Below are 70,547 nucleotides of genomic sequence, written 5' to 3' on the forward strand. Positions count from 1 at the left end.
GGGACGCACCCCGTGAAGAGTGGAGGGAAACTTCCGCTGTGTTTCTCCCTCCTAGGCTGCTCAAATCCAGGGAAGGGCTTCGAGTCGCAAACCGTGAGCAGGAGCGCAGCCTGGGCCGGACGGGGCGGCCTCCGCCGAGGTTTGAGTCTCGGGGTTTTCTCAGCACCTGCCGGTCCTCTCCTTTCAGCCTTTCCTGTTGGGCCCAGAGAATGCTGCTATCTCCACAGTCCCATTGAAGGTGTCACGAGTGTCCCCAACTCCCTGGTCCCCCAGGGATTCCACGTTCCTTGTGGGGGCATCTGAGTGCTCCCATTGTGGCTGTAACTGTTTTAAGTAAGTGTCTGTACTCAAAGAGACATGAAAAGACAAACGTGAACATCTCAACACTGCAGCTTGACGAAGCCTCACAAAGTCCACACTCCTGTGGCCGCGCCCTTGTCTCAGCCCACAGGGCGTTGTCAGCGTCCCAGGACACCTCGCGGTCACTCACAGCCTGCGCTTCCTACTGGTGCCCTTGCCCAACTTCAACTCCTGGGCTTGTCTGGAGCAGGTACTCTGTGATGTCTACTTGTTGCTGCAGACGGCGTTTGCAAGTCTCACGCATGTGGCTTTATCACTGTCATTGCGGCCTGGGGCACCGTCCCCCGGGTGTCCCAGTGTGACGGGTGTGTACGGTGTCCCTGTCCTGGTCTACGGTGAGTGCTGCTGATGTTATGAGTGTTTTAGGCACATGCACACTCACCTCTAGGGGGTACACACTCAGAAATTAAACTTCTGTAACACGCCTGCCGTGTGCTGACAACGTACACACGTCCAGCGATCTTGGGGATCCTGGTCCCCATTGTGACGTCCGTCCTGCCGGGTCGGCATGCAGGGCCTTGTCTCTGAGGTTCCACTTTGCATTCCTGTGACCCATGGTGGGGTTCGGTGGCTTTCACTCTGTGCACTGGCCGTTCTCTTTTGCAAAGTGTCTACTGAAGGCTTTGCTCACTTTTAAAACCATCTACCATCGCAGGTGTGACTCGCGTACGCTTTATGGTACATCAGAACATCACGGGCATTTCCTGCCGTGCTCTAACTACTGCGTTTTTCCTGACGTACTTGCTTCTTTTCTAGTTATTTGTAATATGGTCCATTTTTTCAGTGCTTGTTGGGGTTCACTGAAGGAGTGCTGCGTGCCCTTAAGTCACGGACACATTCCTGCCTTTTGTGTTCTAGAGGTTCCCGTGTCCTGCCTTCTGCAGTGGGACTGAGTTTGAGCGCAGTGGGAGGTGGGGGGCGCGTTCCAACGCTCCTCATCGGCGCCCCGCTGTGCCAGCGTCACTGGCGGGAGGACGGCCGCTTCTCCGCGACTCCGCAGGGAAGCCTGCGTCGCAAGTCAGACGTCCACACAGGTGGGTCTGTCTCTGGATTCTGTTTGCTTGTCTGCTGTCCAACTGGTCGATTCCTCTGCTCTTGCACGACGCCCGCCGCGCCCGAAGTTCCTCAGCGGAACCAAATCCCTCTCTGTTCTGCATGCTGTCTCAGCTGCTTCTTACTCCTCGCACGTCCATATAAATCTTATAATCAGCTTGGCAACTTCTAAGAAGAAATCTTGATGAGATTTTGATTGAGATGGTATTGAATTGATAGATTGACTGGGGATAATTGGATTTTTAGCAATATTGCAACTTCCAATCAGCCCACGTGGTAAACACCTCATTTATTCAGGTCTTCTTTAGTTAAGTATATAATGCTATGTCAGTTTAAATGCAGTTGTAGTCTATTTTGCATTTTATTTCTTTAAACATTAATGTTGGCATAAATAAATACACTGATTTGGTATTCACTATGTGCACAGTGACCTTGCTGAGTTTCTTTATTAATTTTGGTATTCCATCTGTAGGCTCTTTGGGATTCCCTAGGTATGTATTTACATCATTTTGAGTAACGTTTATATGTTTCTGCTCAACTCTCATACTTTTGTCTCAGACTGCTGCAGTGGATGGGACCCTCGGCACGACATCAAAGGCAGCCCGGGCTGTCCCTACCTGACCCGTCCTCGGGCTCGGGGTCCAGTGTCCGGGCCACCGCGGGACACGGGCCGCCGCTGGGGTTCCTGTGGCCAGCCGCCCTCTATCAGGTGGGGAAAATCCTCTTTTGATTCCTAGCGCGCAATGTGGTTTTGTTTTTTTAACAGTTGAGCATGGGGTTTTATAAAATGCTTTTTTACTCTATCTATTGAGGATGTCCGGGGCTGCTTCCTATTTTCCCTTCATTTAGAGAATTTAGTAACCATCTTTTGAATGTTAAACAAAACATACATTCCTAAAATAAAATGTTTGCCTGTGATGTTATTCTTTTAAACATGGCAAGATTTAATTTGTTAACATCTGGTTTCAAACTCTTACAGCACAATTCACAGGAGAGAGTGGTGTGCGGTTTAACATCTCATTGTTCATCTGGGCCGCCCGTACACGCATCCCCAGGTCTCTTTATTTCTCCCCTAGTCACATTTCTTGGACCACTGGCATCTGTAATTGGATACAAGCCTTTGCAAAGGCTTTGCACAGATGTTATTTTCTCTAGATGATGCCGTTTGTTTCTGGTAGGCAGGTAGGCGAGGACTGGAACACATTGCTGCTCGCAGCACATTAGCCTCTTTACGGGTGGCCGAGGTCTGTGGAAAGCCTGATACACTAATGTTCTCCCTGCACCCCCAGAACGTCGCCTTTCAGGGGTACATCGCCTTCCAAGGGTGCAGACGGAAGTCTGGCTTGTGGACCAGCAACTGTCTCACTGAGATTTGCAGTGTGCCCGGCCCCCCCCCCTCCCCCCCGCAGGGAGGGCCGCCAACGTCTCCCCACAGTGTCGGCCTCTGAGCTGTTTGCTGGACCTCCGTGCCTCCTGGCCCACACGGCCTGGAGGGGACGGATGCTCGAGGGGACGCGGCCCCCTTTCCTGCGCTTCCCCCGCTCCGGGATGTGGCTCGCTGGTGGTCTGCACACCACCCAGTTTTCCAATGCCTCAGACCGCCAACATCTCCACCCAGGGCCCCTCAGAGGAGTCTCTTTCTTCCTTTCTGCAGCCACACACTTGATTATGGACTTGAACTTCGCCTGTTAGCACGGCGGTAGTTTATCTGCTGGGCCTTTTGTCCGCCCCTCTCCTGTCTGGAGGGAGAGCGGTGCAGAACACCGTGCTCGCGCTGACTGGCACCGCTTCCCTCTAGAACACTCGCCACTCGAGTCTCGGCTACCTGGGTAGCTTTCAGGTGTCTCTGAACACTTTGTGTTTTTTTCTTAAATCAGCTGCTCAAGTTGCTTTTAGTGGGAGAGTTGTCCTTCCGCTAGCTGGCTCACCATGACACGGATTGGCATGAGCCGTTAAGATTCAAAGTGAGAAAACTACTTCCGTGCCACAAGCTATTTTCTTGCCTCTAACCCTTAGTGTCTACACTCACAAGGCTTCCTCCGTCTTTTGGGAATCAAATATCACTTTCAAGCCTAAAGCGCGACGGCCTAGGCATCCTGCTGGACTCCAGTCTGTACCAAACGTCACTCCCCACCGTCTGGCTTCGGAGCGGAGTTCAGCTTTTTCAGGGAAACCTCTCGATCCTGAGTCAGCTTCCTCTAGACAGAAGAAGACTCGTCACGGCAGACACAGGTGCGTGCACACACACACACACACACACGTACTCACACGTACTCACAGACCTCGAAGCTCAGACAGAGGCGGCCTCTAAACATCCCCCCAAACAAATAGGAACAGTGTGTGTCTGTCTGTCTGTCTGTGTGTGTCTGTGTTTAGACATGAAACGAGAATCTCAAAGCCAACAAACAGGCCCCCAGGCCACCCGGCCCAACCTGCAGGACTCTCTTCCCAGCCGCCTCTCCCTGCGGCTCGCCCCGGGGCTGGTTTGGGGAGTAGTGGTCCCGCCCTCCGTGGGCTCACCCCCGGGGCCCCTCCATGCAGAGGGCCCCCGGCACTGCGGGCACAAGCACAGTTGTCGTCACGGGAAGGCGGTCTTGGGAAACCCAGCCTCGCCCACGAAGAAGACGGCTGTTTCCCTCAGTGTGCTGAGAAGCTTCAGCCCCATTCGTTTCTGGACTCCCGGTTTCACGGCGCACTCCTCAGTTCCACTGCCGTCCCCATTCAAGTTCTACCGCCTGCCCTTCCCTTCCCTTCCCAGCGGTCTGCTCTCAAAGGTGCATTCAAGACTTCATTTCAGGAAAACACTTTTAATACTTAAAGCGCAAGTCGTGTCCTCGTAAAGTGAGAAGGACGTTTTCTCACTGCCGGACACCAAACTAGCAGCATAACGGAGCTCCCGTCCACACTGGGCACCCGTGATGGCGTAGGTTTGCCGCGAGAATGAAGGAAACAAAACCGGCTCGTCAAAGACACGGAGTGGCCACTCCTGGGTCTACCCCATGCGGCCACTGCTCCCTCGACAGACAGCCCGTCCCCTAACAGGTTCTCGTTGAGTGGGAACTGGTCAGACAAGCCCCTGGCTCACGTCCAAGACCTGTCCTCCCTCCCCGACACCCACTTACGAGCCTGGGCCTCTCACCTGGCAAAGGAATCATTTAGAAAATGCCCCCTGCGAAGGGCCGAAGGCTGAGCCCTTTCTCAGCGACCTTCACTGCTCGGGTTTCCACCACTCGATGTACCAAAGTCACCTTTCAGGTGGGACACAAGTGCTTGACAGACGTCCTGTGTGGGGAGGGGAAAGGCCTTGCACGGCAAGGCAACGCCTCGTGTGCCGTTTGGATGGGACTCAATGAGGACAGATAATCTCGGGGACATAATTAAGTGCTCGGCCTAAAGAGGGAAATGAGAGCGAGTCCTGGCGGGACCTGGGTGCTGACAAGTAGGAGACCAGGCTCTCCATTCGCGAACCAGCGCAGACACGGCCCAGGTCCCCGCGCCCTGGGACGCTCGGCTGCACAGGAGCATAAGAAACCCAGTGAAAGAGTCCTGGGTACGAGTCGGAATCATCTGCCCCACTTTCCCGCACAACTTCAGTGAGATTTACCGTTTTAAAGAGGTGATTTCCCATCGTGGGCTCTGGAAAGCTGACGGGGGCACAACTTGGCCAACTTTGTGTTCAGTGCCTGCTAATTAAAAACAGATTAGTGCTCGTACCTTTTCTGTTTGAGTTCCATATTCTTAAATGCGGCAGATTAAGAAGGTTCCAATGGCCCAACCTTGTCAATAGCCTGCCCCGAGGCCCGCTTGGTCCTCAGGCCAGCGTCTGTCCTGCGTCTGGGGACACAACGCCCTGGGAACATGGCTCCCTCCACCCCGGCAGGTGAGGGCTGTGATTCCCCATTTACTAAGCACAACATCCTCTAAAACATGCATGTGACCAGATAGACCAAACTAGACACGGGTTCGAGATAACCGCCATCCAAATCACTAGAGGTGACTGACACCCATTTCCTGGTACTAGTGTAGATAATTCGCTGACCCGAATGGTCACCATAGCAAAGTAAGAGAACAGGCTTCTTATATAACAGCAGTTATTACAAGGAACGGCCATCCCCATGTCCTTCAGGGCAGCAATACTGCGGGTGTTGAGAGCAGGGTTGCGATTAAAAAATAAAAGGGCCACTACCTAATAATGCACAAAGAACTCATAGAACTTGACACTGAACACACACACAAGCCAGTCAGAAAACGGGCCGAGGACCTGGACAGATACCTCTCCTGAGAGGAGAGACAGACAGCCCACGGGCACATGAAAAGGTGCACAGCTTCCCTGGTTGTTAGGAAAACGCAAATGAAACCACACTGAGACGCCACATCAGACCAGTTAGAATGGCTCCATCGCCAAGACAGGCGATCACAAGGGTGGGAGGGGCTGTGGGGAGCCAGGAGCCCTCACTCGCTGCGGGTGGGAACGTGAGCCGGGGCAGCTGCCGTGGAACACAGTCGGAGGCTCCCCACAAACTGAGCCTAGAGCTACCCCGAGACCCAGCAACCCCTCTGCTGGGCATCTACCCCCCAAATTTGAAACACTCCTTTGCAAAGACATGTGCACCCCTGTGTTCCCTGCAGCACCATTCACGATGGCCGGGACACGGAGACAGCGGAGTGTCCTTCGGTGGAGGACAACGTGGACGGGCCCTGAGAATATCGTGCTGAATGAGACAGATCGGAAAGCGCTAAGGACCGTGTGACTTCACTCATGGGTGGGATGTGGCACTGACACTCGGGGACATAGACAACAGTGTGGTGGCTCCCAGAGGGAAGGGGGTGGGGCTGGAGGGTGCAGGAGCCTCAGGTACGGTGACAGGGGATGGTTTGACTTTGGCTGGAGGGCACGCAGTGTGCTCCCGCACCACGGAAGTCTACACTTGCTGCCGGTCGATCTTACTAACCGATGTCACCCAATAAACCTAATTTTAAAAAAGCAGGGGAACAAAAGGTTCATTTCTTCATTAAACATAATTCAAGCTACCCTTCCGGGTCAGAGCCTAGGACTCTGGGGCATTCCCGGCAATTCCCCACATGGCGTCCAGTCACTCTGGTGTCATGAGTCTGTGGCCCAGCTCGGAGCACAGCGTGGCTGTCGGGCACCGAACTCAGCCCAGGGCTGGGGCGGCCGCCCTGAGGGCGGGTGGAGGCCTCCGTGCTCAGCAGAGCTGAGGTCGGTGATGGCCCTTCAACGGTTGCAGGACACAAAGCAACTGCTCCCCAGAGGATTCATGTGAAATGGACTCCGAGGGTAACGCTGAGTGCGCTTTGAAAAGCACACTCAGTACTTAAAAGTGCTGGTAAGTAAGTGGAACAATTTGTCAGTGAGTTCCGCGGGTACTGGAACGAAAGGGCCATCGTGAACGCTACGTTTTCCATCCCCAATCTAAAGAAGTACCATGTCTTAAGTAGAAGAGCAAATAGCAAATTTGCGAACAAGCTCAGTAAATATTTTGTCTTTCGTTTAGCTCACAGATGAAAGTGAGTTTTACTGGGTGCAGCGACCTGCCCGCTGAGGACGCTTGAGCAGAGGGGAAGTGTGGGCCCAGCGCTCCGCCGCCGCAATCTCCCGGTTCAGCTAGAGGATCTGGCGAGGTTCGTACAGGCGTGAACGCGTGAACGTCTGTCGATCTGCGGTACATGCCCATCGGTACCGTTTTGGGCGCTCCTTCCGCATCTGGAACCACGTCAGTGAAGACACCCACTTTTCTTCCCTGCAGGAAGCACTTAAGAGGAGAAGCAAATAAATGAGCGCTTAGTAGGACACCCCCACCCCCAGGACCGGAACTGCGGGTTTCCCCTGCTGGCATTGCATTCTACCACAAACCCGACGAGCCTACTTAGGCCAAATACGTACACTCGTTTTAACCATTTTTAATTTTAGTGTTTTTTTAGGTTTCCTGTCCTCTGGAGGCATTTTTGTATTTTATGGTTTTAAAATGAATTGCTATTCTGAACAAATGTAAGGTGAGGCACAAAATACACACTAGTGATTTGTTTTCTAACACATAATAAATACTAGTATGAAAATATCTCTTTGTAATGTGGCTTAGAGTACGGGACTCCATTAAGGAAAAGCTTTGTAATAATTAAGAAGGCATCACTGCTTATTACAAAATAAAAGGAAGGTATTACATTAGACACATTCACATTAGGGAGAGAATGAGAATGTTTAACCGTCATCACACTTTCTTTGAAGCTATTTTCTGAACAAACGTGTAGTATGTGACCTTAAAAATGTTCCTTCAGAACTAAGATGCCTCTTTCCTGCCTTTGCACGGTTACTAATATGACCGTGGCCTTCGTTGCAACAACGCAGAGAAGAAGGCGTGTCCCTCAGCACAAATTCTGTGTGTATTAAGTAAACACATCAAGCTGTGCATGTAGACTCGTAATTTGGAAATAACTGGTTATTTTAAGGCTGTCAGTTTCAGTGTTTACCTTTGGAGTTAAGGGAACTTTGATAAATTGAGCTTAATTAGGAGCATAGAAAATAAACATTGGTGCTCTCAAGGAGCATGTAATCATCTGTCTGAATTCCTCCAGCTCCGAGGCCGCGCCCTCGCGTGGGAGAGCACCGAACACCGCGTCGGCTGCTGCGCATCGGCGCGAAGCTATGCGTTCCCGTGTATTTCGTGGGGTTTCAGAACGAGCAGCCCCAAGAGGCGCCTCGCGGGCACGCAGAGAGTTTTGAGCTAAAGCCAACTTCAGCCTCAGGCCCAAGAGAAATGCAGCCTCCCCACCCCTGTACACCCCCACCACCTAAAGAACTTGAATTGGCGGCCTCGCTGCAGTGAGATCAGCAGGGATCGCCTCTTTTGACCCCCTACATGGCAGGGCAGACTTTTGTGTGCTGAATGTCTGTTCTCCTCCCCACCCTGCAGTGAGCGTCGAAGCCCCCAGGCACCTTGCCTCACCCTCAGCCCAGGATCCGTCCATCCCTGGGTGTGTGGCTCTGACCCCTGGGCGTGCGGGGCCCCATCTCTCCCGTGCGTGTGGCGCTGCCCTTCACAGGCGCACATCCCTTGTGGTTATCTCCTCCTGCTGGTCTGCGCTGTGTCAGGGTTCCTTTCTCCCCCACAACTTCGTGCGTTCAGATCGCGAGCGTTTACAACCGCACGTGGATTCGGGTGGAAAGCCCGTTTCTCCCACGTGACCCTCTCTCCTCCCTGCTCGTCCTCTCCCGCCTTAGTCGTCGAGCCCTCGGCACGTCACATTCGGCCACTCTCAGACTGTCTTCCAAACCAAGCCTCAGGTCTGTCGACCATGGAAGCAGAGTTGCCGTCCAGCCGAGGGGAACACCTTGTCCCAGTTACGCATCAGCCCCAGGCCCAGGAGAGCAGCGGGGACGGCGCCACGGCTGAGGTCAGGCCCTGGTGCAATGAGCACGCTCCCCGCCCACGCCCTGTACCCTGTTAGCCACCACTGTGAACGGTTTTCCCCACAGCCCACGCCCTGGGAGCCGTGGGCAGCCAGATCTCTGCGGAGGTGCCCACCCAGGAGTCCGGGCTCCGGGGGCTCCGCGCCGTTTCCTCAACTAACAGACCCATGTTCTCCCGGCCACGGACTCCTGCTCGCGTTTGTCTGGGCTTTGATGCCTGCAGGCAGTGGGTTCCTTACTTACCAAGTAGTCAGGTGTGCTGACTATTGCATGAAATGATACACTGCGTGTAACTACGAGATGTTCTGGTTGAACCACGTAGTGACCGATGACCACGGGCGTGCCTCATCTCACCGGGCTTCTCAGACACGGCGGTGTTGACGCAGTGAAGGCATCAGGCGGGCCCATCGGCACCATTTTTCTCACAGGCTCAGGTGGTGGTCGGCATTTTTAGCAAGAAAGTATCTTTACTTCAGGCATGTGCCTTGTTCTTTTAAAGACATGATGCTATGCTGCACTCGATGGACTGCACTGTAGTGGAAACACAACTTTTATTTGCACTGGAAAGTGAAAAACGTGTGTCCGGCTCTCTCGCGGCACTCGCCGTGTTGCAGGGCCTGCGACGGAGCCGCCGAGCCTCCGAGATCTGCTGCAGAGGGGTGGCCCTGCGCTGTAATTTACTGACCGTGGATTTGAAGTTCGTTTCGATTTGAAGTTCCGAGACACGGAAACTTGACTCTGGGTCAGGAGTCAGAAAACTGCATGCATTTGAAATTCCCTCTTTCTGGCTGTGTTACCTGGACCTGGGAACAGCACAGGTGTCTTCATCAGTGTGAGCACACAGGGGTCCCCTCTCCTCACACCTGCTTGCGCCCACCACCAGTGGTTTCTGCTCAGAGACCCCTCACCTTCCCCGGAGTCTCTCTGGAGCCCCCCAGGCGCACGCAGTGCGGGTCCAGGTCAGCTCTGGCGGAGACCCGCACTCCCTGCTCCCGGAGTCGAGTGAAAGCCAAGGTGCCCTCGGGCAGCCGCCCGGAGTGCAAACAGTGCCTTCGATTTCGGGAGAGGGCCGCACTTCATGGACATGTCGGGGCTCCTCTGCGGTGCTTCGTCGTCTCGGTGACCACAGCGGGCCCTCTATTCGCTTCCTTTGAAAGTCACCGGGACACAGAGGCTTTGTTATTCAGACACGTCCCCGCTGTGTGCGTTTCGGAGCCTGAATCCTCTCTGAGGTCGGGCTTTGGGGCCTCAACATAAGCCCCCCGAAAGCCGTGCCTGGGTTTGGCTTCCGGGGCTCAGCGAGGGGGGGACCAGGAGCCTCTTCTACCTTCCGTGCATCCAGTCTGGGTTCCGGAATCTGAGCCTCATGAGCAACTCAGTGAGGAGCATTACTACTGTTTCTTGGCAGATCTCAACGCTGTGTCTTCAGATGCTTGACTATTATTAACTAAAAGGTGAAGCATTTCGGAGCCACCGGGGCGGCAGGGCCCAGAGACCCCTACGACGAGACGAGACTCCTGACCTGGGAGGGCTGTTTCTCAAACCCCCGCTTTCCAGGCCCTGGCCCACTGATGCCACTAAAAAGATAAATGAGGCCCCCCATTCCACCCCAAATGTCCCCCTTTCATCCTCAGTCAGAGCTTCTCAGCCTCTCCAGCGATCAGCCCCAAACACGGGCTCACCCTCAGAAGACAGAAGGCCAGCTCCCGGGCAGAGCCTCGGGCCAGCGTCGGATGCAGAATCTACTAGAAACCTCACATGGTACTTTGTTTGAATTTGTGAAATAGTTTTCATTCGCTATCATGTCATGTTTGTCAAAATACATTAACTGGTATTTAACATCACCAGTTAAATCACTTAATTTTGTTTCTCCTAGAGCTCTGAGAAGGCTGGCGATTCGGGAAGATTCTGCCCAAATCTGGGAACCTGTTGCCTCCTCCCGGACATCGCCGGCCCCTCACCACGGGCCACATCCGGCCGTGTGCGAGCTCGTCCTGAGAAGCAAAGCCACGAGCTTTCGATGTTGGGGGGCAGGGCTGTGAAGACTATCTTCACACTGATTGCTTTTCCTTTCATCCATGGCCCCGATTTACAAAGTTCAGATCATTGCCTCCCCTGACTGATGTGATGGTGTGGGAGCAAATCATCTCCTCGTGACCTGAATACGTGTTTCACACATTCTGTTTCCTTCAAAGCTGCCGACTGTCGTTATTTTTTGCCAAACTGATGGCAAATGGCTTATCCCTGCCCCGTCCCAGACAGAGGCCTCCAACTCCTCCCGGCCGGTGGTTAGTGCCCTCACTGGGTTGTAAAAGTAGTTCATTGTTTTTCATGGTTTTAAAATATCTGAGATTAGGATTTGAGGATTGAAACAGGCGGTTATACTTTGACGAACAGACTATACCTTAGCTGAACTCGTGGGTTAGAAAAAGTAGTTCTAAAATTAGAAAATAAATTCTGTTCATTCTTAACTGTGATTTTAGGCTAATTATATGACTGATTTCTTGAGTTCAGCTAAGTTTTAGATGGTACAACCCCTTCTACCCTCCTCAATAGATATTAAGAGGTTTAAATAAGATATTCATGTTCTTTTCAAAGCCTAAAATATATTTATGTAATTTGGCATCCATATATCTGTGTTAATATGTGAAAATGCGGCTCAGGATATTAGTCACTGATTAAACAGTGATGCCTCCGATTTACTTGTAAGTCACTGCTTCTCCTCACAGAACAAAATAAGTCATAAAAGGGGTGATTTCAGGGTGTCATCCGTGTACATCGTCTATAAGCTCTGGGGTCTCAAGTGAGTTATTGAGACTAACTGGAGTCTATACAAAACACCATCTGAAGAAGGCGGGTTTATCAACTCTGGCCACATAAACCACAGCCTCTAGTGACCGCAACGTAGCGTAATAGTACATCAAGAATGAATTTTTGTGTGTTTTTAAAGATTTTATTTATTTATTTTTAGAGAAAGGGGAAGAGAGGAAGGAAAACATCATTGTGTCATTGACTCTTGTGCACCCCCTACTGGGGGTAGAGGGACATGGCCTGCAACCCAGGCATGTGCCCTGACTGGGAATCGATCCGGTGACCCTTTGGTTTGCAGGCCAGCACTCCGTCCACTGAGCCGCGCCAGCCTGGGCTGAGTATAAATTCTTAATGAACAGTAGCAGTTGTCCATGAACAGGAACAAAGCAGTAATAACGAAGGAGGGTGCACAGTTTTGACTGACAAACAGCTTTCTTTTCCAAAGACCAACTTTAAAGAATGCTATTCTTCATAAATATCATTAAATATTGTTATCAGAATCCAACGAGAGTCAGAGTCCAGGGAAAAAATTGAGTGTCAGATAGAACAAGGTAAGAAGCATAGGGTTTGGGGCAGAGTGGTTGGTTGAGCCATAGAATTGTGCAATTCCAGCCACATTTACAGCATTTTAGAGGAAAACACTTACTTTATAGAAGCAAGTGGAGGAAACACACAAAGACTCTACCTATAGCAAAGGCCGGGGCCAAGTTCAAGACCACGGTGGCATGGAGCCTCAGCCCTCTGCCCACCGCAGCCGAAGGAGGTTCGCTGTGCTCCTGTCTGCATGCAGGCCGGCAGAGACGTCACCCACTGCCACAGAATGTCGCTCTGCGAGAGAAACCCTAAGGGGACAGGGATGCTTCTTCAGGTTCTCCTCCTGACGGCGCTGGCAGGGGTCCCCAGCAGAGTAATCCAGCACGCGGTCCCCGGGCAGCCTCTCAAGTCGCAGCGCTCTCTGGTCGCTCAACCACTTGGGCGTTTCTGCCGCCACCTTGGGACCCTTATTGCTGGATTTCGGCTCAGATCTTGGTTAACGGGAAGGTAGGAAAGAACTCAGCTTTCTGGCGCGTCTTTAAAACCCTCTCCTCGCCCGTGGCTGCTGCAGGGCCCTCTCCACTGGGTCTGCCGTTTCCACACTCTCTGCGGGGGCTGGTTCCCGATTCGAGAGAAGGCGGCCGAATCGCATCCAGTCCCTGTCCCGGGAAGAGCCTCTCCCCCGTTTGGAAGTGAGAACGACGTTGTCTTCCCGTTTGCACTGTGGCAACTTAAGTTATTGCGAACCATCTTCCTGAGAAAAGTAGGTTGAATATCAGTTCAGTTACACCACTGTGGGACTTTCAAAAGGGTGACGCTGACACCTGAGATGGCACCCGAGAAAACGGCGGTGGGAAAGCCATGCCAGCACGGGGGGCTCACGGGGGTCCATGGGGATCCCCGTCGGCAGGGACTGCACCCCCTTCCTCGCGCCTCACCCTTCCCACCACCGGCGGTCTCGCTCCCGGTGAGAGCAGGCACCCCGCAGTTGCCACCAGGCATCGCCACGGCGTGTCGATCTACCGCTGCCTCTGTGGGCTTTGCTGCTGGTCCTCCCGCCAGTCCGGGGCAGGATGCGCTCCTGGGTCATCTGTCGTCCAGTGCACCAGAGGTGAACCGTGTGTCTGCCAGGAGCCGGCGTCACAGCTCCGGGAGCGGGAGGACGTGGGTGGCGGCAGCAGGATGAGCTTCCCATTTGGGGTCCACCCTGACTCCCAGAGGAAGTGGCCGGGAACTGCCCCGTCCTCTGCGGACCTTGCGGTTTTGGACGTGGAAAAACTTTTTTTTTTTTAGCACAATTCCGACTTAATTAATTCCTAGCGTCTGGGCTTCTGTGTGAGCATTTTCCCAGAATCCTCCTCTTCGTTCTCTCTTCTTCGTCCTTCTCCACAGGGCACGTCCCAGCTTTCTCTGCTTTTAGTTCTCTTGTGGCACATTGGTACCCCCTCTATCTCCACACACAGACATATATGTACACATACACACATGTACACATACATGCACACAGCAATGCTGCTTTCACTTCACCCGCTCATGTCCGCGTTCGTCCTGGGTGTTTAGATCTCTAGGTCGCCTCACTTAGCTCTTCTCCGCGTACTTGGTGGGCTGTCCAGTCACACTGGCCGGCTGTTCTCAACACGCCCCTCCCTGGTGCTCTCTTCCCAGCAAGACCACCAGCTGGTTTTACAGGGATCCTTGAAGACAAAAGAAAGTAAAAGCTGTTCCCGAGGTTTACCGGTCCACCCGGAACCAGGCGCCTTTGGCACACAGACCTGATTTCAGGTGAGTGACATACGGGTCTCGTGGGTGGATCCTAACGAATTTGTCCGCCCATCGGATATGAGCTTCACCAGGTTCAAAGCGGAACCACTAAGGAGGCCCCGTGATCAGAGATTTGTCCACGTTCCAAACCCGAGTGGGAAGCAAGCTCCTGGCCTTGCTCAGCAACACCGACTGGAGAACTCAGGGTGCCTCTTCTCTCTCTCCCACCGACCAGCTCACCCCCTCCCTGGCTACTAGTCAGAACTCATGGTGGGGTCGCCAATCGAGCTGGGTGTGGGCCGCAGAGCCGTTTCCCGAGAGACAGCTCACGGAATCGTGGGGAAGAGCGCACCGCGGCCTGAGGCTTTTAGACGGGATCCCCCAAACCAAGCAGGGGCCACCAAAGGAGGCTGGGCCAGTCTGCGGTGATGTGACACCTAGTGTGTCTAGAAGCTTCTTCTCATGTTAGCCAGTCACCACCATCATTCCTGGCTCCAGAAACATGCGTCGTCTTCTGTCACCCACCTGCCAACAAGCAGCAGGCTGCCCCCAGCCGAACCCGGGGCCCACACACGGGCCACACACGCTTGTCTAATTTCGGAGCCTCAGTGACGTCTGGAATGACCTGGAAGCTATGTGTGGCACACAGTCACTCTCTCTCCACCTCTTCTCTACAGGCAGGCGTGCCAGCGCGGGGCTGGGGTTTGGGGTGAGCCCTGCCCTGCCTTCTCCAGGGGTGCGCTCTCCCCCACCCCGCCCGCCGCCACCTCCCTCCCTCCCTCCCTCTTGTCTGCATTCCCACAAGTCTGTAGGGGTCTCTCTTGCTCCCAGCTCATTGCAGTGTCTGCACCCGTGTACGTTTACTCCGCCCAGAGACCCTTTCTCTTTTTTCTCTCCGAGGTTGACTATAATCTAAAATACACATTAATTTTAGACATGTTTTAATACTCATTGAGAGTAATTTTAATGATTTTATTCTTTATTTATTTGTTTGTTTATTTAAGGAAAGAGCTGTGTTCAGGTTGTGTTTTTAAATACTGACTTCGGGGGGAGACTGGGGTGGGAGGAGTGTGGACTTGGGAGGAGCAGAGGTCCAAATGCTGTCCCCCTCTCTGGGGCCTTGGCACCGTGGCCTGGGAGTGGAGGCGATGACGCCCTGGAGCAGCTGCACAGGCCTGACACCCAGACCCTTTAAAGGCCCCTGGCAGGTTTCCATTCTGGTCACGGACGCTGTAGCTACTGACCCCCCACACCCCACCCCACCCCACCCCAGGGCCGACCCTCTGAACACACAGTGCCTTTGCCCCTCGGCCCCACTCCCCTGGGCCTTTCTTTGTGTGTCTGTTTCAGCACTTGAGAAGGGGACCCTGACACCCAGTCCTCATCTTACATCCTTCAGAAACACCAGTGGCCGTGAGTGGGGAGAGTTTCTCAAGGCTCCAAGCAGACTGGTGCTGTTTCCATAGGCAGACAGTCACCTTCTCCCAGAGCCTCGACCAGTCAGCCCTCCACCCGTGTTCCCGGACACAGAGGAAGGCGCTACTCCGGTTGTGTTACAGAGGAGACACGCACGTAGGTATTAACTGAGTCGCGCACCTTAATCATCTTCCTGGGTCTGTTTTTTTTTAAGTAAGGATAGTACATCTGGCATTTGAATGAACTTAGAACCCAATTCCTCAAAGCACGTGAGGGCTGTGTGTGGGGAACGAGCATCTAAGCCTGCCTTCCCCTCCCACAATGCCGAGGGGCGGGGGTGAGGATGGCGCTCTCGTCCGGGCGTCCAGGCTGCCCCTTCAATGCCTGTCACGGNTGAGAAGGGGACCCTGACACCCAGCCCTCATCTTACATCCTTCAGAAACACCAGTGGCCGTAAGTGGGGAGAGTTTCTCAAGGCTCCAAGCAGACCGATGCTGTTTCCGCAGGCAGACAGTCACCTTCTCCCAGAGCCTCGACCAGTCAGCCCTCCACCCGCGTTCCCGGACACAGACAAAGGCGCTACTCTGGTTGTGTTACAGGGGAGACATACATGCAAGCATTAACTGAGTCGCGCACCTTAATCATCTTCCTGGGTCTGTTTTTTTTTAAGTAAGGATAGTACATCTGGCATTTGAATGAACTTAGAACCCAATTCCTCAAAGCACGTGAGGGCTGTGTGTGGGGAACGAGCATCTAAGCCTGCCTTCCCCTCCCACAATGCCGAGGGGCGGGGGTGAGGATGGCGCTCTCGTCCGGGCGTCCAGGCTGCCCCTTCAATGCCTGTCACGGGGAGAAGGGGACAGCCACCGCCAGATAACCCCATCCAGGGAGAGTGACGCTGTGTGGACAGCAGCAGACCCACACCCGACGCCGGTGTCACGCTCTCAGCCAGCCATGCCGTTCCCCCTCAGCACGAGAGGGTGTCTGTGCTGGCTGGCTCTGCCCTGAACGCGCCGTGAGGATCTCGAATTATCCCAGTGTCCGCGCATGATGGCCGTGCTCGTAAAAACTCCTGAAATCACTTCCAGTTCTGGGCGTTTCGTGTCTGGAGCCGTGTGGCGAGTCCCACTAGAGGAGCTTACCCGTTTGGGGTTCAGTCTCTAGCAGAGTGGGTTTTCTTGTTACATTAAAAGGCACACCAGCTGTCTGCTGAAGCCACAGTGGGGGAGTCGCGATGCAGTAAAGACGTCCTCACAGGGCGACGCCTTCCTGGGACTGGACGGTCCTTGCACTGGGAAGAGTCCGTATGGTTCCAGACTGGGGGTGCTGTAGACGGGGAGGGGGGGGCAGCCCGCACGGAGCCCCTGATGGAAACGCTCCGGGAGCTGTGCTTGTCGGACTCCGGAGTCAGGCCTTCTGTTTGCGCTTCTGCTCGAACCTGGGTGCTGGCCAAGCCGCTCCCAGTCTGCACCCAGGCCCCCGACGCCTGCCCCAGCCAGGCAGGCAGCGAGCCAGGCTTAATTAGCCCCAAACCTGACCTCTGACCTTCCTTGGGGGAAGCAGATTCAGACGAGTTTATTGCCCTCATACATAATGCTCAAGAGAGCCCTTTAAAAACATCACTGGGCAACCTGTCTGACTGCCTTGCATTATTTATCGCACACGGGCTCTTCCTCCTCTTCCACCCTGGGTCTCCTGGGGACGCCTCTGCAGCGGGAGAGGCGCGGGGCCCGAAGGAGCACAGTGACAATGAGGCTGAGGGCAGAGCACATCTTGGCCACCGGCCTGGAGGACAGATGACACCACCTCTGATGCCTAAGCCCTGGCAGGACCAGGGACAGCATGAGACGCATCAGTAGACGTAACTGTCTGACCGGCCGTGTTCTGCTGTAGAACAGATTGCGGGTGGGGAGCGTGAACCCGCAGAAGCCGGCTGAACTGCAACCCCGCCCTCGGGTCAGGGGCCCTGGAGCCGGGGAGGGTCAGCTGCGGGGTCTGGCCACTGCCTTCTCCACCCCGGGAGAGCCCGTGACACCTGGGCCGCGGGCAGGCTTGGTATCCATGTTCATAAAAGACTCTGAACACGCACCAGTCTGCTTTTCTAATATGTTAACAGCCCTTCAGGTTTCCACGATGTCTTTGATTGGGAAAAAGTAATATGAGCAGCTTATAAATTATTCAGGTTCCCTTTCCAATGGAGACTCGTGTAGAAGCTGGGTTTGCGTTTTCCTTGGGACACCCGCCAACTGCCCTGGTAGCTTTCAAATGTAGAAATCGCACATGCGTGATTTCAGGGGAAACTTCCTCCAACTGCCTCCTCCTCCCCGTGGGTGTGCGACAGGCAGAGTGGCATCTCCAAGCCGGACCCGCCCGCGGTCCTTCTCTCGGAGATGGTGTCGGCCATCAGTGTGGATTCCTGCGGCTCCGTTATCCGGGAGATCTGGGTCCCCCACGGGCCACTGGTGCGCGCCCAGCCCGCGGAGGCGGGGCCGGTTCTGCCCTCCTGGTGCTGACACAGAACCTGGCACAGGGCGGGTTCAGGGGTGACACAGGTGACGAGCTCCATGGCGACTGAGGGTGGAATCTGCTGGGCCTGGGCAGCATTGAAAACCAGCAAACCTTGACTCAAATATGTCCCACCTGGTCTGCTCGGCAGCCACCCCAGTGGCGATGTTAAAACTGGAGAATTTCGCTGAGAGCCCAGGTTTCTGGCTGCTTGTCGAAAGTGGGGAACTGTAGTGACACCGAGATGCGTGCCCACGTGGCCCACACCGTGGGACTTGCGGGTTTTCACAAGACAATGTCTTCTCAGGTAGTGTGGGCATTCCAGGTTTCCCAATACTTACAAAGCACAGGTTTCCAGTGACTCTGGCAATAGTTTTCCTGCTGCAAAGGTGATTGTGTTCTTGTGTTTTTATATTCCACCCAATTTTGTATTAGTTTCAGGTGTGCAGCGTGGTGACCAGACAATCAGGCACTTGACAGAGTGAACCCCGATATTTCCAGCACCCACGTGGTGCCACCCAGAGGAGCACCGAGTATGTTCCCTGAGCTGCGTTCTTGCCCCTGTGCCCGTCCTGTGACCACCAATCTGTGCTTCTCAGCCCCTCACCCCTTCCACCCAGCTCCCCGGCACCCCTCCCCTCTGACAGCTGTCAGTCTGTTCTCCGTGTCCGTGAGTCTTTCTGTTTTGTTTGTTAGTTTATTCTGTTCATTAGAGTCCACGTGTGAGTGAGATAATACAGTACTTGTCCTTCTCTGACTGGCTTATCTCACTCGGCATAATGCTCTCCAGGTCCACCCACGCTGTCACAAAGGTAAGATACCTTTTTTAGGGCTGAGTAGTACTCCACCGTGTGAGTGGCCCCCAGCCTTTCTATTCACTCACCCACTGATGGGCACTTGGGCTGCCTCCAGTCTCGGCCACCGTAGGCAACGCTGCAGTGAACACAGGGGTGCACGTCCCCTTTTGAATCAGTGTTTTGGGTTCCTTCGAATATATTCCCAGAAGTGGAATCACTGTATCAAAAAGCAGTTCCATTTTTAATTTCTTGAGGTATCTCCATACGGCTTTCCACAGGGGCTGCACCGGTCTGCATTCCCACCAACAGTGCACGAGGGTCCCCTTTCCCCACGTCCTCACCAGCACTTGCTGTCTGTTGATTGACTGATGACGGCCATTCTGACAGGTGGGAGGTGACATCTCACTGTGGTTTTCACCTGCGTCTCTCTGATGGCTAGTGATGCTGAGCATCTTTTCAGATGTCTATTGGCATCTGTGTGTCCTCTTTGGAGAAGGGTCTGCTCAGGTCTTCTGCTCATTTTTTAATGCGATTGTTTTTTTGGTGTTGAGTTTTGTAAGTTCTCTATAAGTTTTGGATATCGGTCCTTTTTAAGATATATCATTGATGAATATGTCCTCCAACACAGTGTGGTTGTCTTTTCATTTTGCTGAAGATTTCCTTTGCTGTGCAAAGCTTTTTTAGTTTGGTGTAGTCCCATTTGTTTTCTTTTCTTTTGTTTCCCTTGCCCAACAAGATATGTTAGGGAGAAAGTACTGCTGAGAGAAAGGTCAGTGGTTTCACTGCTAGATTTCCTTCTTTGATTTTTATAGTTTCGAGTCTCCCATTTGAGCGTCTAACCCCTTTAGGGTGTATTCTCAGATACAGTGTAGCAGGTCATCGACGTGTGACAAATCAGTGAAACAGACGACAGACTGCAAATGACATCCGAATGGACAACATGACATTGCTGCTAACCGCGGGGACTTTCGGTGCCAGGAAATGTGCTCGCTGGTGGCAGTGACCTTGAGAGCTCTCCAGAACCTGCCTTGCTGGCCGACACTGCATTTTCTGTCCTGACCAGGGCCGGACACCAGGGCTCCCTGCCTGGTCCCCAGCCCGGGGTCAAAGACGGGGCGTGTGGACCTCGGACGTGAGACGAGCAGAAGGGGAAGGTGAGGGGAGGTTGGAGGAGGCCCCTAGAAGGCCCCAGTGACAACGCCCGGGCGAGCTGCTGCCGCGCCCTCCCAGCCCACCTTCGATGGAGCACGTCCTTCACCCAGCTCACTCAGGGGGCCGCATGCCGTCAGGCTGGCTGTGACAGCGAGCACAGTGTCCCTTCCTAGTGATCCTGGGGCCATCGGGGAACCTTTGTACGTATGTGTCAAAGGGAATTTCATCTCCAAATTTCAAGTGAACCGTAAACATTGTATTTGTTTTTAGGTAGATACCATGTGCGAAACTGAACTTTATTTCTTGTGCTACCTAAACATAAGTGAGACTGTGATTCGGCCCCCCCAGAGGTCACAGAGGAGAACCTGAGGGTCACTCCTTTGTGAACCCACCACACACACACACGCACAGCGGGGTCACTGTCCCCCAGAGAGTCACTGTTCCCCGTGTGAGGACCAGAAGCCGATGTAAGTAAGCTTTTCCTGTTTTGCTAATTCTAAAAATAGCTATTCAAAATAACAGGAAATTTAAAACAAGACTTGATTGAAAGAGAAGGAAAATACACACACATGTTAACACAGGCAAGTTTCTTATTATTTTAAAATACAGTTACTGTTCCGAGCTTCACAGCTGAGCTGGTCTGTGCACTGGAGGCTAAGGAAGTCTCCGACGATGACAGCTCGCTGACGGGCTTCCCTCACTCGTCTGCAGCAGGAGTTCCTCCCTCCCTTTCTGAGCTTGGAGGGAAGCAGAGTGATGGCGGCGAGCCGACGCAACCCAGACTGGCATTTCATTAGGCAAATGCTCCTTCCAAACGAAACCCCCTCCTGCTGACATCATCAAACTCACGAGACTTCCGATTTAAGATGGCGGGAGAAAACCGAGGTCCCAAAGGCACCAGAACAACCCGTGAGGGCGGAGGGGCGTCCACTGGGCTCTTTCAGTGGGAGACAGTGTGACAAGTTCACAACGCAGTGTTTTCTGCAACTAAAACTGTGTAGGCTGGTTTATTTTTATCAATCACGTGAGAGTCTATGTTGTAGATTTTCTAGTTCAGTTACTATGTCTAGGAGAGGAAAATCATGATCCATGACGCAGTGCGTTAGAATATGTATTAAACGAAAACGGCAGCATAGACCCCAGTCCAGGGGTGTTGGTCCTGGTGACGGGAGGAGGGCGGACCGACAACGGTGAGCAGCAGAAACTGGAGGTTTGTGTACGGGACGAGAGGAGAGAGGGAGAACACAGGGAAAGAGGGGAGTCTGTATGCAAAGGACACTTGAGAAGCTTGAAGGGAGCCAAAGCGAGATGTGGGGCCTTCGGGGCATCACTACACCTTCAGAGGGACCCGCTAAGTCAGTGCACGGGGTGGGGGGGGGCGAGGGGGGGCTGATAGGGCTCATGTTGGATGTCGTTGCGGGCTCCTCTGCACTTAGGTGTCACCCTGGACAAACTGTGTGGTTTGTGGGGAGACCAACAAAGTTCCGTGGGCTCAGCTCTTTCAATGACATTGCTCATTCCATGTATCAAATATTCCCCGAGGCCTCCCTAGAAGGAGGTAGGATTCCGTCATCAGAGATGCATCGTGACAAAGACGGGGTCGCTTTGGCTGCGGTGTTTACTGTCTCTGGGGAAGACAAACGATCAGGAATAGACAAATAGATACAGAAGCCGTGGGTCGTGTTCTCGGCTACTGCCCTGGTCACTGCGCATCACAAGGAGGTTCAGGGGTTGGGGGGGGGGCGCACAGAGACTGCAGGACTGTGTCCCCTTGGGAAGCGAGCCTCCCTGGGCACTGGGTCCCCAGGTGAGCCCCTGGGGACCATGGTGGCAAGGACACGGGTAGCACCTGCCTTTGTGGGGCTCCCGGCCCCTCATCTGCAGAACGCGGGCATTATTAGCTGGTCACCGGGACCTGCATGGTTCGCTGTCCCATGCTGCTGCCGTGTTGACACACCGTGTCCCCACACCATGTCCCCGTCCCTACTCCTGGCTCTCGGCCTGGAGCAAGGCCGGCCTTGCNGGGGGGGGCTGATAAGGCTCATGTTGGATGTTGTTGCGGGCTCCTCTGCACTTAGGTGTCGCCCTGGACAAACTGTGGGATTCGTGGGGAGACCAACAAAGTTCCGTGGGCTCAGCTCTTTCAAAGACATTGCTCATTCCGTGTATCAAATATTCCCCGAGGCCTCCCTAGAAGGAGGTATGATTCCGTCATCAGAGATGCATCGTGACAAAGACGGGGTCACTTTGGCTGCGGTGTTTACTGTCTCTGGGGAAGACAAACGATCAGGAATAGACAAATAGATACAGAAGCCGTGGGTCGTGTTCTCGGCTACCGCCCTGGTCACTGCGCATCACAAGGAGGTTCAGGGGTTGGGGGGGGGCGCACAGAGACTGCAGGTCTGTGTCCCCTTGGGAAGCGAGCCTCCCTGGGCACTGGGTCCCCAGGTGAGCCCCTGGGGACCATGGTGGCAAGGACACGGGTAGCACCTGCCTTTGTGGGGCTCCCGGCCCCTCATCTGCAGAACGCGGGCATTATTAGCTGGTCACCGGGACCTGCATGGTTCGCTGTCCCATGCTGCTGCCGTGTTGACACACCGTGTCCCCACACCATGTCCCCACACCATGTCCCCTTCCCTACTCCTGGCTCTCGGCCTGGAGCAAGGCCGGCCTTGCTCCTGGCTGGACGGGACTGAGGACAAAGGAAAGAAGCATCCAGTCTGGCAGAGGAGTTGTGTGAGTTCACTTGGGTCAAACTGACAACAATCGGCAGGACGCACAAGCTCAGCTGAGGAGACGCTCTGGAGTGAGGCAGCGTGGCTGCTCGTTCCCAACGGGAGGCTCTGGGGGGGAGGGGAGGGGCCACACAACGCCGTGGGTGGCAGATGGAGGGGACGGGGAAAGCAGAGCAGGGAGAAACCTCCCAGATGCATGAGAGGTGAAACAGAGAGGCACCCTCTGCCCGCACATGGTGGGGGCAGGGCCGTTACTACTCACTCGCGGCTGCTCGTGGGGATGGTGCTGGGGAACAAGACACCAGGGGCTCGGGGGCCTCCTGCTCGGGTGGAGGCTGGGCCCTGAGGGGTCTGAGGGGGCACCACTCGGACGTCTCCAAGGTGTGTCGGCTTAGGTGTGAAAGGGCGGCAGGCAGGCTCAGCGACAGTAAAGCCTGACATTGTCAAGGAAGCCACTGGCCTCGGACGTGACTCTCCCCCCATGACGCACTGTAGTCAGCAGTTCTGTGTCCAGACCGCCCTGCGTGGTGATTGCAGTCTCTGAGTGTGTCAGGCTGCCCTGCAGCCCCCCAGCCCCGGCCCCGCTGCCTCGAGGTCATCGGGGTGAGAGTGTGGCTCCTTTTTAACCCACAGGACCAGCCAGTCTAGTAACAAAAGAGTGAGAGCAGGTGCCACGGGGGAGCCGAGAGACCGGAGGGCTGGCATGGGGCTTCCAGAACCAGGTCCAATAATCCCTCGGGGCCCTGCAGCAGGGATTCTCAGACGTCCTGGCTGGGGACTGGAGAAGGACGGCCAGCCCGAGAGCAGCAGGCTGCATGACCCAGGAAGCCCCCGGGCTCCGGGACGGCGGGCCCCCCTCCGCTGAACGCTCACAGGCTCACAGAGGAGTTCGTCTCCGGTTCTCGGGTTCTATTCCAAGGCCTCAAAGGCCTTTGAGCCTTTTCTGTTTGTTTGTGCTTTGGGGGTGCGACTGTCAGCTCTCACGTGACCATGCAGCCAGTGGTGAGCGTGGTTTCCCCGCGTGTTCTGTGCGTGGTCCGAGATTGTGGTGAACATGGGGGAACGCATACGGGTGAGGAGGCAGACGTGGCAGGGTGGTGGGGACGCACGAGAACACAAAGACACACCCGAAGGCCCTCAGAAGCAGTAGCTGTTAGCGCCCCTGGGAGCCCTGGAATAGGGCTCACTTGCGGAGGACCGGGGGTGGAGGGTGCGCCGTGTTGGGGCAGACCAAGGTGGCATTTCTAAAGCCGCACCATCGAGGGCTGACACTGGTGTTCCTTCAGTGACTTGGTTCAGTGTGACCGAGTCGCTGACCCTGCGGCCCTTCCCTCGCGCCCCGCAGAGCTGTGTGCATGGAGGCCATGGGGACGGGGACCCCCACCTGCGCGGCTCGACCCCAGAACCGGCTGCGGTGCCCCGTGCACAGACTGCGCTGGCCGGGCAGAGGGCAGAGTCCAGAAGGTGTTTTATGAGACATCCTTCAAAAACTTTACAGTCTCTGTGAGTATCTGATGTAAGAACTTGTAAAACCTCACAGTTTCTTATTATCCTGATTGGAAAGAGCCCTGCAGGTCCAGCCCTTCGTAATATTTTCTAATGTCTTTTTCTCTAACAGCCGAAGGCCGAGGGTGCTACACGCCGCTGTTCCAACAATATTCTTACCCTGTGTGGACTGAAGTTGGTTTTAAGTAAGGCACTTAATGTCTAACCCTATTAAAATTTGCAAACACTGCTTGCCTAAGGCAGGCAGAATCTTAATTTAAATTTTAAGTGGAAAGTTAATTGTTTTGTAAATTAATCAGTAACAGGGCTTAGCCCTACTTGCCTGGGTAATTACTTCTCCCTGCTGGGTTCACCTGACTCTACGCCAGGAAGTCCTCTCCGGGGCTCTCACACTCACCGTTCGCTTGGAAGGGCGTGTGCACACGTGTGTCACACACCCATGGCCTTTGCCCTCATGAATGCCACCGTCTCACGTGTCACACTGTTTTGGGAAAGGGGGGCGCCTTCTCTCCCTCAGTCCTGCTGCGGAGACCCCCGAAAGCCACGCGGTGCGGAGACCGGCGAGAGCTCCAGCTTTCGCAGTCACTGACTCGGTGGGCCCCTGGCAGGGGGGTCGGGGGTCGGAGCATGGCCTCCGGGGTCTGAAGACCTGAGGCCCTGCACTGGGGCTTCCAGCCAGTTACTCAACCTTCAGAAGTCCCCATTTCTCAGCCTCTAGAACCGTGGGAGGTTAATCTCTGTGGTTTAAACTGCCGGTCGACGGTGTTTCTAAAGCCGAGGAAGCCCTTAGACACTCACCACACCGAGAGGAGTTCGCTTTTCGGCAGAGCCGTCAACTAGGAATCACAGCGAGGGGCAAACCAGGGGGACGGCCCACCAACCAGCTTGTCTTCCAGGGCCCAGGACAGAAGGAGCAGCCACTCACCGGGAAGGACAGACAGGGCAGGAGTTCAAGGGCGTGGAGCAATGCACAGCGGTGTTTTGGGAGCAACAAACCAAGAGATCTACTGATATGCCCACTTGTTTTCTCAGGACAAGACGGTCAGCCAAGGACAGTTAGTCAACAGTGAAAAATAATCTAAAATAAATATAGGTTGAAAGCGGTCAGCGCAACAGGAAAAACATACAAACACACACACACAAATAGACACTGGCAACTGCTTGATTGGCAGAAGCAAATATTATCTCAAGTAGCGGCGGGAGTTCTGGGAACGAAGACCAAACAGCGGGCGGCTCAGGGCTGGTCACTGCGAGGCAGGGACCGGAGTGCTTCACGTGTGAGAAAGCGTGCGCCTGGTCACGCGGTTGGCTCGCCCGAGTTCAAAGTAGTGGATTTCACTGTGAAGCTGGAGTCCTGCTCCTGGTGGTACAGAAACGGGGTGGGGGTGGCTCTCTCGAGGAGAGACGGGTCCCCTGGGGGCAGGCTTCTCCTTCCTGGGTTCTTGGCCGCACTCGGTTCCTCCGCAGACATGGCCGTCCCGATGGCAGAGCATCTCGGAGGCTGGTCTGTGCCTCCAGCAGAGACAGGCAGGTCCACCTGCATTTCGCTCAGCAGCTCCTACTTCCTCCCACAGACGCAGGCTCAAAGGCCAGTGTGGCTGACGCCTGGCGTGATCTCGCTCCGTGGCTGTGGCCGCCTCGTCCTGCGAGGATTTCACTCAGAAATGTGAGCCATTGGGAGAGACTCTGCAGAGGGTGATTTGCAGAGGGTGATTTGCAGAGCATAACTCTGTAACCCTCTGCAGAGCTACTTTCGCCAGGGTCTGAAAAGAGCCGCAAAGATGGAGCAACAAAACGAGCCAGCAGCCTGGGAGCCCCGGGTCATTCAACGGCTGCGGCGAGTGAGATCACACACACTCTTTGTGCTTTTCCTCGTAAATCAAGATTCAAATTCCAATAGGTTTTTTTCTTGCACTGTTTTTTTTTCTCCTAAATTGAGGTTCAAATACCAGTAGACAGTTTTCCTGGCTCAACAGAAAACTGTGTGCTTGGCACCATGAAGGCAAACCTCATGCGCTCAGTGCCCGGCTTTGTCCTGCGGTCCGGTCTGTCCCCTGACTTGACCCCAGAATGCCTGCTTTAAAGCCATGGACAAATTACATCGACCACCTGGATCCCACGTGCCCCTCGAGGCAGGAGAACTCCTCTGGTCCCTGCTCCCCTTTCACGCTGGCACTTTGACAAGTCCTAGAAAATTTCTCAGGCAGCTCGTACGCAGAATTTCAGAACTGCCCGCACAAGGTGCACCTGCCCACATCCCGAGGGCTTGCTCAGGGCATTTCAGGGCATGTGTGCCAGCACTCGGATGACGCCCACAGGCCTGCACACACCGCCCTTGTCTTGGAAAACGGAGAAGCACAAAGAACGTTTCTGAGCAGGCCCAGCCGTTCCGAGTCTCTCGGGTCAGTTCAGACACAGCTGCGTTGCCCTCCCTCTTTTATTGGCCAAGAAAGTTGCCCCACCTGCTCTGTGAGTTTACCTGTCAGAGGGGCGGGGCCTCAGCCAGCCTGCACTGGACTGAATCTAATTAGAGGTAGTCAAGCAGCTCTTACCTGAAAACCACTGGGCTGGGAGTTCATTGCTACAGGACGCTGTTCTCTCCTGGGACACCTGGCTTCCGAGCGGACTCGCCGGCTCCGGAGCCCAGTCGGTGCACGCGGTCTGGAGGACAATGGCCCGCTCTGCCCTGCAGTACGCTGGGCTGGCACTGGGCGGTGTCGGCCTGGTGGGCACGGTGGCCGTCACCATCATGCCGCAGTGGAAAGTGTCTGCCTTCATTGGGGGCAACCTGGTGGTGTTTGAGAACCTGTGGGAGGGGCTGTGGATGAGCTGCAAGAGCCAGGCCACCTTCCGGCTGCAGTGCAAGGTGTATGACTCCCTGCTGGCCCTGCCCCCCGACCTGCAGGCGGCCCGGGGGCTGATGTGCGCGGCGGCCGTGCTGTCCGTCCTAGCCTTCGCCACGGCCATCCTCGGCATGCAGTGCACCAGGTGCACCGGGGACGACGACAGGGCCAAGAGCCCCGTCCTGCTGGCGGCTGGCGTCATGTTCATCGTCGCAGGCCTGGTGGTGCTCACGCCCGTGAGCTGGGTCGCCAGCTCCATCGTCAGGGACTTCTACAACCCGACCCTGGACGACGGCCGGAAGCGCGAGCTGGGGGAGGCCCTCTACCTGGGCTGGGCCTCGGCGCTGGCGATGGTGGCTGCGGGGGCTGTCTTGTCTTGCGTCTCTTACGCCCGTGGAGAGAGCAGGGCCTACAGGTACTCCCTGCCTTCCCACCGCGCCACCCCCAAAAGCCATCACACGGAGAAGAAGCCCCTGAGCGTGTACTCCAGAAGCCAGTACGTGTAGGTGCGTGCAAGCTTGTACGTGGCCTGTCAAGCCTGACCCGAACGCCCACGGCTGTCTGCAAGAGGAGCCATCACCCTGTGGGGTTTGCTGCTCGGCTCTGTAGACCCCTCCTCCCAGGAGGCCGCCGCGGCGTGGGTTCCCCTGGCTCTCGCAGAATGAAAGGCACACTGTGTGTCTGTCTACAGTGATTTGTTTTCCTAAGTGGTTTGTGCGTCTTCTCTCTTTCATCAGTGTCTTTAAAATGAGGTTGCTGGAGACTGTCATTTCAGAGCTGCGATTTCTCTGGGAGGTGGCATTATGCACGCAGAGGGGAGGGTACCTCCCGCAAACAGAGAGAAGCTTGTCTGGTTCTATTTTAAATAACGTGCTGATCGATTACACTGAATAAACAGAATTCCACCACTGCTTTCCAGGGACTCGGGATGAGACTGAAGACTGTTAGTATTAATTGTTTAAAAACAGCTTAACAGTTAATGCCCTGGGTGTATAATGAAGGTTTGAGAAAGTCTCTAATCAGCAAGATACAGGAAACGAGAAAGGTCTGTGACACCCGTTTTCCGGCTCCCTTCCACTCCCCCTGAGGCCTCGGTTCTCACACCGCATCGGCATCTTTGAAACGCACGCACTTTGCCAGGAGCTCTGCGTTTGACCCCGAGCTGTGCCCAGAGGACGATAGATCTGAGATCTGAGGAACGCGGAAGACGTCAGGACAGTGAAATTCTTTGCCTGTTAAATTTTTGTGCATGGCAGGGAGGCGTTTGGGTAAGAAATCGCGTATGTGTATGAATATTGGAATGACTGCTTGAACACAGACTTTGGGTTTTTATCAACATGGGTAAGAGGACAGAAAAATACAGTGTCTTAGTTTTACTTGCTCGCCAAAAACAAACAAACCAAAGCCAAACGCAAGCTCTTCTTTGTGAGCTCCAGCTCGCCCTCTGTGAGTTCTCGAGTGGGAAAGGTCACTTTGCCCGGCGGGTGGTTCTTGGGCTTATTCCGTGTGGCCTGTGTCTCTGAGGCGTAGAAACAGTGTGTTCCAGGGCTCTCCCCAAATTCCATGCAACCTAATCTGAGAGTCTGGGGCTACACTTCTGCGGCTTAAGGGATTGTGTGCCATTTGCTTTATTTCTTTTGTATTAATTTGTCTTTTATATAATTTTTTCACTATTCTTCATATTTTTGGTTTTATTAAACTGTAATGATTTTTTGGAAAACCTGATGCTGTGGGGTCTCTAATTTTAAATGGAACATCAAGGTCATGTTTTAAAGACAAAAGTAGGCTCAGCATTAATTTTTGAGAATGTAAAGTGAGATACTCACCTCATAATCAAGGCACTCGCACACTAGTATTTGGTGAATGTGGCACACCTGTAACTTCCTCGGATGGTACTGTGGGTCCCGGCAACCTGTGCAGCCCAGATGGGGCGAGGCGTGTAACAGCCACCCCCCCGAACAGTGTGCCGACACACTTACTTCTACCCCGAGAAACTGCATTCATGAGGACCAGTGATCCGTGTTTTAGGGTTAGGGTTACAGTCAAGACCTTCCTTCTTCCTGGGAATCATATCACTAAACATTTTATGAGATTTACACGATGAGTTCAATTCACAGATGAGGGGACCTTGGGACAGTTCGTTGTTCCAAGACACACCAAACCAGTGAGAAGTTTTATGAATTTACTTGGGTCAAACTGACAACAACCGGCAGGAAGCACAAGCTCAGCTGAGGAAACGCTCTGGAACGTGGCAGCGTGGCTGCTCGTTCCCCACGGGAGGCTCTGGGGGGGGGAGGGCCCATACGACACCGTGGATGGCAGACGGAGGGGGCGGGGAAAGCAGAGCGGGGAGAAACCTCCCAGATGCATGAAAGGTGAAACAGAGAGGCACCCTCTGCCCGTACACGGTGGGGCAGGGCCGTTACTACTCATCCTCGGCTGCTCGTGGGGATGGTGCTGGGGAACAAGACACTGGGGGCTCGGGGGCCTCCTGCTCGGGTGGAGGCTGGGCCCTGAGGGGTCTGGGGGGGCACCACTCGGACGTCTCCGAGGTGTGTCGGCTTAGGTGTGAAAGGGCGGCGGGCAGGCTCAGTGGAGGTTAAGGCTGACCTTCACCCGGGGAAGCTACAGCCTCGGACGTGACGCCCCCCACGGGCCCACACGGCACAAGGTGCCAGCCAGCCAGCCTCGTCAGTGCACGGCCAGCATGATGACTGTCACAAAGCTGACGTCCAGACACGAGAAGGGGCCAAAGGTCCCCGTCAGCATCCCTCCAGAGGAGGGGACTGAGAAATGGTTTGATCGGTGGCGAGCGGCGTGGTTTTACGGTGTAGCTTTACAGAGTAGACTTGGGGGGACGTGTGACGGGGTGAAACGGCACGGAGGCAGAGGACGGGGCTCCCACCCTCACCTGACCGCTGTCGCCTTCCCCTCAGGCTGCCCCTCCCGCCGTCGCTGCCTCAACGACCTGCTGCCGCCGCCCCGGCCAGGATGACACCCCCACCCACTGTCACTCCACGTACGGGAGTTCCGGGGACAGAGAGGGAGATCAGCAGGGTGTCTGTTTCCAAGGGCTTACAGTGTGACAGGAAGAAAAGAGTGTGAGACACGGGCCGTGGCCATGGGCCACCGCCTGGGTCCTTTTTGTCAGGCCACCTGACCTCTCTGCAACCCACGAGTCCACACGAAACCCCGGACCCTCGGGTCCAGGGGCCTGTGCCCCTCCTCCGGCAACACCTGCCGAGAGCGGCCCCGTGAAACCCCCACTCCTTCAGACTTCGATTAAGTTTATCGTGAACCCCGAGCTCCAGAAACCACATCTCTGTCTCTCATGCACACCCATCACAGACCCAGCCGCCCCCTGATGGCCAGCCACCCCCAAGGCTGCGCAGGATGGTGGCCCAGACCTGACCTGTGGTCAGGGGCTCGGGACCTCTGCAGACAAAAGAGAACGCCTGGACCCACCGAATGTGCCGGCTCCTGAGTCCTAAGGTGGAAGCCCCCCGCCCCCAGCCACTCTCCCACGAGACCGGACAGAGCGACACAGGGACAGACCGCAGAGCTGTCCTCCACACCAGGAGAGATGGCTCGTCACCCTGACCTCACCCTGAGACCGATGGGCTTCCAGCAGGACCCCGAACCCCAAACCCCCAGGCCTTGTGACTTGGCGATGTGCACGCTGCTGTGGAGTTGGGGGTCCTGAGCACCCGCCCCATTCTCCTGGCGGGTCCTTTCCTGACGGAAGAGCTCTCANCCCCAAGGCTGCGCAGGACGGTGGCCCAGACCTGACCCGTGGTCAGGGGCTCGGGACCTCTGCAGACAAAAGAGAAGGCCTGGACCCACCGAATGTGCCGGCTCCTGAGTCCTAAGGTGGAAGCCCCCCCCCCAGCCACTCTCCCACGAGACCGGACAGAGGGACACAGGGACAGACCGCAGAGCTGTCCTCCACACCAGGAGAGATGGCTCGTCACCCTGACCTCACCCTGAGACCGATGGGCTTCCAGCAGGACCCCGAACCCCGAACCCCCAGGCCTTGTGACTTGGCGATGTGCACGCTGCTGTGGAGTTGGGGGTCCTGAGCACCCGCCCCGTTCTCCTGGCGGGTCCTTTCCTGACGGAAGAGCTCTCACTTCGCGGCCACAGTTCTTGGCACCGGCATCTGGCCCTGCCAGCACGGGGTGCGTGGGCTCTTTCTGTGTGGCAGCACCTGCCAGAGCCACCCGGGGAGGTCACGTTGCCACCCCACCCCCAAGGCTCCCGTGAGACTCCTGGGCACAGGCCCTTCCCCCGGCTCCGGACGGGCCTCGTCACCAGCCTCAGCATCCCTTTGAGGCCCCCTCGCTCCGCACCCCCCGACCTCTGCACAGCCGACTGCTTTCTAGTCCCTGAGGCCACTGGTTCAAAAGGCCAATATTCCAACCCCCGAGTCTGGAGTGAGAAGAGGTTTATTGGTTGACAAGGCGGCCCCTGGAGAAGACGGGAACTTAGCGGTTCCTCAAACCCATCTTCAAAGAGCCCAGGACTCAGGCTTCTTTAGGTCAGGGGAAGGGACAGTAGGCGGGGCAAGAGGTGATTGACATGTGGGTGCCAACAGGGGTCCCAGGATAAGCATGAAATCTCTAAATCTCTTGGTTCTGGGTCCATTGGCCCCTGCAGATCTGAGTCGGTCTTGAGGCTTTGGAGAATCTTTGATCAACAATCCTTATTTTCGTACACATCTCCCATCGCCCCAAGGGAGGTGCCTTCAGGCAAGGGGCCGTTCTGCCAAAAACTCCCCTACAGGCGGACCCTACAATCGCTGGCTCTCGGTCCCAGAGGCCTTGGGGGACGCTGGCTGGGACTATTGACAAGAGAGAGCCGGAGAGGCGAGCATTTCGCCCTGCCTCACTGACCTCCTCCACCTTGTCCTCTGGGTGGACTGCAGGTTTTATCCTCCCATCACAGGCCTCCTCTCTGGAATTTGCCAGGTCCTTCCTGGTTCAGAGAAGGTATCTGGGTGCTGCGGCCCCTCCCCCCAGCGCTGAGGCCAGCAGGGCCCCAAGCAGGGCAGGAGCTGGGGCCCAGCCAACGCACAGCCTGCAGGCTTTCTGCTAAATCACAGGTTCTGCCAGATTCCAGGAGGAAAGAACAGCTTGCCAGCGGAGTGAGCTGGGCTCAGAGAGTCACAAGAGACCCGGGTTCCTGGAGCAGAGGCCTGGGGCTGGGCCCGAAGCACTGTGGGGGGCCAGGGTGGGGGGCAGATGTGGGCAGCCCTGGGAGGAAGGAGACATTGTGCACCTCTGTAGGTTTAGGGGGATAGTTCCAGGGCCGGGGAATCTGAGGACTGTTGCAGAGTCTGGGGGCCCCTTGGTCTGGGGCCTCGGGGAGCCCCTGACTGAGTGCGAGGGTCCTGGGAACTGGGGCCACACAGGCACTTCCAGCAACTCCAGGCAAGAGAGTGGCTTTCTGTCCAGTCGCAGCAGGTCGCCGCAGCCAGCAGGGAGGAGCCCGGCCACCCCGGGGTGGGCTGCCACTCAGCACACTGACTCCACCTGCACCGGGGACAGATCTGAGACTCACGTGAGAGAAACCACACAGGACCAACAGGCAGAAAAAGCCGGTGCAAGCCGCACCCCGCACCCGTGGGCCCCAGGAGCAGCCGGTCTCCTGGGAAACAGAGGGCGTCTCACACAAACCAGCGCAGTGAGAGCCAGAGCCAACTAATGGCAGAGCTCCTGGAACCTGGAGTAACGAGGTTTACACTTGAAAAAGTCGACAGGGGTCTGCGAATTCGGGGAGGCCACTGCTGACTGGAAATGGGACGTTCTGAAGGTCAAGTGGAAGAAAAGTTCTGAACACAGAGCAAACATAGAAAAAGAGGTGATTCGCGGGGAAAAATATGAAGGGCTTGGAGTAAATTCAAGGACCTAGGAGGCAAATTCAGAGAGATTGACAGATGGGGGAGGGGCCACCACTTAACAATAAAACTCCATCTTTCAGATGCCAGGGCTCATGGAGGTTCTGGGAAAAGTTGAAATAAACGTTTGCAGTCAAAGTTAAACTTCAGGCACAAAATGAAATCATATTTTACCACCAGTCATAACAAATTACTTAAAATCAAACAAAAAATCTGACTTCCATCAAACACATTAAACCACAAACCTGGAAGCTAGAAGACGGGGAATCAGTGAGTCAGGCCAGTGGGAGAGCCAAGTCCCTCCCCAGCAAACCCATCCCTGGACAAATCCCACCCCTTGTTGGGGGGAAAGAAAGGCCTTCCGAGAGAGAGAAAGAGAGGATGGAAGGAAAAGAGCAGAAAAGGAAAGAAAACATCCAAGGAAGGCTGCTCCGGAATCCGGCAGCTACGCCACTGCACAGCTGAGCAGGGGCAGACGGGAGCTGCGGGACCCCCGGGGAGGGGCAGGGCAGCCGGCGGAGTTGGGGGGGCCGGCGTGGATGTGCAGGACCCTTGCTCGCCGGACCCTGCCATGACTAGGGGGAGCTGCCGGCCCGAGCCAGCTGGAGGGCAGGTGTGAAGGGCTCGGGCTGCCGTCTCCTGGAACTTTCTACGACATCGCAAGGCCGGAACCTCCCATGAACGCGGCACAGTTCAACCTCAAGTTCAGAACTGTGGCCTCCCCAGGTCTGTCGGTCAGTCCAGCACCTTCAGCAAGGAAAACGAAGCAGAAAACACGGCCCGGCCCTTCTGTGGGATCACGTGCCGCGGGCTCCACGGTGCCGCCTCCGAGCCTGGCAGACCCACGTCATGTGTTCATCACCCAGACCCCGTCCGGGGTCCTCCATCCGGGGTCCTCCGTCCGGACCTCGACCACCCACAGCGCTCTCGGCCTCCCTTCCGCCAGGGCCACGGAGCCTGGGCCGCTCTCACCCTGGGCCCCCTGCCTCAGGCACCCTGCACCAGGTCAAGGCCAGTGTCAACTGGGGTCTGGAGTCAGTGACACCTGTGTCCCTCCCTGTGCGGCCTGGGCCCCGAGGTCTGCCTCCCTGGCTCAGACAGGCCTCTTTGCCTGCGTTTGCAGCAAGGCGATCGGACCTCTGACGTGGCAGCTGGAGGCGCTAAGGGTGCGAGAAGGAAACACCAGTCTTCTAGGAGCTGGGTGTCTGCTCTGCCGCTTGCCATCTGCCAAAGGCAGCCCGGGGTCACAGAAAGGGAAAAACCTCTAAATCTGGGGGGAGGAGGGTTAACGAGTCAGGAGCCATCTTTAACGCACTGTGAGCCCCAGGTGGGCTTCTAAGAACTTCCCGGAAAAATGCTCGCTCCAATGGGCTTCCCTCAGGAAATGAAGGCAGGGTTCGGAAGGTGTGCCTGTGTTTTAAACAAGGAGAAGGAGAGTGTGGGTTTTCTACTAAAACAGGTGCACAGAAACATGCAGTTTACTGCAAGGGTCTCAATTCCCTCCTTGAAAAGGAGGAGACTGCCGCCCCTCCGAGCATTGGAGCGTCCACTCTGAGCATTCCCTCTGGAGAACTCGCAGTTGTAAGTGCTTCCTCCGTGTGACGCAGGTAAATCCTTAAACAAAGGACAGGCCTTTGTCAGCTGTAGGACCCGGGACTTTCTCGGGATGCGGGAGCCGCTTCTCTGGAAGCTAAACCTAGGGAGACAGGGCCCCCAGCCCCCCGGTCCTGTGGGGGCCTGACCTCCGGGGCCAAGTTGGCAAACCGTCTGCAGAGGACACTGGTCTCTCCTCTGGGCGAGGCCAGCTGGCCAGCGACGGGCACCCTAGGGACAAGGCACGTCTCAGGCGAACTTGGGCGTCGCAGAGGTGCTGGTCGTGGAGGAGCAGTGGCCGGTTCACCCCAAAACCGCGCAGTGACGGGCTGGGCGGGCCGGCTCTGGGGGAGCAGAGACACCCCTGGGCGGTCCCCCCACCGTGAGCCTGCAGCTCGTTTCGTTCGGATGCTCCGCCAACAAGGAAGGTTTTCTCTCTGCTGCTCTTGTGGAAAGGGTGTGAGGGTTGGAAGGGTTTCTTTTTAACTCTATTTTCCAAACACGGGGCATGACCAGAAAAAAATGAGGAAACTGTTCATTATCTAGAAATGCACCCTTGGGAATAATGAGAAGCGTCCCCAGCGTTCTTTCCGTAAGTTCATGTTCATCTGAACGCCACTCTCAAGGACGAAATGCCGGAGGTCTGAGTCCCCACGGAGAAAGGTCACGTACACAGCGGCCTGCCTGTCAGCCCCGTGGCACTTTCCTGCTCTTGAGTAATCCTAACAGCCTAAATATTGCTACTGAAATAATGGTCGCGACGTAGAATTAAAAACAGTTTAAGCAAAAGTTTTATATCCATTGTAATCAGAATTAAAACTCTCTCTCTCACACACACACTAACACACATGTACACACACCCCCACACAGACTTGGACGTGATTATTTACTTTCACTTTTTAACATGCAAGTGTTTTTGTAGTGGGAAAAGTCAATAAGCTTGTGAGTGTATGTCGAAGGTTGGGGTGTATTAAAAATGAGAGATAATTGACTTCGCAGAAGATCAAAATGACTCCGGAGGAGAGAGATGAAAAAAGGTCACTAAATGCTGAGGGAAATAATAAAACTATGGGAAAGAGTGACGATAAATGACAAAAAAAGATTCCAAGTGACAGAAAACAAGAGGAAGAATCAAAGGATACCTTTAAGATCTGTGGAGACCAGAACTGTGGTGGAAAGCCAGCTGGTCTACCAAGTTTCAAGAGAAATGAGCGATCTGAAGTGACGGCTAAGAGGTAGTTTGATAAAAATGTTATATTTCAAGTTTAACTGAAGGATTTTAGAAACATCCAAATGAAAATAAAAACAGTTGTCAATGCCAGTAAACAAATGTAAGTTGTGTGTTTCATTTCTGCCCTTAATTAATAAATAACACAGTGGAGAGAGTCGATTTTTCATTCTGCTCTTTGACTTTGATTTCTGCATTTCACCATTTACACTATCTTACGCCATAGAGAAAACACTTTTTTTTTAGCAGCAGGTAAATATAAGCTTCAAATTCTTCAAGCAGCTAATCTTTTATCTCTCTTCATTAAATAGTCCATTCCCCGTAGTTTGCTGATGCATTATGTGTCCAGTAGTAAACGCATATTCATTTCACTGTCTCTTTCTGGGCTACCTATTCTGCTTCATTGATCTCCGAATCTTTTCAGAGTAGATTAGCACTAACTGATGTAAAGGTCGATGGCATCATCCAATCTGTGGGCACTCGTCTGATTACTCTTCACACTCTCCTGACTCCTTAATGGAATTGCGTCCGCAGGCCTGGCCCCAGACCACTGCGGAGCGAGGGTGGGGAAGGAGGCTCCGGTGACGTCGGTCTCCTGCCCACTCGTCCCACGACTGAGGCAGGCACACTCGGGCACCGTCTCGGTCCCATCCATTCCGACAAACGTCCAAGCCAATGGTGACAGAAAAGCAGTTTTGTCTTGGAACTCAGATGGCATTATTCAGTTGGGGAGGGCTCTTATAAATCAATATTTAATTAAGATTGAATTTATTGAGTTTAAAAGATTTAGTCCACTGAAAACCTCTCAGGTCCAAGGCAGACGACTCAGCCTCAGTCAGGAAGCCTGGATCCCGGCCTCTCCCCAGGATGAACTGGATGCCACATTGGACCCCAAACAATCCCTAGAACCCTGAATTCCGGGGGGGGCATCAGGTTAAAATATGAGGATTTCGTCGTATTTCTGTCTACTGCCTTACCCAGACCGCAGTGTGATTATTATCTTTTGGAGTCAGAACCTTTCTATGCCATTTGCTCCATGTCCACCTTCCCTCTGTGACAAGCTGGAGACTCGCCTCGGGGGCAGGCTGATATCAGACTCTCCCCGACCCATGGACAGGTAGGTGTGGGTGAGCTGCTGCGGCCACACTGTGCGCAGGTCTGACAACCAGGAACAGTCCCTCCTGGTTTCCTTCCTCGGGTGTCTGAGAACGTTCCCAGGCACCGGGAGGGCCTGGGCGTCAGGGCCACGGCCATGAGCAACGAAGCAGCAGGTAGCCAGGGGGCCGGGCAGCCGAGTGGCACACCTGACCACAGCAAGCGTTTGCTGCAACCACAGTAAACCAGCAGCTGTCTCGCCCCAGTGCGTTTTTTGAGGAACTGGTGGACCGAGGAACTGTCCGGAATCGCCGGAGTGTGCCTGTCATGTCGTCAAGGTGTCTACCCCCAAACCGGGGTTCCTGGGAGCTCTCCCCAAATCTCCGTGAACAAGCGAAACGGTCTGTCCCCTCGGTTTGCGGAACATCGGGCCCCCAGCACTGGGTAGGACGGACTTCTCAGGTGTGACAGGTGTGGAGGGAGGGGCCGAGCCGGGTGAAACAAACCTTCAATGAGCCCAGACCAGACCCTGCGTTGAGGTCCCTGCAACCTGCAGCCTGAAATCCATCTAATTTTATTTTTATATTTCACAACCCAAATCGATTTGTTGACGGGTGGTTCTAGATAGAATGTTCTATAATATTCTTCATTTAAAAATTAAACATACAGTGAACAAAAAGATGAACTAATATAACTCTACCTCAAAGAGATAAGCAATGTTATCATTTCGGTATTTAATTTTAAATCGCCACCTTTCCCAGATACAGTCAGTATTCAGAAGGGGAAATGAGAGTGTATTAAAAGTCACGGTAGTTAATCTTCCTCCAACCTGCGGTGAGAAATGACCCCCGAGAGTCAGTGGGGCAGACTCAGCGCAGTGACGCCCGCGGAGCGCCGACCCGGGCGGAAGTGGGACACGGCCCCTCCTGGGAGGGGTGCCTGCGTGCTGGGCAAAGGGCAGCCAGATTCTCCAGTGTTTGGCATAGAGGCAGGGTAAGATCTGGGGGAGACATTTAGTATTGTGAGCTCTGATGGGAATTAGCAGATCAGTGACACCCTAAAGTCAAAGCAATTGGGCCCAGAATTCAGTACTAGGTGTCAGACGTTAGAACCTCAAAACCTCTGTCTCATTCACACGGAAACAAGACAAATGCCTTCGGGAGCAGGAAATCCAGGGAAAAGCTGTGACGTCGCCCGAGCACCAGAGGGCGCTCCGGGCCACGCTGCGGGGACAAACGCCTGGCCACCCTGGGTGCCTGGGAAGAGGGTCTCCTCTCCGCGGGCTGCACGGTCAGGAAGGTTCACACTGTGGTGTGTGGTTGAAAGTCATCAGGACTCCAATCCTTCCGTCTTTAGTTCCTGTCGAAAGTGAGCCACAGGAGGAGCAAAGCAATGAAACGCTCTTTCTAATGGCCACCGGCATGATGTGACCTGCGTTAAACAGATGAACAGATCGGTTTTGAGTTCTCCTCAGAGACTCGATGGCTGTAAAGGTCATTCCCAAGTCCTTCGCAGGCAAACGCGTTTTGTTTACACCAGCAAAACGGGAGGACGGTGCCTGCGGAACCCGGCTTTTCAAACTGCTTCCAGTCAGCCTTCCCCGTCTGCGCCCATCCCCTCGCCCTCGACCGGAACGGCGGGGCCCACCCCCCATTGCTGCTCGTTCCTCTTCACGGAGCGCAGACTGCACACACGGCACCGGGAATAAGGGGGTTCGGGAATGTCAGCTCTGATCGCCCCCACCATCCGTCACCAACACTGACGCTTCCCAAACTACAGGCCATAGACGTGCGAAGGGCAAAGGCACGAGGCACTGGGTACGCAAAGGGACACTGGCCGAACTGCGTGTCAACACAGACTCTGCCCCCCCCTGTCCAGGAAGCCCCTGCCCCACCCCCACGACTGCCACCCAGAGCGGAGGTGGCCCTGCCGAGTCAGCCTGGCCTGGAGACCACGCTCTGTCTCTGCTCACAGCCCAGGAAGCCAAACAGCACCTTTGGGCACCACAGGATCAAGGCGGTTTTCCTAATTTTCCTCCTTGTTTCCAACCTAGGACCTACCTGAGGGAGCCAAACACGCACCCTGACCCATCACACAGGTTGCCCCACTGCCAGGGGGCCTCCTCCCCCAGTGTCGCCAGGGCCTCACCTGCAGCCGGTATACACCTGACCCCCCTTTTCCACCATGACACTGCCCCTTCTGCCCGACACCCAATCTTTGCCAAAACACAGATGACAGTGGCTGATGTCCCCGTGACAGCTGTCTCTGAACAAACAGCCTTCACGTTCCATCTCTGGTGCCTTCAGGTATCGGCACGTGTGTGACAGGACAGGTTGGGGGGCACTGCTGGGGAAGTAAGTCTGAATCAAGGCACCAGGCCCAGGGGGAGGTTTCATTCACACGGAGTGGACACAGCTCGGACCTGAAGGTAGTGCACATGGAACCACCTGGACGTGCAAGGAGGACACCTGCACAGGGAAGGGACACCTGTACAGGGAGGGGGACACCTGTACAGGGAGGGGGACACCTGCACAGGGAGAGGGACACCTGCACAGGGAGGGGACACCTGCACAGGGTGGGGGACACCTGCACAGGGAGGGGACACCTGCACAGGGAGGGGACACCTGCACAGGGAGAGGGACACCTGCACGGGGAGGGGGACACCTGCACAGAAAGGGGGACACCTGCACAGGGAGGGGACACCTGCACAGGGAGAGGGACACCTGCACAGGGAGGGAACACCTGCTCAGGAGGAGCGACACAGCCCGAGGTGGCGGTGTACACTCGTGGAGACCCTGCTGCTCTCACCTCACCTGTGCGGGGCCGGTGAGGGAGGGAGTGGCCAGACTGGCGTTGGGGACTAGGCAGTGGCAGGAATGCCCTTCCCAGAGGGGACAGGGTCTGAGGGCTGGGGGGAGCGGGGACACCAGAGAGACAGCACTCATGGGTGGGGACAGGAGGGGATGGTAGCTTCAGTCAGGGGGCTGTAGTGGTGGCGGAAGGTTGTCGTTTCTGGTGTGTGTGAAGGCAGAGCTGACACAGGTCTCGGCAGCTGGGACCTGAGGGGACATGAAAAGGACATGAGGTTAAAAGCAAGGACAGGCTTTGGGCCGAGTGAACTCAGGAGGGGAGTGGTGCCCCTGAGCAGGGCGGGCAGTTTGGGGGGCTCACTACAGCAGGTGGCGATGTGGCTCCCGTCCTGGCAGATCTGAGGGGAAGGGGACAGAGAGCTGCAGTCGGGGGACACGGCTGGGGAGGAGAGTGGCCGGTGACACAAGGTGATGCAGGTGCCGAGTGCCTAGGGGATGTGTCCTCCGGTTCAGATGGAAACAACTCAACACTGACACCCACCACGGGGACACCATCGACGGATGGCCTTCAGAACTCAGCCTGTGGCAGCCATGAGGCGGAAGCCTGCTTAGAGCCGGGGTGGGGAGGGCGGGTTAAAGAGCCCAGAAAGAGGCAGCCCGGCCGTATTGGTCGTTAAACCAGGCGAGAGCCCCGAAGGAAGGGGCCGTGAAGCCGAGGGCAAGGTGGGGTTTCGCTTTGTTTAGTTTCGTTTTTTAATTTTGTTGCATTGCAGTAGGTTTTAGTTTTCTGGTGGAAGACATCGCAGCCGCCTCAGAGGCCCCAACGCTGAGCCAAATCTCCAGGGGGGGAAGGGATTTTGTGGATCTGATTAAGGGTCCTGGGAAGGGGGATTATCCTGGATTTTCCAGGTGGGCCCAACGTAATTACAGAAGTCTCCCTCAGGGACGGGTAAGCGGGGTGGGGGACAGAGAAGGAGGCCTGTGGTGGAGCAGAGGAGACGGAGGGCAGGGCAGAGAGATGAGAGGGGTGGACACTTGGCTGCCCTCCTCAGGGTGAGCCGAGGACGCAGCGCCCCTGGAAGCTGGGGAGGAGCAGCAGAAGCGGCAGAGCCCGGCAGACGCACCTTGGAATTCCGAGCCCAGAGCTGCAAGGTCACGAGTCAGTGTGCCCTGCAGCTCCCCGCTGTGCCGTGGTGGGTGGCGCGGCCGTGGGACACATCGCCGTTGGGGGCACAGAATCAAGACGGATGACGCTGGTGCAGGGAGGACAGCCACATGGGGGGTGACATCCTTCGACCCGTGTCCCTGGGAGATGAACAGGGACCTGGGGCACAGTGGGTGGACCCCGTCGAGGGGTGACCCTAAATCCAGCTGCAATCAGCTGATCAGTTCAGAGGCAGGAGAAGTTCCTCAGGAGCAGAAAGCAGCACGCTAGCCACAGCTAGCAGCGTGGGGAGGGACCGGGGAAATCAGGCGAGGGGACAGATGGCAGACCGGGCAAGGGTGATTAACGAGGGCGCAGGGCAGAAATGGGACGCACTTGAGGCTGATGGCAGCAGACGGTCTGGTGTGACCTTGTGTTCAGTTACATTTAGCTCCTGGGTTTGGGAGAGTCCGCGGGGAGCTGGGTCCAACGAATGTGGAGGCTTTGCCAGAGGAGGAAAGCAGAGAAAACTGGGTAGGAAATCGAGGGAGTACAGAAAGGACCCCGGTGCCTTAGTGAGGATGGGTGTGGTGGCAGTCGGAGACTGACCACGTGGGGTGTCGATGGCCTGTGGAGCTCCGTGGGGTCAAAGGGCATTGGGAACTGTGCGGGAGGGCAAAGATCGGAGACCGGAATGCACAAGAAGGCTTTGTGGAGCGGGCAAGGTCACAAACGAGCCTTGCCCGGGAGCTGAATCCGAGCTGCGTCCCTGGGGACAGAACCCAGACCTCAGCGTTGCCTTAACAAGCTCACAGTCTCTGTGGAGGGAGCTCTGAGCACCTCGACGGTGTGGCTGGGGCGGAGGGGACAGGAGCCCCAAGGCGCCGGCAACAACACGCGTGTCGTGGAGATGAGGCAGATCCCTCGAGCGCTGGAGCGGACCTCTCCTAAGGAAACGCCACCCCGTCAGAAGCCGTGTGTGGGCCGGGGGGAACGGGTCCCCTGTGGACACCCGCACACCCCACTGCAGGCTCCCGGCACCTCCATCACCCCGAGCGGCTCGGCGGGCTCCCCGCACGTGTCCCCACAGAAGGCTGTGAGGATGAGACAAAGTTGGTCAAACCCCAAAACTGGGAGATGGCGTACACCTTCGTGCGTTTCAGGGCTCTGCCCCGGAGAAAACAGCCGGGCGGTGTCAGCACGGGCCTGGCCGTGAGGACCCAGGGGAGGCACGTGGGCTTGAGACTTTGTGCCCCTCGGCAGGGACCTGCCACTGTGGGGGGGGGCGGGCACAGTGCACAGAGAAGGTTCGGGGGTACGGATGCCCCGGCCAGGCTGGTCAGGTCATCCGTCATCACTAGGGCTGACATGTCACGGCTCACCTGTCAGGACGGCTGACATCAGAAGGTCAGCAGGGAAGGGCCAGGGAGGGTGTGGGGTTGGTGCCGCTACCACAAAAACCAGCACGGCGGGTGCTCAGGAAACTGAAGCCAGAGCTGCCGTGTGACCCGGCAACTGCACTGTCGGGTGCGTGTCCCAAGGGGACAAGTCACCGTCCCAAAGGAGCAGCTGCATTCCACGGCCACCAACACAGGGGAGGACGTATGTGACCGTCAGCAGATGCTCAGAAAAGAAATGGTGACCCAGGTGTGTGTTTATGCACAAAATGCAATGCTTTCAGTCTTAAAATAAAACGAAGGAAGGCCACCCAGTCCTGTACGACGACATGGGTAAACCTGGCAGGCGTGATGCCACGTGAAGCCGGTCAGTCACGGGGGACACGCACTGTGTGATCTCGCTTCCCCGTGGGCAGCCCCATCCACGTGGCTGAGCTCTCGGTAAAAGGAACAGAATGGCGGTGCCAGAGACCCTCCGGAAAGCCGCGGCGGTGCAGTCGGGTGAGAGTTTGGGCCATAAGGTGAGTTAGGAGCTGCGGGTGGAAACAGTGGGCTTCACACTCAAAATCCGCCCGGAGATGGGAACCTGCGGTTCTCCTCGCCAAACGGAGACCTTCCCGCACAGCGGTGGGTCTGCTGGTTAGCTCCGTCGCGGCCGTCATCTCATGATGTGACGCATTTCGCACATCACACTCTCCTTCTCAGATAAGTACAACTTCTCTTCGAGAATCACATCTGAATAAAGCTAGAGAATGTCATTCTCATGGTTGTTTCCTTGTCAGCTATCTTTTTCATCCGTTTATATCAACATTTTCTCTTTGGTCATTGCCCACAATACACAGAAAGGGTATTTTTAAATTTGCCTGTTTAGTATTAAATACGCTTGGAGATTCTAATTTCAGAATCTGACTTTCTGGAAATTTTTCACTTATTGTCACTGACTGCGGCCTGTCTCATTGTGTTTTTGTCTCCAGTGACAAGCAGCCCCAACCCCGAGCTGTCCTGCACACCGACAGTTTGGGGACTCCGCCGTGGCTCGGGGTGCACGAGAGGCAACCGGACGATGTTTCTCATCGATGTCTCTCTCTCTCTTCCCCCTCCTTCCTTCACACCCTCTCTAAAATAAAACTTACCCCCAGGTGAAAATCTGAAAAATTAGGGAGATTAAAGGAGCCTCAACCAAACTTACCTCGGACTTCATCTTCAACAACACTCGGTCTGTCTTATTCTACAACCCGCTGGCCCTCTTTGTCAGCTGTGAATGATTACTTACGTGCAATTCGATGGCCTAATGCCATTTAAACTCTTGTAAAGTCTATTTTCTCATTTATTTAATTTTTCTTAGATTTTCATTTGCTTTGTTTTGTCTCAGATACACCCCTCATTTTTTAGATAAACATTCCCCTCTTAATTGGAGTCTGCATTTTGTTTTATATTCTCTTCCTAACAATTCAAACACCCAGCATTTGGGGGTCTGGTTCCGCCCCTTTTCCCTCCGCCGATCCCCAGACGCTGGGACACCCCCTCGTGTTCTGGGGCGCATGGCTGGGCCCTGGTCACTGGTGATCTGTCTGTGGGAACTCACTGAGCTACTCAGGGGGGAGTCACGCTTGCTGCTGCTGGCGCTTTCGGGCACCACCCACCCAGCCTTGGTTTTCCTTAACCCCCAGTCTGCGGTTCGTGGTCCCTGCAAACAGCGATCGGCTCCACGCACACAGGGTCGCAGGCTGCCCTGAACCTGCTCTGAAGCAGACGAGCTTCCTTGCCGTCGGACTTACTGTGCACGTTTCTTTCTAGTTTGGTCTTTTCCCTTAAACTGTTGCTCTTCGAGGGTGTTCACCTTATTCTCGGGCGTCTGATCTCGCCCCAGCTCTGCCCGAGCCTGGGAGCTGGCCCCCCTCAGTGCAGCCGGGGCCCCCAGCCACTGGGAGGCCACGAACGGGGCTCCTGGCGTCCTTTTGGCTGACCTCCTAAGAATTAAGTTCCTGCTCAATTCTTATTTTTGGAGCATTTCCTTATCTTCTTGAAAAGTTCCTATGCATTGAAGTGATTTTTTTCTTTCAAGAATTTTAGATTTTTCAATGGGGAAATTATGGAAAGTTAGTCTCCGATAGCAACAGAAAACACTGAATATTGATTGAAGTGCTGAATTGGGATCTTATGCTTGATATCACAAGAACATTCTATAACCAAAATGAAACAAGCAAAATATAAAACCACATTTCTCAGATGTTATGATTTATCTTAATACCTTTCTTGTCCAGTAAACAACCTGCTTAAAAACTTATAATTGTCCTCACTTTTCTAGCTCCAAAAATCTAAACTTGATTACACTTTAGGGTTATTAATATTCACCCCAATTTTGTCCCTTTACTATATGATTTGACCATAATGGGTAAAAACAAAATTCCAGCGTTTAGAAGCACGACTCACGTCTGCACGGACACAAACAGGTTTTAAAGCTGCGTGTGTAACGCATCAACAGGAGCCCCTGGCGAGAAAGTGGAGGAAAGTCACACCAAAGTTTCCTAAGTTAAAGACAAACCTCTTTCCTGTCCTAAGAGCAATAAAATACAGATAAAACCACGATATTTTACTCCCCAAATCATCTCTCCAGAAAAACATCTGTAAGTTAGCATGTAATGTCACAAAGTTTGAGCTGTAACCATTCATAAATACCCAGTACGACAAAGGCATCACCTCCCCAACAATGAGTAATGCCGAGCTGAACGCGCTCGGCAACGTCCCTGCCAGACGTCCGAGGACGGCCACCCCGCATTGCACCGTGTTTCCAAGAAGCGGGCCCTTCTCCTCTCATTACAGACGTGAGGCCTGTGAGGGCGGGGATGGCCCTCCCCTGTCCACTGCCCTGCGGCCAGTGCAGGGGGGGCTTGGGGGCCTGACACGCAGTAGGTGGTCTGTCGATGGGGGAAAATCTGTGACTGAATCGCGGACACTGTCCTGCTCACCCTGACCCACGTCATAACTGAAGAAGCATCGCCACCCTGTCGGACCTCAAACCTCACCTCATAGACAGTGTTTGGTAACGTCCTATAGAATGTTCTGGAACAAAAGTCACAGAGGGTGTAAAGTGGTCATTTGGAAACACCAGTATCATGTCTTTCTTACAATCGACCATTGAAAGGAAAATAACTCATTTAAAACAGCGCCTGTTTCATTATGCCGTCAAATAAAAACACGCACGATGGGAGACACAAAACCCCGTTGGAGGCTGCCTCCACTCTAAATCCAGGGGCAGGTGACGGCTGCGGAGACGGCCTGGGCAGGTGTTAGATTTGTGACCCCAAGTCCACGGCGATGGTCGTCACGGGTGCCCTGAGCTTTTAAAATGACAAGGGACTTCAGGGGATAAGTTCCAAGTGAAACGAAATTCAGCTTCCACTCCACTTCCTGGTTACCACACTCCCGGGTCTTCACCGCACGTTCACGGAATTACCCTGGATTTACGCGGAAAATGGAGCAGAGCCTTCCACGTCCCGTCTGCACCGACAGCTCGCCTGCTGAATGGCCGGCACGCTCCTTGGGGAGGGGACACACAACCCAGCCCACGGATGATGCATTACAGACGTGCACAGCTGAAACCTGTATAATTCTACCAGGCAAGGCCAGCCCAACAAAGTCAATCAATCGATCAATCAATCAATCAATCAGTGACAGGGAAGCTCCCGGTCATCACAGAGCCACCGAATGCCACTCCCCAAACACACACACACACACACACACACACACACACACACACGCCTCTCCCAGCGGCTCCGGAAGCAGCCTTTGCCCATCCCCTGATCGCCGGCACAGGCACAGCTTGCTCACTGTAAAGGGCCCCCGGAGCGGTGCCCCCTCGTCAGTGGTTGCCAGTCATCCCTGCGGACGCTGTGTTCCCATCCCTCCAACACGCGACGGCCTTTCAAGTTGGTCCACGTAGCGCAGCGACCCCGCCTGTGGTCTCCTGGTCTGGGCTCTGGTCTCGGCCCACCAGCTCCATGGGACAGGGACAAAGCTGGGAGCCCTCCCCCTGGTGGCAGCCCTGGAAAGTTCATGGGCCTTTCGGGGCTGAAAAGGGGACATTAGTAACTATGGCCACTCTTTTCACCAGTCCGTCCCTGGACCCTGGACCACCGTAGACGCTTTGGGACCAGGGCATCGGGACATCGGCAGGTGAACTACCGATCACTGATACACACTTGTAAGTAAAACACACACCGGGCTGTGCATTTACTCTGACGCACCCCAGAAGTACACTGTCCACCTAACAAAACCGTGAAAGTGGCCCCGCGTTAGGACCTCAACGCATCCCACAAAGACCCCCACAGACGGACCAGGAGCTCAGACAGGCCTGTGCGGAAGCTGCGGGAACGCAAGTGCTTTCTGGCTGCTGATCTACCGAAGGCCCTTGGCCACGTCCCCGAGCTGCCCGTAAACCCACTTCCCCAGGACCACACAGGTGCGGCCCCTCCTCTCCCCTCTGTGGGGGTGCTGTGGGTTAGATGGTGTCTGGGCAGCTTTGTCCCCCAGGTCACGGCTCAGTTATCCGTCCTCCTGTTGGAGTTTCTCTCTTCTGCGACCTGAGGCCTCGCCAAGCATCCCGACGAGTCACGGCCTCCATGGCTTTTCTCGTTCAGAGAGAGAAGTGTCTTCTCTCTCCTCTTGATACTAAATGATACACAGTGTTCCTGGCCTTGTTATGTGTACAGTTGGGGAGAGTTGCATGAAGCTTCAGCGTCCCGCCATCAGCTTTTACGGTCCCCGTAGAAACGTCCGGGAGGGAAGCCCCGAATGAGGTGGCGAGAAGCCGGGTTTTACACGAGCACCTGCCACAGCGAATGGGAGCTTCCGAATGACCTACGGCAGAAACTGGCCGCTCCCTGTCTGCATGCAATGAAGTGAATAATTAAGTGCCAGTCATTATTGATTTTTAATTTGTTTTTGGAAGAGACAGTCATACGTTCTTAAGGCTAAAGGAACCTTTAAGTTGAATTTAATCGGATTTGACAAAGACGGCCGGAACGTTGTCCAGCCTGGCTCTGAGGCCACGCCGCCGGAGGCTGGGCCTTGGCTTCCCCTGTCAGTTGGCTGGAGGGCACGGAACTTCGCCCTCCTGCTCGGGAAGACGAAAAGTCCTGCGTTAAAGCAGCACAGGACCGCACTGAGGGGACTTCCGTGGCCAAAACTGGAGACGTTTGAGCAAAAAACACAGTAATTTTGGATTACAAGTCAGAGTGTAAAATAAGTGGTTATAAGTCTATCTGACATAAGAAAATGATTGACTAAATTGATGCTTAAGAGAGGAAAGATAAAGGCCCTGAGCAGAAGAGCCCCAGTAACTGATGCAAACACCGTACTCGTGCGTGGGGGCCGTGCCTAGTGACGGCCGCCCAAAAGGCGCAGTGGGGAGGGGGGAGAACAGCCCCGCAATCCAGAGACCCGCTGTCCCAGGGGCCGAGGGAGAAAGTGGACCATCCCCGCCCTGGCCAGACAAACAGGGCCCCACGAACGGCCCTGCTGGGGTCGATGGTGTGCACTTGGTATACGGTGGGGCGAAAGGGCCCTGTACTCGGGGATCTTCTAACCTAACCCACAGTCTCAGTCGAATCAGGAGAAAGATAAAAGGCAATTGTGGGTAAACAGGCATCCGGCAAGATAACTGAGCAGCGACCCCCCAACTTCTAGGGTCATCGGATGGGGGAGGGTTGGAGGCACGGTCTCGGCCACAGGTGGCCTGAGGAAGCCTCACAGCCAGCGGCGAGGTGGTGTCCTGGGTGCGACCTCGGAACAGAGGAAGGGCACCAGTGAAGGACGGAGAAAATGGAAACAAACCGTGAGCTTTGGTTAATAGTAATCATACACTGGTTTGTTAGTTGTGACGAATGTCCTGTGCCCGTGCGTGGAGCCAGCAACAGAAAAACCTGGGTGTAAAGTATGAAAACTTGGTACAATCTCGGCAACTTCTCCTACATCTAAAATGGCTTTAAAAAGTAAAGTCAACAGAAAGTTTAAAAATGGACTGTTTATCTCAAAGAAATGTCAGAAAAAATTAAATGGATAGATTTTGGTCAGTTTTGAATCATGAAACCAGTGCACGGAAGACGTTCATTCTGTGTAATAACAGCTCGCGTTACCGTGGTCACTCTACTCAGAAAGAGGAGGAAGCCGGCTCAGAGCGGCGTCCACAGGAACCAGAACTCTCCTGGTCCCTGCGGGGACGCGCTTCTACAGCGAGGGGGCTTCCCGACCGGATGACGGCCGCCCTGGCCCCTGGCCCGTCTCTGACCCGCGTAAGTACTGGACGTGAGAATGGTGGCCATGTGCCCCGGCTTCTCGCAGGCTGGCTCGTGCAGACAGCACAGCACGGCTGCTATCGGACCTGTTCTAACGTCTGTGCAGAGTCGTCGGAAGGCCCTCGGCCGAGTGAGCCTGTCTGCCGCCTCAGGACAAGCCCCAGCAGGCCACATGGACCGAGGGGGTCCACCTCCTGCCACGGCTGTGACCTGACCACAGGTAACTTGTGGATGGGACAGAGGAGGGGTGGGCACTCACACTCGGGCACTGCCCACCGTTGTCTATGAGCTCCCCACCCCGCAGCCCCCGTGTCCCCACAGGGGTGCCTCACAGGCAGCTCCCACTCACGTCTGTCATTCAGCCCTGGATGCCCTCTGTGGGGGGCGGGGGCTGGCCCGTCAGCATCTCACACCTGAGGCTCACTCCTGCAACGATGAAGTTCATGCCCGAGACGTGACAGGAATCCACCTGCTCCCCTGCCTGCAGCCTGTCATCCGCCTGCACTGGGGGGTCCCAAATATGGCACGTCCGTCTGCACCGCTGCTTCCCAGCCACTACCTGGCTGCGGGCAGCTCTTATTAAACTACAGTTTTTCTGATCCACTCCCTCCAGATAGCCAGGAACCCCTAAAAAAAAACCAGAATTGTCTTTTGGAGGGTGGGTTCCTTGTAGAGCAGGCTTCCCCTGCTAGGGGAGTGTTCTAGGGACCCATCTGTATCAATGCGCCAGCTGGCGTTGTTGTGAGAGGCTGCGTTCGGCTTCAGTGAATTTTTAAAATTTACTTCATTGTTGTTCAATTACAGTTGTATTTTCTCCCCCTTACGCCCGCCAAACTGCCCTCTCTCCCTTGCTTCCACCCTCCCCCCCCAGTTTTGTCCATGTTTCCTTAGTAGTTCCTGGAAACCCCACTGCCCCCTCCCACCCCCTCTGGCTATTGTTACATTATTCTTACTTTCAATGACTCTGGTTATATTTTGTTTGCCTTTTTCCTTTGTTGACTATGTTACTGTTGAAGGTGAGATCATATGGTATTTGTCCCTCACTGCCTGGCTGATTCCACTCAGCATGGTGCACTTCGGTGCATTTTTTTTTAACACTCTTTCAATGCGTTCACCCATTTCATGATGGGGGATGAAAGAGCCCACCTGCCCACAGCACGCTGAGTGTGCAGAGTTCTTGACCAAACCTGGGCAACCCCCGTGCCCCACCCTCCCTATTCACCTGACCTCGCCCCAAGCGAGGTTTTTTGTTTGCCTGGATGAGAAAAGCCCTCCAAGGGAAACAGACTGCTGGTGTGGAAGAGGTGAAACAGAAAACAGCAGGAGCCCTAAAGGGCGTCAACATCAATGAGTTCAAACACTGCTCTGAGCCTCAGGAAACGCACCTCGATGGGTGTGTTGCATCAGACGCAGAGCAGTTGAGAGGCGACTGAAGCTTCCACATCTGAGAGCAAACACACGACTTTTATAAATTTCGTTTTGGGGCCCCCTGATGTACACATACATGCAATGCAGATGTGCTGTGGTATGTCAGTTCCATGTTGACACCGCTCACCAACTCTGCCCTGACCTTGGAGAGAGTGGGGTCGGCTCGCACCTCCCTGCACCCCCGCACTTGGCCCGTGCTGGCAGCCTCTCCGGCCGTGACAGCCCTCATGTCGGGCCAGGGCCTCCCGTCCACAGGAGTCCAGCTCCTGACCTCGTGTCTGGACCCAGGCGGCCATGCCTGATCCTGTGCCCTCGTGACCCCGTGCCCTCCCACTCTCCCATGACAACGGTCCGGCTGATCCCCACCCCAGCATCAGGCCACGGCCTGCGTGCTGTTTGGTCAGGGTCCTTCCCTTCCCTTCATGGTCACGTTAACGTCTCATTTGTTCACACTGTTTGTGGGCTACGATTTCCACGTCCTGCGTTTCTTTACCCAGAGCTGTCTCTCGGCCTGTGGTTACGTGTATTTTCAAGTGCTGTTTCACAGTTACAAGTCTCCCTGAGGTGGAAGCTGCGTGAAAACACGGAACGGAGCCCCGGTCAGAGAGACCCGGCCCAGGTGGGCAGAGCTGGCTCAGGGCTGGTCTTCTGTGCTATGCTGGCCAATCTGGATTTCATCGCAGAGGCGCCAGGAACTGACAAAAAAATGTGAGTGAGGTGGTGGCAGGCCCCGAATGTGACTCCGGGGGCTTTGTGGTCCCCAGCAGAGTGTGGGGGAGATGGGGGGGACCAGAGAGGGCACAGGGAGCAGAACAAAGGTAACGGAAATGGCTGTGGGTGCTGGAGGCAGAGCCGCGTCGGAACGGGGAGCACGTTCCGTAAACCAGACAAAGGTGGAGGGTGGGTCCCCTGGGAGACAGACCCTGAGTGCAGACCAGTGTTGTTACCTTCCTTCAGGGGGGCCTGTGCGACTGACACCAAGAGGGAATGAGGGCAGGAGGAGGGTCCGGCCCGCGAGTCCAGGCTTTGGCACAGACCTGGTCAGAGCCTCAGCGCCCAGGAGGCTCTGAGCCGGGCCCATCAGCACCGCCCGCTTTGGGGACACGGCTGGAGCTGCACCTCGGCAGGCTGGCGCTCCCTGGCCAGAGGAGGCCCCGTGAGGGGGGACGACTGGGTGAGCGGGTCATTCCCGGGCAATGCCAAGGGGGGCCGGTAGCAGGGGTCACTCTCCCGGAGGCCTCTGGCCCTGGATGGGGTGTTGGCGTAGTCCATTCCCCCTCGGCTGCTGTGGCCGAGACCGGGAGAAGGACGACACGGCCTGGGCTGAAGACGGCAGACTCTGACCTTGCGGTCTGACAGGGAGCCATGGACGAGGAGTGTTAAGTGAGGAGAGTGCCCAGGTATGTACGAGCCTGGAACAGACAGACAGACAGACCAAACGCCCACGGGTGAGATCACCTTCAGCGAGCAAAGACTGAGAGTGCACAGGCGGAGGGAGACGGGCTCCGAGGACCACCTAACAAAGGCAGAAACACGGGTGTCACGGCAAACCTTTCCCTGGGGCTCGCCCGGGGTCAGTGCAGCCCACGAATGGAACCTTGGAAGCAGCCCTGGGAGATTGGCATTATTACCTTTCTAACTCTTTAATTTTGAGAGGTCCAGAAACGTGACTGACGTGGATGGCTCAGCCATCAGGCCGGGACCGAAACAGCCTCTCTTTACTGCGTCCCTTAGAAGGCAATCGTTGCTGCCACAGAACAGTGGGTTAGACGAGGGCCTGCAGGGGTCCTTTGGAGGTGGCATCAGGACGCCCTGGAAGCCTGCCACCCTCGGGCAAGGTGACCGGGCCACCTAGGGGTGGTGGGCAGGCGTCCCCGCTGGGCGGCCAAAATGCGGGAGCTGAGTGAAGGTGCATGTGGCCCTGGGCAGGGAGCACAGGTCTGGCAAGGTGGGATTTTAACACGGAAAGGGGCCAGGTGGGATCAGGGTCTGAAGCGCTGTGCGCGGAGGGAAGGGGGTGCAGGTGCAGTGGAGGGAGGGAAGGACGCAGGACAGGGCAAGAGTCACAGGGAAGCTGGGAGGAAGTGCCGTGTCCTTCTGCGTGAAGGAGGACAGCAGGGACGCTGTGGGGCGTTGCTTACCATCCCAACGTTCAGGAGGGAACGCGGCCTCCCCGAGCTGATTTCGACGAGCCCCCGTGTCCTCCGAGCCGATGAGAAATCAGACAACTGGAGATGAACAGTCAGCTGCCAACTCCCAGGACCCGGTGAGCACAGAGGAGGCAGAGGATCAGAGTCGGGGAGAGGGGCTGGGAGCCGGTCACAGCAGGGCAGGCAGACCCGTGGGGTTGGGGGAGCTGGGTTCCCCAGCACCTCTGCCACGGGGCTGAGCAAATCCCGTGCCTGTGCAGGACACTGAACACACAGGGCCCTGGAGCCCCCGTGACCCCTGTTCCTCGGAGAGACCATCTCTGCCAGCCGGGGTGGTGCTGAGAAAGCAGCGCGGCCACTGCCCGAAGAGACAGGCAGATGTGCACAGACCGCCCGTGCTGAAGGCGTGTGGCTCCCAGGTCTGCCAGTTGAAGGAGTGGGCTCCTTTGGCCTGGAGGGACAGGATCGCCCCTGGCTCTGGCCTGCGGGGACTGAAGGGGGGTAGCATCTCTCAGCAGCAGGTCATGTGCCATGAGGGAGAGCTGTGCTTCCTGGAGGTTTTTGGCCTCGAAATGCATTCCCTGCATTAGGGTAGGAAAGAGAAAGGGGGTGTCTGCTTCCCACACGGAGTGACCCCCATCTCTGGGCAACGGCAGGGGGGCTGCTGCCATGGATGACAACGTGACTCTTGAACTTGGCCCCAGGGTTGATCCCATCCCACTGGCTTCAACCGTTGGCCTGGTCCCCTTCCAACAAAAAGGTCTGGAGACGTGTCTTGCCCCCGGTGTTGACGCAGGGTGGACAGAAGAGGCGTGAGCTCAGTGAATCAGAGCTGGGTCCACCCGCCAGCCTGCTTTACATCCCGGAGACCACGCACGAGAGACAGAGGCCACAACCCCCGCCCCTGAAAAGCTTTCTTTTATCTGAATTTAATGAGCTGCACAGCTTAATCCAAAGGCAGTCTTCACAGAAATGGAATATCCACGTTGACTTTGAGAAGTATGCTGGGTTTCGGGCGGCCACTGAAGAAACGTTCAGCAAAGGCGGGGAGCCCACACAGGGGAAGACTTGGAAGGTAATGTGATAGCTGACAGCAGATCCAACCAGCAGGAGCGCTTCTCTGGGTCCCTCCTCTCTGGGTCTCGAGACTACACTGTGAAATCCAATTTCTCCCTTTGGACTCCACCTTTATAAATCGTCACATGTTTTCACGGAAGCTTTGACACTAACACCTAAACATTTCTCCATGGGCAGAAGTTTGTGTCAAGGCCAGAGTCGATTAATTCCAGCAAAGGGAAGGTGGCTAAGCCCGAAGGAGCGAATCATCCCGAGGCTCCGCGCTGTCCGCCTGCCCGGCTCAGAGCTGCCCGACGGGGTTTGGACGCCGTCTGGTTGGGGCTGAGTGTGTGGGTCCGGGGCTTCTCAGACAGGAAGTTTCCAGCTCTGTGATTAATGTTGCGCAATGGGAGCTTTGCCACTAATTACAGCCTTCCTAGGACAATAACACTGTGAGAAACACTAACGTTGCAGGCGGTGCTTCTGGACACACCTCCGGCCACCTTCTCCCTGGCCGGGAGCAGCTCCCCGAGGAGCCGGCACTCCGCACAGGGAGCGCGTGTGTGGGCAGAGGCAGCGCACACCGACTGCAGGCGCTCCTGCGGCCGGCCCGGACGCAGCGTCATGGGCAGTTGTCGTGGGAGACGCCATCCATGTCTTCTGTAGACCCAGGGGACTCCTCTGCCTTCAGATCCTGAGCAGCTTCCAGCTGGACCCGTCTTCAAGGTCACGGCCATGGTGCTTTATCCCCTGCAGATTGCCGGGCTGGTCCTGGGGTTCCTCGGCCTGGCCGGGGCCTTGGGGGCCACCCTCCTGCCCCAGTGGCAAGTGTCGGCCTTCGTGGGCAATAACATCATCGTCTTCGAGCGGATCTGGGAGGGGCTGTGGATGACCTGCGTCCGGCAGGCCACGGCCATACTGCAGTGCAAGGTCTACAGCTCCCTGCTGGCCCTGCCGCCTGTGCTCGAGGCCGCCCGGGCCCTCATGTGCGTGGCCGTGGCTCTCGCTCTGCTCGCCCTGCTGGTGGGCGTCTGCGGCATGAAGGGGGTCCAGTGCGCCGGCTGGAGCGAGAGGGCCAAGGCCCGCTTCCTGGGCACGTCAGGGGCCCTCTTCCTCCTGGCGGGCGTCTCGGTTCTGATCCCGGTGTGCTGGACGGCCAACATCGTCATCAGGGGTTTCCACGACCCGGCCGTCCACGTGGCTCAGAAGCGAGAGTTGGGGGCCGCTCTCTTTCTGGGCTGGGCGAGCGCTGCCGCCCTCCTCCTCGGAGGGGGTCTGCTCTGCGGGCTCTGGTGTGGCACCAGGAAGGGGCGAAGGCACCACCATCCGGCCTCCGGGCACTGCATGCCGCACGTGGACAAGCGAAGGAACGGGGCCACGGCCCACAGGACCTCCACCAGCTACGTCTGACCCCTGCCTGGGGCCCCAACTCGGACTGTGGTTGGTGCGTTTCATACAGTCCTGCCGGGAACCGTGAGTACGTCAGGCTGGAGACCTGGCCCCGCGCCTGCCCTGGAGCTGAGACTGTCACGGGCGCAGACTTGGCAGTCTGTCCCCAGGGGTGGGAGTGGAAGAGGCTTGCGCACTCTGACAGCTGGCATTAAATGCGTTTACCGGGACTGGACTCAGATGCGCTCTCTTCCAGTCTACATAGTCTAGACTCTAGTAGGTCCTCAGGCTTAGTCTCATGATGGCTTTTTTCAAACAATCATGTATCCTTTACTCAGCAATCCACATTACACTGCAATTAATGATGCGTAGCAATAAAAGATTCTAAAACATGGCCTAGAATTTTTCCTGTGTTGTTTCTCATACTAACAACTACACTGACGACTTTCTCTGTTCAAACAATTCACCTGGAAAAAGCATAGACATCAAGTCAGGATGTCAGTTGACTTTATGAAAACATGGAAATGCCTGTTGGGGGAAAGGATTTGTTGCCCCTCCAGGAAAGCTAGAGCCGCAGTCACCAAACGCTGTCAGGAAAAAGGAGTTCTTGTTTTAGGATATTTCACAGGTGGCATTTGAAGGATTTAGTGTATACAGTAGAATCTGCTTACAAATGTCTATTCAAAAATCGTTTATAATGAGAAGCATTATGCTTTCATAACCTGCGGTTCTCACCCACGAGCAAACAGCCGTGCCCACCCGGACGGGGCATGCCAGGGAAGCCTGAGAGCCCTCTGCTCTCGGCGAGAGGAAACACAGCCCCCGCACCGGGAGCACCGGGGCCTGGTGCCGAGGGGTGGTCTCCCTTCCTGGCCCTACGCCCTACTCACGGAGCAGGCCCACGCACGCCGAGTCGGGCGAAGAAGACTCAGGTCATGAATCGGGAGATTAGTCAGGCTCAAAGGAGTGCCTTCCTTTCATTCTCCAATAAACGAGTGGGCGGGGCTGAAGCAGTTTGTTTTCTTGAGTCACATGCATCAATTTCTCAGGCTTGTGCTTCTCATTACACGGGCCAGGGTCAGGGTCAGTGTGTGTGGTGCAGGGATGGGGAGACAGGGTTTGTGGGGTTGCTTCTGAGTGTCTCCAACATGCTGTGAATGAACCAATGTTTATATGTTCCAGTTCAACTCTTCAAACGTTGTGTTTGTTTTGCAGTAAAACGTATTTAATTTATAGTTCATAATGGCAATGAACAGATTAAACATGTTCACCAAATATTGACTGTCTGTCCATCCCCGTTACAACAGCAGGAAGTGGCCACCTGAGTTCGGTGGCGCCGACTGAACAGTGGGGCCAGAACGAGTTTCTGTCCTCAGCAGACTGCGGGCAGACGCTGAACCTTTGAATCCGAAAAAACCGGCAGCGAGATACGAGCAGTAAGGTCCCCTCCTCCTCCCTCCCAGCCACCAGCAAGGCGTCCTGATGTGAAGTGGGTGGGGACGCATGACTGGGGCGTCCAAGCCACAGACACGTGAACAGCCTCAGGAAAAACCAGGACTGGCCTGCTTTTCCCTCAGATGGTCTCCCTTTTCAGACTTCATTCATAAAGGCCTGCGTGCCGGGGGTGGGGGTGGGGGGTTGGTGGGAAGGAGTCATTCATCCCACACGGGGAAGCGGCAGGACACTCACAGACCAGACGCGCACTCACGCTGCCGCGAAGTCAGGTCTTCCCGTCGGGCCCCCGGAGGAAGTCATTCGCCCCGTGGGACAGTCCAGGGCCCAGCCAGCGGACCGCAGCGCAGAACCGTGCGGCACTGGGGCGACCACGGCGCTGCCGGGGGTGGCACTGGGCCCGACGGGGGCGGGGGGGGGGTCTCAGAACCTGAGGGTCCTGTCGCCCACTCTCATTCACTGAGGTGCACTTTTAGAAAAATGTTACATTTAGCTCTCCTCCCTGTCGCCATGTGTTCCCTATTACACCCAAAAGGGAATTTTAATGACTTTTAACACATTTCAAGATGCACTGCAGTTGTAAAGCTCATGCCACAAACCCCGATGTGTGAGAAATGCATCATTATTTCTAAAATTCAGCTGAACTCAACTTCTTGGGCACCGTGCGCAGAATGCCCAGCTCTGGGTCTTACACGGAGATCGGCGGGTTCCGGCGGCAGCGGCTTCAGGTCCGTGGGCATCAGTCTGTACAGGGTACTGAGAAAATGTCTATTGGAAAGGACCTTGCTCCCCATGGCCCCACCATCCCCTCAACGGAGCCAGCGGCCCAGAAACCAGGAGCAGCGGGGCCCCGAGGGGCTGAGGCAGCAGAACCAGGGAAGCTCTCCAAGAGCACAGACGAGTCACTGGACACCAAGGCGGGGACCCCCGCCCCCGTCTTCCCGCTCTCACAAGCAGACGGGAAGGCTGGACGGCAAGGGCGCTGGTGGGGAGACGCGGTGTGGGAGGCGAGCGCTGTCGGGCAGACCCTGGGCGCTGGGCAGAGCAGCAAGTGGGTCCCAGAGCAGAGGGGGCTGGGCGTCACAGAGGAAAGATGACAAGGGTGCAGTGACGAACTGCAGACTCGTCCTGAGGAGGCAGACTCTTTGGAAGGATGGTGACACTGGGGACACAGAGGCAGCCGGAGAGAGATGAGACAACGGAACTCAGAAATTTAAAGGTGGTTTTAGTTTTTTAGTCTGAAAGAAGTAAATTTTGAGGAGCTGGTGGGCAAAGAACGAAATGGCTCTGTCAGAACCCATTTTTTTTCTGACTTTTAGGATTGTGAAGTGATTTCTTTGGACAAAGGTATAACACAAAGGAGCAGAGGTAAGAGGGTCAGGTATCCATGTGTCCCAGGGAAGGACCCCGAGGAACAGGGCCCAGAGAAATGGCACAGCTCAGACGACAGGTGTGAAGCTGTCAGGGCACATGTGACTTGCACCCAAGACGCCCTCGGACAGTCATCGCGGGGGGCGGGGGGGAAGGCAACAGCCCCTGGCGTGTTTGGTCGGACAGGCCCAGAACCGACGAGCCGGGTGTCCCACAGCCAGGGCGCCGTGGGAGCAGAGCAGCCCTCCCCAGGCAGCTAAGACCAGGCAGGCCACTCAAGGAGTCAGCCTCTCTGGGGCTCAGGGAGAATGGCAGCCACACCCTGTGACAGGCAAGTGCGCCATCCCCGGTCTCCCGTGCTCAGGCCCGCCCTCTGCCCCCACCCCCGCACTCCCCTGTGCGGCCTAAGGAGGTGTGTCCCCACGTGCCCGGCAGTGGGCACCAGGCGTGGGGGCCGGGCACCCCGAAGCCGGCGTGAGTGAGAAGCGGTGGTTCCCTGTGCAGAGAAGCAGGAAATGGAGCCGAACGGGCTGACGTCAGGCCTGTTCACTATGTTCCCAGCTGGTCTTTGTGAACAGCCTCGGTGATAAAGGGCTCCTTCCGGCCGAGAAACACGGGTCCTGAGCAACCTCGTAGTTACCGTTTGCAGAGAGAAATGATAGCAGATAAACCGATGACAGACACATAGACGGCAGATGCCCACACGGATGACAGTCACACGGGCAGACATGATGAGACAGCTGGCCGGATGAGAGAGATGGTGCATAGAGCAGAGAGATACGGAGAGCAGGTAGAGGTGGGGACGTAGGCAGAGAGACCGTCGGATTGAGAGACATGACAGATGGACAGACAGATGGAGAGCTATGATAGACAGACGGATGGGAGAGGCTGTCTGTGCGACCTCGAGCCCTGAGCCTGGACGTGGGGTCGCATGATCTGCCCCTAGAGGAAATGAGGGGGATCCCCTGGACTCAGAAGCAGGAGGCACAGTTTCCACCACTCCTCAGCTGCTCTGTTGTGCTATTCTAAGCTCTTAACAGACATTCCTGTCACCATAAAATACCAGCGTTCAAGGAGCTCAGTTCGTGGAGTCTGGACAGGGCCTCCTCGGTGGAACCTGGCGGCACCGCCCACCCGCAGTGGCAGTCGGTGAGGCTCCTATCTGGGGGTGGAGCGACCAATAAGACTCCCACAGGCATCGGGTCACAGGACGGATGTGACTGCGTCCAGTGCTTGGAACCTGCCGCACAGGGAGGAGGTGCCCGACCTCGTCCCAGGGCTGGGCTCCCTGAGGGACAGACAAGGGCCTTTAGCTGGGCAAGCGCCACCCCCACCCAGCGGGGTGACGAGGCTGGCTCTGAGCAGGGAGCGGGCAGAAATGAACCCGTCAAACAGATTTGGAGAACAAAGCGAGGAAGGACATCACAAGGAGGGCTGTGCATCTGGGAGACACCCGGGCGCAGCCAGGAAACCGTGCAAACAGGCGCAGGGGGCGGGAGGGTCCTGAGCACTGGCCAGAAGGGAAGCCAGAGCTTCCGCGGGGGCAGCGTGGAGGGCAGGCTGCATTCGGTCTTCCCCGGAAAGTAGTTCTCAGAGCCAAGGCACTCATCGGGGATGAGCATCCTCGGGGGCACTGCAGACACCCGGCTCCTCACAGTGCACCTCCCAGTCCCCTCCCTGAGCTCGTGCAAGGGCCGGAAAGGGTCGGAGAAGGAATCGAGGCCAGGACAGGCGGGCCTCTGGCCGGGCTCCCCTCACCGCGGCTGCTCTGGCTCAGGGGTGGGTCTGTAGACTGGATCTGCCCACCCGGGACACTCCCGCCCTCCCCTGCCCTCCCCTCTGGTGCCCCTTCACCCTGAACCCACCCTTGGACTGGCCTCAGCACCCAGCTTCCATGCCCACCGCATCTTCCGCTCAGCCAACGTCCGCTACTTTGTTCCAGCGACCAAGGCGCGCTCCTGGCAGTCACCGAAATCTGTTCCGGCCAGCTGTGGCTCTCTCCACACCTTTTCTGGTTTAATGAGTTTTCCTGAATCAAATGTTGAGCCCATTTTTGTTCACGGTTTCTAAACACACACACACACACACGCACACACGCCTTCCCCAGCGTCTGTATGTAGTAACCGGCTCTGAGAGCTCACGCGCCCGGCCGCTCCGACTCCAGTGCGCGGCAGGTGGCTCGGCAGGAAAGACGCGCAACCACAGGGTCGGAGTCCATGACCCGACTCTGCTGTGCAGACGGAGCCTCAATTTTCTCGCCCACAAAACGGGGCGCAGATAGAGCACTTTTTAGCATGCATGATATGCTTAGAACTGGAATAAAGACATATTTATTTAAAGTTAATTCTTCATATGTTTCTTTCACAGGTTGAAAAACTGGTGCACAAAGAGGCTGCATAGTCTTTCCAAGGACATTCCAAGGTCACGGCCCCGCAAACCCCAAATCAACGTGTCTCGCAAGACTGGCCTTTCTTCTGACGGCCCCTTCAAGGTCACGGCCCCGCAAACCCCAAATCAACGTGTCTCGCAAGACTGGCCTTTCTTCTGACGGCCCCTTCCTCCCGGGTCCCCGTCCACAGGGGTGACAGCTACTCCCTCCACCTGGGAGCTCCGGCCACTTTGTAGAGAAAATGAGGCAACGCAGTGAAAGCCTTTTAACCACACGGCATTATGTAAATGTAACCTGTAATTACGGTTATTATCTCCCAGCAAGTCTCAGCTCTGCACTCGCTTTCTCTGCCCACAGAGCAGTTCACTCTTACGTCCTGTCCGCCTCAGACTCGGGCAAAAACTGCAACTTACTGTTTTCCCAGGGTTCCTATCTCATCCATTTCCCTGTACCTTCACGAGCGGCTGTCATTTCGCCTCCTGGGACGCTGATAACTGTCACCAGTGTCATAACCCCTTGTTCTCCTGGAGTCGGATTCGGTGGTGCCCTCCTTTTCCTAAGGCACCCGGCGTGGGAGGTCTCAGATGCCTCTGGCTGGGGTCCCACCGTCCCCGCCCTTGCTCACTGTGCCCCACACCTGCCCGGGCCCCGTCCCTTCCGTGCTCACACTCTGACGCGGACCTGAGGGCTGGGGGCCCCTCCGCGCCCTGGCGGCCCCCCACCCTGCGGTGCTTCCTGCACACAGGCCTTCGCAAGTCCCGGTCCCGAACTTCATTTCCTGTGTCCTCTCCTCCCCCTTCCTCAGGGTCCTCTGTTTGCAACTGTGCATTACGACTCCACGTGCAGAACTGGGCTCCACGCCTGCCGTGTGTCCGTCAGCGAAGCACCTGCTTGCTCCGCCCCTGGATCCGCCTCAGGTACTTCTCCGAGCCCTGGGGTTGTCCCAGCCCCGTCCCGTCTCTGCTTTGCTGACTGAAAGTGCCCCGCCCTCCGTGAAGGACTCTCAACCCCCGTGCATGATGGATGGAGTGCTGTCAGCGGTGGTCTGCATCGCCACACTGTACTCTGACTTTTCAAGACTTTACCGCAAAATTTACTGTGTTTACTTTACTACAGTAAAAGTCTGTGTTGGCTGGTTCAGGTGGACACGCGTTTGATACACTTGATATGGGGATTCACACAGCATTAGAAGGGCTGGCGGTGGGGTTCGAGGGGTTTGTAGAATGACGTCCCGTTTGCCGTCTCTCTTCCTCGGCTGTTTGTCTTTTCCTTGTCAGAAGCGGACCCTCACCGCGTGGGCCCTGCCGCTGCCCCCTCCCAGCCAGAGGATGAATCACCAGCTGCCGGACAGGCCCTCTCCCCGTGATCGGAGTCAAACAGGGGCGTCACCCCGTGCCCACCTCGACGCCCAGCCTGGCTCTCATGGGGAGAACCTGAATCGCACCCCAAACACCAGCGACGAGGGCAGGGAGGCCTTCCACACCCGGTCTCCCTTCCTCTACCCGCTGGGAGGGGCTCAGGGGGTGCTGTCCGAGCTGGTCCGAGAGGCCCCCACACTCTCAGCACAACAGGCACAACAGTCGGCCGGTGCTCGCTGTGTGGACGGAGCGTTTCTGTCCCTCCCCTGGCCCCGGGCTTGTCCCCAGTTACTTTAACCAAGCGTCCCAGTGCCTGACACTCAACCCCCCTCGGGTTGCAGCTTTCACTCCTGGGGCTCCTGGGCGAACCGGTGACCTGACGCAGCAAAGTCACGCTGTGTTTGCCACTCGCCCTTTCTGAGTGGACTGTGCTCTGGCCTGGAGGGCTGTTCTCTGGCACCCCGCCACGGGTTCCTGGCTCTGAACCCTTTGTCCCTGGACAGAAGGAAGGAGGTGTGGACGAATGTGCGAGGGATGGGCAGGGAATGCGGCCGGGTGGCGTGTGCCGTTTGGCTCCCGTTCGCCAAACACAACGGCGCCAGCACCATCCGCTGGATGGAGAAGAGCCCGCGCACGTCTGGGGGTCAGAGGGGCCAGGACAGTCGGGGTTCTGCCGAGGGCACTTCCACCACCCCCACCACCACTTCCTTGGGTCCTTCTCACGCTCCTGCGCCCCACTCTCCCCCAGGGGCAGGACCCTGAGGGCCCAGGATAGAGGCCCCATCTCAGGGGGCGGAGACTCCCCTCGCAGGACCGAGACCCCCAGCCTGGGCAGCGGAGCCGCCTCCCACCCATGTCGACTAACACGGCACCTGCAACACTTGCTATTTGAAGCCACTAGGTTTTGGAATTTGTTTTTTGAAGCAACAAAGCCTAATCTGTTTTCTTAAAAATAACCACCGATTGTCACACGGATGAAATAGGGTTGCTGAGAAAAACAGAACATCCTGCTGTATTGTCAACCATTACAATTGATTGGTTAGTTGCTCGGTGATGGCTGATGTGTGTGCTTTACTCGGAGCAAAGCCTGAGAGCTGAGGTGTGCGGACAGAGAACACCCCGAGGTCGCGCACCCGTGGGCGGACACCGCAGAGGGGAGGAGAAGAGGGATTTCAAGTCCTCAGTAGAATCCTCGCTGGGATGACCAAGGAGGTACAGCAGGGAGGAGTGGAAAGGTGGGAAGAAAGCAGCTCATGGAGTAGCAAGCACCCTGAAAACCAGACCCGGTGGGAGAGGGGGACACGAAGCGTCCCTCCAGGACAGTGCGAGGGTGTGGCCACCCCAAAGGCCCAGGAGCAGGGCGTGCCACGAAAGCAGTGCAGGCGGCGGTGCCATGTGGGGACTGACCGCAGGGCACGGGCCGGGAAACCGACGGGGGCGAGCCCCCTGCTGGGGAGGGCAGCCTGAGTTTGAGGGGCGGCGGGTGTCAGAACCTTGAACCTGAACATCGACTTCATCCGTTTCAATAGCAGAGTGTTTACATATTGTGCGTGTTACACTTTTCCCATCTGGTACTAAATCTTCTAACTTGACTTGCAAAAAAAGGAGATAAAATTGTGTAATTATAGTTTTAATCATGAGGTTCTCTCATGAAAGTGCCCATGTGATTTAAAAAATGGTAGAAAATAGAACATTTTTGCCTAGCTCTAAACTCTCTAACTTTTAAAACTTGCTCAGTGCTCAGTCGAGACATTTTTAAACTTTGCATATGCCTTTAACAATATCAGAAAGCCAGCACTACCAGCCTAGGCCGTGCCTGTGTTCCTCGGCTGCCACGTGTGAAGTATGAGACGCGTGTTCCGACAGTCACACAGCGCACGGCGAGGTGTTAATGACGATGGTTCTGTGTTTGCGTGCAGCCGCGTGAGAATATGTGACAACTCCCCAATGCAGTCATCGGCAGACAGCCGCCAACACGAATCTAAATCAGGGTGGAAATAGGGTCCCTACACACGGGTCCAAATGGAAACGATCGCCGGTAGCATTATTACCTTATTCATCGGTTCCCGAAGGCTACTCGGCTCTCCTGGCCAGCGGGTCCCGTCGGACTGGAGACCACTGACCGCTGCCATGCGTGCTGTGCTTTGAAGTTTTAACAGAGGAGAAAGACAAGGCTGTAACCAACCCACTGTGAGACTTGCATCTCTGAATTCTGGCTGTGTCAATCTGGACACCAAAATCTTTCTCTTTGCTCCTAGGTTGGAATGAGTTCACATCTGTGTTTATTTGTAAGCCGTTCGTAAAGCGAGGATGGAGATCCATTCACTGCGGTCATTTCCTGTGAAAGCGGAGAAGGCCCATCCCTCCGCTGGGGACCGCACTCCCCACCGGGGACATCTCATGCATCTGTGAAGCACAGGCGGGGGACGGGTGTGAATGAGCGATTGGCCGATGGCAATTCAGTTCAGCAGAGGTGGGCGGTTTGGGCCCACGGGACCCGAGGGAGTGACCTCCCTTCTAGGCCTCAGGGAGAAATCGGAGAGGGAGAGGGCCTTCTTCGAGGACGGCAGACCACCCATCTCAGCCCCCGCAGTAACGGTCTCCTCTAACCGTCCTGCCCCCTAACAAAGACGGTCACAGATTCCCACCCCACACGCGGTGTCTCGTAACTAAGTCGCCGTCACCTGCTGCGACGCGCGGAGGCCTTGCGGAAGGCGGAGATGTCCGCAGCGGAAAGAAACGTGAGAGAATCTCGCCTGAACCAGGGAGAGCGAAGGGGTAGAAGCTGAAGGACAAGGACAATGCCAACCCCCCGGCAGCCGTGGAGACTTCTCACGCGTCAATACAGGCGGCTTGACGTACCCTCTTCTCGGTTAGTTCTCAAGGACGGACGAAAAGAAGTGGCCTACGAAGCCTGTGCCCATTTTGTGTCAGAAAATTCCATCAGTCAGTCTGCGGTTTTCGGTCAATCCCCAAAACGAATGGTTCGTTTAAGAAAATCCATCTTAACAGTGAGATCAATAAATGTTTGATTGAATGCTTTACTCTTTAAATGGCATGTGATACATCCTCTGAGGAATCGGAAGAACAGAAAAGTGTCATATAGGGAGCCCTGGCTGGCGTAGCTCAGTGGATTGAGCGCGGGCTGTGAACCGAAATGTCATGGTTCGATTCCCAGTCAGGGCACAGGCCTGGGTTGTGGGCCAGGTCCCCAGTAGAGGGCGTTCCAGAGACAGCCACACATTGACATTTCTCTCCCTTTCTCCTTCCCTTCCCCTCTCTCTAAAAATAAATAAATAAAATCTTTTTTAAAAAAGTGTCATTCAGGGAGAGAATTGACGCAACACAGTGAACATCTCCAATGCCACCGGGCAGCTAACGAAGCCTCGGTCCTGGAGGGAAGGCTGAGTCCCGGCCCTGCTGATGGCTGAGGAAGCCTGACCGGCCCTGGCCACTCTAACCCGGGAACTGCAGCTGAGGCCCAGCAGTGCGGCAGGAGCTGGAGGACACGGGTGGGGCGGATGTGGAGACAGGAGACTGCACCACCTCCCTGCCCTGCTTCCGCCCTTTCGGGAGTAGCATCCCCACCCCACATTCCTGGACAGGAATGAGGCAGAGCGGGGTGGAGGCTGGAGGGGGGAAGCGCCATGCCCTGGGCTCGGGAGGGAAACCCGGGCTGGCATCCGCACACACAGCCAGCTCCACACTCCTCTGGCTCACGTCTTCCACGGGGAAATGGGCTGTTTCGGGTCTGACTCGGAGCTCGAAAGAGGAGTGCCCTGTGCAGGCCAGCAATGAGGCCGTGCAGCCCACACACCCTGGTGGGCACCTCTCTAACCCGACGGTGCGCCCCTCTGGACTGGGGTCGGAGGTGAGGTTCAGTGTCGGCTGCAAGCTCCCCGGTGACACCAGGAAGCACAGTCAGCGAGTAGAGGCTCCGACATCAGCTTCAGAGGAGAGCGGACATTCAACCCAGAAGGGCCCAAGCGGACGACTGGTCACTTCACAGGTGAAGACAGGAGGTCCCAGAGCAATGCGATGCTGCCGTTCTCATGTGTCCTCATGAACTGACTTGACATCAAACCCCAAACTCCTGACCCCAAGTCCAGGGCTCCTCCCCGTAAGCAATGGATAGAAACCACCTGGACACCCAGTCCTGAGCTCGGGGGGAGAGGACCCGTATCAGGGACCCTTTCGTTTAAAATATCAGGGTGCCGATGTTGAAAGTAAACTGGAAACACCATTTCAAAATAGCACGTCCCTTGGGTTTTAAAAGTCCTGTCTCCCTGGTTCCTGTTCCCCACTTGACTTTTGCTGGTGGAAGGTTTCCATTCAGGACCAAGTCCGTGTGAGAGAGCAATCCATCTTTTCCTCGGACCCGAGTCTTCGTGAAACACCAGGTCACAAGCGAGACATCCGAAAAATCTCTTCTGCCCAAACAAGCGGAGGCTATGAAATTACAAAAGTAGGTTTCAACCTTCATCTGCCACACTCCCTTCGCACGCGGTTACCGAGCCATTGGCTACGATTCCGAGGAGGTAGCCGTGAGGTCCTTGCTCTCAGGGAGGTTCCCTCTGATGGGGGGATGAGCTTCGGGTAGAGGAAGGGGCCGCGTGGTAACTCGTGGTGCAGCGCAAAGTTCGGAGACGACAGAAGGAGGAGGGGACTGCGAAGGTCTGGGGCACGAGCCTAAGTCACATGTAAAGGGGGTCACGAAGGAGGGACAGACATAGAGGAAGAAAAGGTCACCTCGCAAAGGAACCACACACAATCGGGGTGGAAGAAGAAAAGCTACCGCGGAGCGTGCGGAAGCCAAGGTGGGGGCTTGAGCGCTGGGTGCCCCCCCTGCTGCTTCTGAGGGGGGGGGGCGAGCACCGAGCTGGCTGAGGCCCCGTCATACGCGTCGCTGTGCAGCCCAGACCGACCGTCTCAGGGAGGTGGCGGCTGCATTTGCTGTGTGCTGGTGTGTGAGGGAACACGCCGCAGCCCGGCAGAGCGGGGCCGGTGGGTGCCATCACCGAGCCCCCAGTCATGCCGTTCCTTAGAACACTCGTGCCATCCCCAAGAGTGGGGCGCTAACACCCCCACTGTATAGACCTGCTTCTACTTTATTTGGGGGAGGTTTTGCTCCATTTCCTTCGCAGCTCTGCTAACAGGGGCCTGCACGGTTCGGGCCGTTGCGTCTTTCTGATGGATTGCCTGTTTTATGTTTATGAAATGACTATTTCCGGCAAGAATTTGTCTTCAAGGCCGCTTTGCTGGTTAGTAATGGAGCCGTTTCAGGTTTCTTACTATCAGTACTTTTATGGCATCTTTTCCGCTTCGCCGCTTCTGGCCGGTGTGTGTCTGCGCGTACACAGCATTCGTTGTTTTCTGCAAAGACCCAGAACGAAGCCTGCCTGCTCCTACAGGTCTGTCCGGATTCGTCCGGACAGACGGACTGTTTCTCAGACCGCCTTTTCAGAGGCTGCGTTTGTCTTTCCAAAGCTACCATCGGCCAGAGTGGACTTCCATAGAGTTCATTTTTTTGAATAAAACTTTGATGATGAACAATAGATTTTTTTCTTCATCCAGGGTTACGTGGTAAGATCTGCTTACAGGTGGATTTTTGTTTTCTCTTAAGCCGTCCTGGGTAAGAACCTTTTTTTTACCCATCATTTGGTCACGGCCCAGGCCAGTCAATGCTCTCAACACAAACGCCACGCACATGTGTCACATGCATGTCCCTGACAGCAGTGAAATAATCTGGCTGAGTAATCAGGCATTTTGCAAATGGAAGTGAACTCCCACATTTCAGAAAAATAAACATTCCAGGCCCTACTGCCCGGCCCGGATCTCCTCTGCGGCTCCTCCTTCCCATTCCCACTCCGACCCTGTCCCCACCCTGCAGTCCAGGACTGTTTCCTTCTCCTCAACCAGCCGCTCCCTTCCTGCGTTTCCTCGGTGACTCAGGCAGACACTTAAATGCCTCCCCACAGACCAAGCCCTCCCTAATCCCTTCTCCCTCCACCCCTGGGACCCTCCCAGTGGGGATTACTAGTCCATTAGACTCACTCCCCAGCCCAGTGCACCCTAGTTCCCTCCGGCCCCATGACCCAGTAAAAGTTTGGGGTGGGGGAGCAGGGGTTGTGTGTGTTTTCTTTCCTGGTGTTAAAAGCAGGGTCCCGAGAAGCGACCCTGAGACCTTGCCAAACAGACTTTTACAGAGATGGCATTCACACTCCGTTCTTGTGAGAAGAGGAAGCAGATGGGGCCGCCACTGCCCTGGAAACAGGACCACGTTCCCATGGAGACGGTCTCCATCCTCAGCACCTGGACCAGGGACCTGGTGCACCAAGAAGAACCTGCCCCCGGCCTCGTAGCCAAAGGTCCGAATCTCAGGGGAGCAACTTCGGGAACCTCATGCCACCCCCTGTGGCTCATTTAAACCATGAGAATGAGACCACCTGTCTCGCAGGTGTGCCTTCGCCCCCCTGAGCGCCGCGTGAAGTGTGTGCCCCGCACCTAGGAGCAGAACTGCGGCTACGGCTGTGGCTCTGCACGCATCTGCAGGCTGAGCCCGCGTCCCACTGGGTGGCAGCTCGCAGGTGGGCCCCAAAGGGAGGAGCCCCTCTAAGGAAAGGAGGACAAGCCCCGGACTCGGTCCAAAGGCAGGGCTCTGGTGCTGGAAAGCACGCTTAGCCCGCCATGCGTTCCCCGTTTTCCTGCACGAAGACTCACTGGGGAGAAAGGTCCACCGGAAGGGCCCGGAACAGAGGCCGGCCCTGACTCTCTGCGGGGAGGCGTGTGGCTCTGGAGAGGCGCCCACGCGGCAGAGTCGCCTCAGCGTGTGGGGACCAGGACCAGGGACTGGTCCAGGCTGGGACTGCACACAGCGCAGGACACGGGTGGGAGGCCCGAGGGGCCGCGGGTGAGCAGTCTGCAGGCTTGTGACCCCTAGGGGCGGTGTGACACTCTGGGTGGGGCGCCCTGTTGTGGGCCTGCCTCAGCACAGCCTCTGGGGGGGGGGGGCAGTGACTGCGCGTTTGTGAAGCGGTGGCCAAGTGGACAACAGCCCGCAGCACGTGGGGCGATTCCAGAAATGAGCTGGAGACACCTGAGCAGACGTCCTGGTCCCCAAATCCGAGGGATAGGACGGAGCAAAGGCCCTACTAACAGCAGGTCTCTGGGGAACTGTTGTGACTTGGCGTGGAGGGACCTGAGTGGACGGAGGTTGCGTGTCGCCTGGGAATTGTCCACAGCCATTGAGAAACGTACGTAATAATCAACAATCGACATTATCGATTGTAAGAAGGGCATACAAACCATGCATTTGCTGCTTCTACATTTACTGTGCTGAATCCCCAGGGAAATTAAGCCAGTAACTACACATTTAAGTTGAGTCTTGAGCTTAGAAAACACTGCATGCTCCTGTTTTTAAATTCTTACTAATAGGAAAGTTAGAGTCCAGTCTGATTTCTAAGAGACAATATTGCAAATCATAACACCATTTAAACTTACTTGATAGGGCCTTACTTTTTTTAAAAATTTACTTCAGTTAACGTGACTCAATTAAACATTTCCCAAAGCTTGCCTCCATAAACAATAGTCTGAAAAATAATATTCAAAATGATTTTATGATGAAATATATTTGGAAGAATTCACATTTACCTATGCCTTAATACTTGGTGGTTTGAGGTATTCATTAGCATATTAAAATACCAAAGAATTATTATAGTAAAGAAAACTTAGTAGATCAAACCCAAATTTTCCAAAACCCATCAACCACGGAACTTGGTTATTTGAAATAACTTCTTCTAAAAACCTGAGAAACTCACATTTGGAAAAGGCTGATATCAGTGTGTTTCTTGCAACACCCCAAACTATAATCAGTTGTGTTTCTACGCTTTGTTTTGCTAGTTTGTAACGAGAGCTTCACTGTAAACACTGAGCCACAGAATTGTTGGGGCTGATAACAGACGAAAGTGACAGACATGCCACATGGGACCCGGTTGTCACTCGGTGTGAACGAGGTCACTTAGCACAGACGACAATGGCACTCAACTGAGCCAGTTGGATATTGACAATAAAAAAGATGTGCTTGCAGAATAATTGCTTGCAAACTAATTTTTACTTTTGCCCATAATTAAAAAGAAAAAAATATTTAACAACTAGAGCCCATATACACACACTGTGTAACAAAAAGAAAATTTTCAAAAATTATTATTATTCCTCCTTTCGTTGTAGTCGAAATTCCAGTCAATGATATTCTATTGTGCATTCTAATTTTAAATCTGTGTCCCAAAAAGCTAATTTTGAAGCACTAGTAATTTGAAAAAATTGGTTACTGTGTTTACTGGGCAAACCTGGCCGTTGGGATGGGAATCGCGTGCTCCGCCCCCACAACCCACAGACCCTAACCCAGAAATCCACCCAGGGGCTGCGGTTTGGGGTTTGCTTCTGAAAATAAGGAGTAAAGGAATCCGATGTACACACTTGCATCGACCAGCGGATGTATCTAAAAGACTGTACCTGTCACCACAGAGGGCCTATTGGCTATAATACCTCAGTTCACACAGTATTGAAATATTTTTAAAATTTTTAATTGTAGTTTTTCCATTACCATTTAGTCCCCTCATACCCCTCTCCCCCCACAGTCACCGCACTGGGGTCCATGTCCCCGAGTCCTCTGGCTCTACCCCAGAAGTGGAATCACTAGGGCAAAAGGCCAATCCATTTTTAACTTTTTGAGGTGTCTCCACGCTGCCTTTGATAGCAGCCGCCCGGGTCTGCGTTCCCACCCACAGTGCACGAGGGCCCTCCTCCTCCACGCCCTCAGCAGCGCTTGTCGTTAGTGGATTTATTGATGGTGGCCGTTCCAACAGGTGTGAGGTGACATCTCACTGTGGTTTCAATGTGCATTTTGCTAATGATCAGTGATGTTGAGCATCTTTTCATGAGTCTGTTGGCATCTGTGTGTCCTCTTTGGAGAAGTGTCTGTTCAGGTCCTTTGCCCATTTTTTAACAGGGATGTTTGTTTTTTGGTGTTGAGTTTTAGTAAGTTCTTTATAAATTTGGGAGCAGCCCCGTATCAGATGTATCTACAAATGTGTTCCCCAATTCCGTGTGTTGTCTTTTGACTGATTTCAAAGCGTTAACGTAGCAGTCCCACACATGCTTCGACAGCCCCCGAGGATTCCTCCACATATCTGGCGTCACGTTAAGGTTCCTGAATCCATATTTCCTATCTAGAGCCTTTATTTCTGGTCTTTGTGTTACTGGAATGAAAAGCCGTACAAAATTTTCATATGCCAAAGATGATGGTTAAATTAGCATTTTTCTTCTATTAAAAACTTCTTTGCTTGACAGATGATAAGCCATGTTTATTCATTAAAAAATTATACTGAATTTTCAAACAGTGTCTTAAGGATATATATACCAATCGGATTCCAGAGAAACATTTACTCTCTGTGAATACCGCCCTACATTTCCTGAAAAAGAAGCAAACCCAGCAATAACAGCAACGAAAAAAGATAAATCGGAGGCAAAGGGTTCACACGTTCAGAGAAAAATCTATTAAACAAATGAATGCATTTTTTAAATCTCCAATTTGG

At 55.4% G+C, this 70,547-nt stretch overlaps 2 protein-coding genes across 2 annotated transcripts; both read left to right on the plus strand.

The window, feature by feature from the left end:
• The first annotated feature begins 25,989 nt into the window (after positions 1 to 25,989).
• Positions 25,990 to 27,639, plus strand: CLDN8 (claudin 8). Its single transcript, XM_037029671.1, has one exon. It carries the CDS (start codon positions 26,731 to 26,733, stop codon positions 27,406 to 27,408), a length of 678 nt encoding a protein of 225 aa, XP_036885566.1. The 5' UTR covers positions 25,990 to 26,730; the 3' UTR covers positions 27,409 to 27,639.
• Positions 27,640 to 53,331: 25,692 nt separating this feature from the next.
• On the plus strand, positions 53,332 to 54,778 carry CLDN17 (claudin 17). The gene has a single exon (XM_037029673.1). It carries the CDS (start codon positions 53,731 to 53,733, stop codon positions 54,403 to 54,405), a length of 675 nt encoding a protein of 224 aa, XP_036885568.1. The 5' UTR covers positions 53,332 to 53,730; the 3' UTR covers positions 54,406 to 54,778.
• The last annotated feature ends 15,769 nt before the right edge of the window (positions 54,779 to 70,547 follow it).

The sequence above is a fragment of the Sturnira hondurensis genome, unplaced genomic scaffold (genome assembly GCF_014824575.4).
Source record: "Sturnira hondurensis isolate 20B ecotype Veracruz unplaced genomic scaffold, ASM1482457v3 Scaffold0020398, whole genome shotgun sequence".
Taxonomy (NCBI): Eukaryota; Metazoa; Chordata; class Mammalia; order Chiroptera; family Phyllostomidae; genus Sturnira; species Sturnira hondurensis.

Excerpts from the sequence above, each read along its gene's own strand:
- CLDN8 (XM_037029671.1), top strand. The coding sequence starts at position 26,731 with ATGGCCCGCTCTGCCCTGCAGTACGCTGGGCTGGCACTGGGCGGTGTC.
- CLDN17 (XM_037029673.1), top strand. The coding sequence starts at position 53,731 with ATGGTGCTTTATCCCCTGCAGATTGCCGGGCTGGTCCTGGGGTTCCTC.